This window comes from Notolepis coatsorum (assembly GCF_963971535.1).
Source record: "Notolepis coatsorum genome assembly, chromosome: 9".
NCBI lineage: Eukaryota > Metazoa > Chordata > Actinopteri > Aulopiformes > Paralepididae > Notolepis > Notolepis coatsorum.
The window spans coordinates 67,156,455-67,228,543 of NC_140173.1; the positions used below are offsets into that span (position 1 = coordinate 67,156,455).

Below are 72,089 nucleotides of genomic sequence, written 5' to 3' on the forward strand. Positions count from 1 at the left end.
CACACCGACGGGGGCCACTAGCAGAACCCCGCTGTACTCAGCAAAAGATCACACCGACGGGGGCCATTGACACCAACCCACACCCGAGGACAAGAAACTGTAGGGGCCAGTCCCCAACAGGAAGACAATGACGGGGGCCACTAGCGGCCCCCTCTGTGTATTGAGTCAAGACCCACACAGGAGATCGAGGAGGTGGGGGCAGCCAGCCCCCACAGAGGACCGCCCACAGAAAACCACAGGATTGGACCAAAATGTACTTTTAGAAATGTTATGATTGGAGGGAAGCTATAGTATATAAGAGCAAACATATTGGTAGTTCAGGAGCCCCAGACGCAACCCCAGGTCTGCGGCTCCACCCCTGCCCACCAGAGAGACTGTGCTGGATGGAACCATTATGTTTGGTTAGAATAGAATGTAACTTAGCTTAGAAACCAGGCTTACTTATATGCAAAAAGGGCTTACAGTATTTTCAATGTATGTTCAAATTATGTTAACAAATGACTGTTGTATGTACCTACATGTTGGGGTTTGAGATGCAAACCTTGTTGATTCCTGTACACAACAGACATATTAATGTTTTCTGATAATCCTTGTATGTGAAGGGCAACCTTTTATTCACTCTTGGCCCTGGGACAAATAAATCAGTTGAGTTGAAATAGAGTTCTGGTTGTCTGGCTTACACGTTTATTTCTCATCTGCTTAAGTCAGATGAGGAGACCAACAATTCTATCACTTATGATCCTTTCTCCTCCTTCCAGATAGCAATCTCATTGTACTGTACAATAACCTTAGATTATTGTAGGATTCTATAGGATTATACTACACTTGCTAAGTCCTCTGCAAGTTAACACAACAAAACACCAACCAACGCATGCATGAAAACGGTCCTGAGACCAACAGTTTCACACATAGCGCTTAGACCCTTTGAACCTCCCTCACCAGGGCGCAGTTCCAGGCTAGGTCCCTTTCCACCCCTAGGCTTTACCATCCAGACTCCTCTGGACCGACAAGCCTTAGCTTTCTGCTTCCCGGCATTTTCTTTTCAAAAACACCGATCACAGAAACACTACTCGCTTACTAACTCATTCGGTTTCAGCTTATAGTGGCCTGACTGTACATTGAGCCGAACGCGGCGGCCATCACCATGGTCTTACTGCCATATGCGATCCGACCGGCAGGTGACCCAGTCGATAGCGATCCTAGACCCTGTAGTGGTTGTTGGCCACCCAGGTAAGAACCGACGGTCTGATCCCCACCCCACTTTGCTTTGGGTATGGAAACCTTGACCGTTTTCACCCTCCTTGTCTGTCACAGAGGTGCCCGTGCACTTCTGCTAGGTGTGGACTGTCATCCACGTACCACGTGTTGCCCCCACACTTGCGTGTGTGACACACACGCCGACTAGACGGTACCACGGTGGTATGTTGATTCATACCTCATCAGACACGGGGGCCTTCAGTCCCTCCCCAGCACTATATGATATTTTAACGTGCCCTCGGGACTTCGCAGTCCCACCGCCGCCTGTTGTCGACTAAGGTTCGGGGCGCCTACCCCCTCCCTAATCGACAATCACACATTATGCTAACAGTTTCACACACTCCTTCATGAGTTGGACACACTGTTCAACAAACACACTCTTGAGCACGTAGTCCTGGCGATACCGAACGGGTAGCCGACCTCTGGTGCTCCTCTGGGGCCGGGCGGGTTCCACTCTGGGGGGTTCCACCTCTCCCACCTCCGACTCCGTATCGGATTCTTCAGTGTCCGTCGGTGGGTCATGGACCACAGCCTCGCCCTCCGGGGCCATCGGTGGACCGCCCGCGGCCTCCTCTTCGACTCCGTCTCCGCCGCCTTCCCCATCCTCTCCTGAGGGGGTCGACTCCACCTCTGACTCGGCGCTCGCGGCCTCCTCAGGGGCGTGCCGCAGGGGCCCGGGGTGGTTACACGCCCTAGGATGCGGTTCCCGCCGGTGCCCGAAAGCACCTCCGATGTCTGATTCGGACGAGCTCCGCGGTGCCACCGGGATCTGTCGAGGGGCCCTCGCCCGCACTTCCGGGTCAGAAGCCGGGAAGGGACAGGTCTTGAGCTGGTCTCGATGTACGGTCCTTTCTGGACCCCCTGCTTCGGGCCTGACCATGAACACGGGCGTCCCTTCGTGGCTCTGCTTAACCACCACATACGACGTAGACTCCCACTTGTCCTGTATCTTATTACGGCCCCGGATTCGGTGGTCGCGTATCAGGACCCGGTCTCCGGCCCGCAGGAGTGCACCTCTGCTCTTCCTGTCGTAAATCCTCTTGCGTCGATGAGACGCCTGCTTCGCCGTGGCCTCGGCGGCCTCCGCGGCGGCCTTTAGTCGCTCGTGGTGGCTCTGCACCCACTCGTCCAGGTCCGCCGCCCCCTACTCAATGACGTCTCTGCCCCCCAGGACGTCCCGGGGCATCCTAGCGTCCCTCCCGAAGAGCAGGTAGAAGGGAGAGTATCCCATGGAGGAGTGCACGTGGCAGTTGTACGTAAGTACCAACTCGGGTAGGTGCTCCTTCCAGTCTCGCTTCTTCTCTGCGGGCAGACTACGCAGCATGTCGTGCATCGTCCGATTGAACCTCTCGCATTGCCCATTCCCCTGGGGATGGTAAGGCGTGGTGAGGCTCTTTGAAATTCCGTACAGTCGGCAGAGCTCCTTGATGACGCTCGACTCGAAATTTCGCCCCTTGATCGGCATGGAGTCGGGCAGGGCAACCATAGTATACGAACCATTACTTGATGATGGCAGCAGCGGTGGTCTTCGCAGTCTGGTCCTTGGTCGGTACGGCAATAGTGAACCTGGTGAACATATCGGTCAGCACCAGTACGTTCTCGTAGCCACCCGCCGACCTCTCCAATACGGTGAAGTCCATGGCCAGGACCTCCATGGGTGCCGTCACGTTGTGCAGGTCATCTGGGCCTGTGTTTTAGGGAACACATCGCGGGCTAATGCACAGCGCTTGCATTGCTGCACACAGTTCTTCACCTCTTCTGTCATTCCGATCCAGTAATAACCTCGTCTCATCAGTTCCGCCGTCCCTCGTCCCCCGTAGTGTCCAGCATCTTCGGGCTGGGTCTCGTAGATCCTCCGTCGCAGGGCGGTGGGCACCACCAGCTGGAGAACCTCCTCCCCGTCGCGGGGATCGCTGACTTGCCGAAACAGTACTTGCTGGAGCAGACGGAACCGCTCCCACTGCCCGTATAACTTGCGGAGTTTCGGGTTTCCTTCTTTCAGCTGTACTTTAGTGGGAGGGACCCCCTGTGTCAACGCCCGCCACACCGGACCCAACTCGGGGTCGTCTGCCTGGAGCTGCCGCATTTCCGCCCAGTCATATCCGCTGTTCCCCTTCCATGCCGCTATCTGTCATGCGCTGGCACTCGGGACCTCCCGCGTCTCTGTCGGTCTCCCGGGGCACAGCTGGGCCCGTACTTCCTCCGCTGGGTCCACGATGTAGCCCTCGCGGGTGACTGGGGCGGGGACGGACAATGGAGCGGTCTGTTCCTGGAGACCCTGACGGGTGTGGGTGTCGGTCGCGGGTATCATTAGGAAGTCTTTCTTGGTGTCTTCCACTTCAGGTTCTGATCGCATCGGCATGCGAGACAGGGCGTCTGCGTTTTGGTTGAGTCGACCAGGTTTGTAGTGCACCACGAAGTCGTACTCCGCAAGCTGAGCGTTCCAGCGCTGCTTCACTGCTCCCAGGTTGGCCGTGCCGAGATGCCTCAGCGGGTTGTGGTCGGTGATCACGGTGAACTGGGCGTACATCAAGAGGTCTCGGAACTTCTCCGTGACCGCCCACTTCAGGGCGAGGAGTTCCAGCTTGAACGCACTATAATTTTGGTCATTCCTTTCGGACCCGCGCAGCCCTCGGCTCGCAAAGGCGATGACTCACTCCACGCCCTCTTGTTTCTGACTTAGTACCGCTCCCAGTCCTAAGTAACTCCCGTCTGTGGTCACTATGAAGGGGAGCTGGAGGTCGGGGTAGGCCAGCACCGGGCGTGTCAAGAGGCACTTCCGCAGATGGTCAAAGGCCGTCTGACACTGCAGAGTCCACTTGAAGGCCTCAGGCCGGCCTTTGGCGAACCCCTTTTTTTCTTTCCCCATCAGGGCGTGCAGTGGCTGGGCCACCTGGGCGAAGTGGGGCACGAACCGCCGATAGTAGGACAGGAATCCGATCACCTGCCTCACTTCCTTCGCTGAGCGTGGCGCCGGCCAGTCCTCCAACGCCTTCACTTTGTCGGTGTCGACCTGTATGCCGGCCGCGGAGACGATGTGTCCCAGGAACTTGACTTCGGTCTTCAGAAGGAAGCACTTCCGGGGCTTGAGTTTGAGCCCATGCTCCCGAAGCCGTCCAAACACCAGGTCCAACTTCTGACAGTGGCTCTCGAAGTCACTGGCGAACACCAAGACGTCGTCTAGATAGACGAGTAGGACGTCGAAGGCCAGGTCTCCCAGCACGGCGGTCATCAACCGCTGGAATGTCGCTGGTGCGTTACACAGCCCAAAGGGCATACGGGTCCACTGGTAGAGGCCGAAGGGCGTCGTGACTGCCGTCTTCTCTTGGTCTTCTTCTTTCACGCCACCTGGAAGTAGCCGGCGGTGAGATAGAGCGAGGAGAAGATCTTGGCCTGCCCCAAGGCGTCTAGGGACTCCTCGATGCGAGGTAGGGGGTACGCATCCCGGTGCGTCACGTTATTTAGGCGGCGGTAATCGCAGCAGAACCGCACGGAGCCGTCCTTCTTTATGACGATCACGGCTGGTGACGCCCACGGACTGCAGCTCTCTACCAGGACACCCTGGTTCACCAGGTCTTGTACATGTCTCTTTACTTCTTGGAACACGTGGGGCGGTATTCGGCGGTGTCGTTGCTTGACCGGGTGTGCGTTACCAGTGGGAACGTAGTGCGTGACCGTGGTTGTGTAACCATAGTCCCCGTCGTCAACGGAGAACACCGCCTTGTGTTTCTCCAACAATTGATTTAGCCGGCTCACTTGGGCCGGTGTGAGATCCTGCAGGTTCGCCTGTACGGCCACGGCGAGCCCGCGGGTCTTCCCGTCCGGCTCCGCCTCTGGCGGGCTGTCTCGAGTCTCAATCGCCGTCACTCGGACGCCTCCGTCTACTTCCTCCACGGTCACCCTCTCCTTAGGCCGTACCTGACGGGGGCAGTGGAGCTCCGCCAGCCTGGACCGGGGTCGGAGCACCATCTCGACGTTGGTCGGGTTCAACACCCGCACAGGCACTCTCCCCTGTCGGGCGTATGCCACCACGTTCGCCACCAATAGTCCGGGAGGCAGGTTGGCACTCAGCGTGTTCTCTAGCTTCACGGGACGCCGCATCCCCGCTGTCGTCTCACAGCGGCCTGAGACGACCACTTCGCTGTGAGGGGGAAACGCCAAATGTAGCAGGGTGGATTATCCCTGCTTCGTGGGAACGGTTGCTGGCAGTCACAAGGTAGCTGGACACAGTAGAGCTCCGTCTGACTGCACCCTCGTCTTTGGGCCTGGAGCGTCGACTGGAGGCTGGTAGTGTGAGTGGATGGGGCCCGGGATTTACCAACCTGGACTGGTACTCTGGTCTTCCTCCCCTGCAGCAGGGCGGTCAGCAGTACTCCCCAACACGCTCCCACTTCCCCCGGTGGCTCCTTAAACCCTCCCACACCTAGTGACTGAATTGTAAATAAATACCCTGGGTTCCCCCCGCAAGCAGTACCCTCCCTCAATGACCCTAGAAACCTTACAATGAAAAGGGAAAGGTGGAATAGGAAGGGGTTAATTATGTTAACGTTACCCACACCAAAAGAGTTGTTAACCGGCTCATGGATGGACACGCACACAGAGCTCCCATCTAATTCTTTAATGTTATTTACTGGTCAGTTACAATGATTTACTAGTGACCAATTGGACGGAAGTCCCACTATAGTACCGTTGGTAACTCCATACCTCATAAACACGTATATTATACACCCACCTCTGGGTTAATATCAGGGATAATATACTTCAATGTGTTTGACTCATCACCCACGTCTGGGTCTTCACCCTGTATAATACCTCAAAAGGCTTTAATTATACGGCAAGAATAATACCTCTCTAGGCTTTATTTATAATGCACCAGGTCTGTAACTTCTCCACAGAGAAAGGGTTAACTAGATGGGAAGATATTATTAAACACAAACACGGTATCACACTCAAAGAAAATGAAAAGAAATCAAAAGGGTAGGCCCACAAATACCTTACAAAAGTCCTATCTTAATGCCGGCATATATTGTTTGGGGTTCCCCTTATGAACTTTAATAGCAACGTTAACTCCGCCTGCAGGCTGCACCACACTGTGTACGGTGTAAGGGCTCCGGAGCATAGCTGCTCATTTGTACTCATCCAAAATGGCGGCCTCGCCGCGCCACCGTCGTCCGGAAGGCAAGATGGCGTCGAACGCTCTCGGCGGAGTTGGAGCAGAGGGCAGTGTTGGGCTGAGAGTGTGTGCTGGGTGATAGCGACCTCTGTCGGTCTCTGAAGGCAGCGGGGTGCAGATCTGGTCTCTGAAGGCAGCGGGGTGCAGATCTGGTTGTAGAGTTGGTGCTGGGTCGACACGCGGATCTACCTTGCCCTCACTCACACTGCAGCTAAACTCTGGGTCCCAAACAGCCCTTCTGCTAGACGGGATATATCATAACGCAGGGTGCTCCTAAGCACCGGTTCTCTTCGCGCCACGCTGGCGGGGACGCCTCGCTAGAGGGAATAACTTTAACTTAAGCCCAACTCAGCTATACCGTTCTTATTCTAGGATAACTCGTGGTATATCACTAGGGATATTCAGGGAGAAACATGGAAGGCTCCTCTACGAGTACATTCATAGGATAACCCGTAATATACTCAGGTTCAATACGGGGCTCTCCAGACACGACCGCTCCGGTCCAAGTTCAATCTCGAAGAGGCTGCTTCCTCGCACTTCCGTCCACTTCCTTCTCCGTCTCTCACGTACGCTCTCTGCCTGCCACGGCCCCCTGCTGGTCGCCTACTAGCTCCACAGGGAAAAGGATTGTAGAATAGAATCCAGTAATGCCCTTTATAATCCATTTTTCGGCCGGTAGAAGAAGGAGGGGCGAGCATCATTGTTCGTGAGAATATTAGCGGAGACTAATTAGAATGTCTTGGTGCATCAGGGGAGGTAGAAAGGCAAGTCAGCACATCTGGATAATAGGTATATTTTCCAGGTTGCTACATATGCATATAATTAAAATATCTTATATTAGGTATGAATCTTTTATGTTTCATGTTCTGTGAATATTGCTGCTTTATTGTGTACTGTTTTGTATTTGTATGATCGTTGTTTCTGTAAAGGAGGGAAATCTCAGAAACCTACCATTTTAAATAAAGGTTGAAATTAAATGATTATTACTGATTAATCAAAATTACTTTACTGATTCATTTGTATGAAAGAAACGGAACGTAGGCCTGCACAGATCACTCACAGGGAGGTGTCATGCTTCTGCAAGCGCTTAGAGATGAGGCCATGCCCTTGTTACAAACCAGTAACTGTAGACCTGAGAAAAACTGTGCGCCACACTGATAATCAACCACGGTCTCCTCCTGAGCCACCTAGGGAAGAAGAAAGTGTTCTAGATCTGTGTGGCACTGGCAAGTTTGTGATTGTACCCTATGATGAGCGTCCATATGTAGGCCAGGTCCTCAAGGTTGTGGGAGAGGAAGTGCAGGTCAGCTGCAGGCGGCAGTCTGGTGACAAGAACCTCTTCATGTGGCCAAACTCCAGATGTAATGTTCTACTTTAGGAAAGATATTAACGCTGTCATCTCAGAGCCCGAGCCAGCAACCTCACGCTTCTCAAAGATGTTCATGCTGCCATCTCAGAGCCTGAGCCAGCAACCTCACGCTTCTCAAAGCTGACTTGCCAAGACTGGGTAAAGTTCCAAAATACCTCGGGTTAAATACTTACTTTGATTCAACTCTGTTTAGTTTTTATTATTGAAATAGTTAATCCTTGTCCAATGTGACTACCAAGGTCCACACATTTGTGAAATGTTTGTTTCTGCAACATTCATGCAAAGTTCCTGATGCATGTAATGTGCATTGCACTTAAACTTTTTAAATGTTTAATGTTTTTATGTTATATTTTAATGTTCTTTTTTTACTGTAATAAAAACTTTGTTCAGTTCTCTTTCGTCGGAACTGTATTGTGTACATTTTTAAGCCGTATTTTTATTATGAAAAAGTTCCATAGTGTAGGTTCCTAGTTTGTTTTGTTAACTGACGCAAGGGTCTATGATGCAACTCAACTTCCAATTAGAGGTGTGAAAGGAGTGTTTTGGTTCGTGGGCCCTGTGCTACTGACTGAGGTCATCTTCAGTTCTCCTCAGTCCCTCTCCTCCCTTCCTCTCCTCCCTCCCTCCCTCTCCTCCCTGCCTCTCCTCCCTCCCTCTCCTCAGCACCTCTCCTCCCTTCCTCTCCTCCCTCCCTCCCTCCCCCCAGCCCCTCTCCTTCCTCCCTCCCCCCAGCCCCTCTCCTCCCTCCCTCCCCCCAGCCTCTCTCCTCCCTCCCTCCCCCCAGCCTCTCTCCTCCCTCCCTCCCCCTCCCCCCAGCCCCTCTCCTCCCTCCCTCCCCCCAGCCCCTCTCCTCCCTCCCTCCCCCCAGCCTCTCTCCTCCCTCCCTCCCCCCAGTCCCTCTCCTCCCTCCCTCCCCCCAGCCCCTCTCCTCCCTTCCTCTCCTCCCTTCCTCCCCCCAGTCCCCAGCCCCTCTCCTCCCCCCCCCCCCCCCCCCAGCCCCTCTCTCCTCCCTCCCTCCCTCCCCCCAGCCTGTTCACACCTGCAGCACCTTATGGGAGCTCATTACCGTCTGCCCTGCTCTCCAGTCCTGGTTGGTTGAAATTAATCATAACTTTGAAAATCGATGATCGCACAAATTCGTTTTTCATTTAGATTTTAGGTTAGTGTGGGACGTAGAGTTAGAGATATGGTAAAAGGTTATGAATCATAAACAATATTTTCTGTGAGAAATCTAGGAAATGTGGACACCTCCTAGCCATGACCCTGCTCAGCTTTTGGAGCAGCCAGAGCTTCACACATTACAAACCAAAACAGATTAATGACCCTAAGAATAGTAGCTCAATGCACATCGCAACAATAACAAGAGGTGAACAATATGTAAACATGTCGACATAATGACATGCGACTGACAAAATATTGAGAAAGTCTTGCATCACAAAAACTTCTTGGACGCAATATTTATTTTTTATTTTATTTTATCTAGTTTGACCCCGACTGGAGGTGCAGGTCAGCGCAAGAGAGATGTATAAAGCTAAAAGTTAGCACCTGAGGAAGCGGAAGCGAAACGCGGTGTGCACCAAACAAATAAAAAAGCTAAATCAGTCCTGAGGAGTGTGCGGCCCCTTCTTTTGAAGGTTTTCTACTTTGATCAACATTGTTACTCAGCTGATAGAGTTGTGCCCTTCCTGATGACTTGTCGTACAGGACTTGTAAGTTTCTTTTGATAAAAGCGTCAGCTAAATGACTAAATGTAAATGTATATAAGTAGGTAGTTCACCTAACAATGACAAATGAATATCAACACGTGTATTTTTGTCCTTTGGTATAGAGAGGACCATACTATAATTCATATAAAGTGCACTTGTGACAGCGGCATAAGGACTGTATGAATGGAATGGATGTGGTTTTCACCACAGAGAATGAATGTGAATCTAATAAAGGAAAACAAGAATGAACCTAAGAAGCTTTGGAAGCTCTGAAAGACATGGGTTGTGGGGACAAAGCCAGCAGTGGCCCAATATTGGCCTAGATATAAAAAGGTAAGATAGAATTTGATAAAGCACAGGTGGCTAATGAATTCAGTGCTTACAAGGGTATATTCAGAGGTTTTATTCTGGCAGAGGGGTTCTGGCCAGTTCGTTAAACTCCTTGACCAAAGTGTCAGTTGAGAAGGTAGCAAAATGTTGGCCGAGCTCAATATAGCAAAAGCCACTGGCCTGGACAACATTTCTGCCAAGTTTTTAAGAGATGGGGGCAGGAAATAGCTCCCTGTGTTACACATCTAATGAACCTCTCCCTTGAGCAAGGCATTGTACCAAGTGGTGATGAACATGCAAAGATCATTGCAAAGGTCCCTGTGCTACTGAGGTCATCTTCAGTTCTCCTCAGCCCCTCTCCTCATTTCCTCTCCTTTCCTCCCTTCCATTCCTCAGCCCCTCTCCTCACTTCCTCTCCTCAGTCCCTCTCCTCCCTTCCTCTCCTCCCTCCCTCTCCTCCCTTCCTCTCATCCATTCCTCTCCTCCCTTCCTCTCCTCAGCCCCTCTCCTCCCTTCCTCTCCTCCCTCCCTCCCTCAGCCCCTCTCCCTCTCCTCCCTCCCTCTCCTCCCTTCCTCCTCAAAACAGATTAATGACCCCAAGAATAGTAGCTCAATACACATCGCAACAATAACAAGAGGTGAACAATATGTAAACATGTCGACATAATGACATGCGACTGACAAAATATTGAGAAAGTCTTGCATCACAAAAACTTCTTGGATGCAATATTTATTTTTTATTTTATTTATCCTTTATCCAGGAAAGAGCCATTAAAAGTCTAGATCTCTTTTAACCCTTTGATGTGCAAGCTATGCAAACCCCCACCAATGACCCGTATTCATGTCCTATGGTATTTCATGCATGTGTAGCACCCTGAAAATATGGCTATTATTCAGAAGTGCTGACTTGCCTTTTATCTCCCCTGGTACACCAAGACGTATTAACTAGTTTCCATTAATATCCCCTTGATCAATGACGCAGGTTTCTCCTTCTCCTACCGGCTGGAATATGGATTATAAACAATAACACTGGATCATATTCTTCCACCCAGTGTTTCCCTGTGGGGCTAGTAGGCGGTACCAGCAGGGGGCGGAGGTGGCAAGCAGAGAGCGTACGAGAGAGACGGAGAAGGAAGCAAGCCAACTGAGATGGAAGAGGGAGGAGCGAGCCTCTTCGACAGTGGACTTGGATGTGATTGGTCGTGTCATGACGGAGCCCCGTGGTGTATCACACGGGTGAACGTATTGAACTTGAGTATATTACGGGTTATCCTAGAAAAGTAACCGTAGGGGAGCGTTGCATGTTTTCCCCACTGAATAACCCTAGTGATACAACGAGTTATCCTAGAAGAAATGCGGTATAGCCAAGTGTGGCTTAAGTTAAAGATATTCCCTCTAGTGAGGTGCCCCGCCAGCGTGGCTTGAAGAAGACCGGTGTTTAGAGACACCCTGCGTCATTATATATCACGGCTAGCAGGAGGGCTGTTTGGGACCCTAAGAGTAGCTTCAGTTAAGGTAGGGCCAGGGTGTTGCTGCGCGTCTATCCAGCCCCGGCCGTCAACAACCAGTCTTCGCCGGCGTGGATGTCGGCTCTGCACCGGCGGTCTTCAGCCCAGCACGTGAGTTCTTCCCGTCCAGCAGAGGCGCCATCATCCAGCACACGCTCCCAGCCCGCTGCTGCTTCCTCTGCTCCAGCCCCGCTTGCTAGTGGCCGTGACGAGAGCGTTCAACGCCATCTTGCTACCCCGAACAGTGGTGGCGCGGCGAGGACGCCATCTTGGTTGAGTACAGTAGAGCGCCAGTGCTCCGGATCTTATTGCACAGTACACAGTGTAATGCGGCCTACGGGCGAAGCTAACGTTGCTAAATCCAGTTCATAGGGGTACCCCATACACATTATATGCCGGCATTAGTATAGGACTTTTGTTTTGGTACAGTGGGCCCACATCTTTGATTTCCTTTGAGTGTGATAACGTGTTGGTTCTTTAATAATAATTTCCCATCTAATCAACCCTTTCCCAGTGGGGAGGTTACAGACCTGAGGTATTATTCCTACAATATAATTAAAGCCTGATAGAGGTATTATACATGGTACTGACCCAGACGTGGGTGATGAGTCAAATACATTAAAGTATATTATTCCTGGTGCTAACACAGAGGTGTGTGTAGAATATACGTGTACATAAGGTATTGAGTTACAACTGAGCAGTAGTAGGATTTCATTCCATTGGACCACTCCTATTAAACTTTTGTATTCAAACGTACCAATTAACATAAAAACATTAGATGGGATTCTGTGTGCGTGTCCATTACTGTGCACAGTATTAGCTATTTTGGTGTGGGTAACGCTACTATAATTAACCCCTTCCTATTCCACCTTTCCCTTTTTATTGTAAGGTTTCTAGTGTCACTGAGGGAGGGTACTGCTTGCGGGGGGAACCAAGTTATTTATTTACAATTCAGTCACTAGGTGTGGGAGGGTTAAAGGAGTAATTGGGGGAGGTGAGAGCGTGTTGGGGAGTACTGCTGACCGCCCTGAGAGGGAGAGGAAGACCAGAGTACCAGACCAGGTTGGTAAATCCCGGGCCCCATCCACTCCCACTGCCAGCCTCCAGTTGGTGCTCCAGACCCAAAGACGGAGGTGCAGTCGGACAGAGATCTACTGTGTCTCGCTACCCAGTGGCTGTGCACACCCGTTCCCACGAAGCAGGGATAATCCACCCTGCTACATTTGGCGTCACAAACAGGATCAACATCCTACTCCACTCCCTCGTACGTGATGACCAAGAGACCTAAGATGTCGGAGAGCGACGCCCCGAAGCCGGAAGTCCGAGCCGGGTCGTCCCAAGCGGAGCAACGAGAGGACTCACTGGCCCTTCTCAAGGAGGAAGGAGGGGAAGCCGAGACGGTGCAGACCTTGGCCGCAGAAGTGGAGTTCCTAAGGGGTCAACTCCAAGACCAGGCGGGCGTCCTGGACCACCAGCACGAACACCTGGAGCAGGCCAGGCGCCAAGAGTCGCTTGCCTTGGCGCAGGCCATGATCCAACAGCTCCCTCCAGCGCCCCTCCCGGTGGTGTACGTCCAACGAGAGCGGAAGTGCAGCGAATTTGGAGGTGAAAAAGAGAGGGGGGAACTGCCTGTGGAAGACTGGATCCAGGCAATGAGGACCCATCTCCGTGCCAGTCGAGTGCCCGCGGAGGAACAAGCGGAGGTTGTACAGCTCCACCTCAAAGGCGAGGCGAAGCAGACGGTACGCTTCCTGACGGAGGGAACCGTCCCCGACACTGAAGCCTTGTTCTCGCTCCTCGAGGAAACCTATGGGGACAAGGTCCCGGTCAGCGTTCGCCTGGGGGAGTTCTTTGACCGAAGACAGGTCGCCGGCGAGACTGTGCGCCAGTTCGCCTATGACCTGCAGGAGAGGATCCGTCGCCTACGACGTCGGGTGCCTGCACAGGTCGCAGACGCCGCCGCCCTGCTGCAGGAGCGGTTTGTGGTGGGCCTCAGAGACGAGGCCCTGAGGAGAGAAATGCGGAAGTACATGAAGGAGGATGGGACACGGCCGTTTCCCCAGGTGCTGAAGGCGGCGATCGATTGGTCGGAGGATGAGCTGGTCCTCCCCTCCGACAAGAGTTCCCCCCGGGGTTTAGTCCACGCCGCGGCCGCGGAGCGGCTAGGTGCGCGCCAGGAGCAACTATTCCAGGCCTTCCAACAGGAACGTGACGCGCCCCGGAGAGGCGCCACCGGACGGCGATGCCGAGACGACTCGACCACTGCCACGCGGGAACCACCCCGCCGAGACGAAGAGGGCAGGCTGATCTGCTATGCCTGCAATCAGCCGGGACACATCAGCAGAGATTGCCCCCGCTCAGCCAGCAGGCCACGCCCAGCCCCTACTCCCACCCCTGAAGCTCCGGGCCCGTCAGGGTACCGACCCGGGCCACGAAGAGCAGTCGACGCCGTCGTAACCAGAGTCGCCGACTCGGCCGCAGAGGGCACAGAGACGCAAGACGTGCACGGAGAGTGCCTCACCCTAGACGTCCAGATCGACGGGGTCGAGACCCGCTGCCTCTTCGACACAGGCGCCGAAGTCACCACCATGAACGAAAGCATAGGGAGGGGGTAGGCGCCCCGTACCTTAGGCTTTAACAGGCGGCGGTGGGACTGCGAAGTCCCGAGGGCACGTTAAAATGTTCATATAGTGCTGGGGAGGGACTGAAGGCCCCCGTGTCTGATGAGGTATGAATCAACATACCACGTGGTACCGTCTAGTCGGCGTGTGTGTCGCACACGCAAGTGTGGGGGCAACACGTGGTACGTGGATGACAGTCCACACCTAGCAGAAGTGCACGGGCACCTCTGTGAACAGGCAAGGCGGGTGAAAACGGTCAAAGTTTCCATACCCAAAGCAAAGTGGGGTGGGGATCGGACCGTCGGTTCTTACCTGGCTGGCCAACAACCACTACGGGGTCTAGGATCGCTATCGACTGGGTCACCTGCCGGTCGGATCGCATAGATGGCAGTAAGACCATGGTAATGGTCGCAGCGTTCGGCTCAATGTACAGTCAGGCGACTATAAGCTGAAACCGAATGAGTTAGTAAGCGAGTAGTGTTTCTGTGATCGGTGTTTTTGAAAAGAAAATGCCGGGAAGCAGAAAGCTAAGGCTTGTCGGTCCAGAGGAGTCTGGATGGTAAAGCCTAGGGGTGGAAAGAGACCTAGCCTGGAACTGCGCCCGTAAGGGAGGTTCAAAGGGTCTAAGTGACTTCCGAAGACACTTCCCGCGGTTGAGGTTGACCCCCTCCAACTGGATCACCCTCATCGCCGCCAACGGGTTGGAGATTCCAGTGGTGGGGTGTCTCTATGCCGAGGTGAAGTGCCTGGATATGACATTTACGGGGAAATGCATATTCATACTAAAAAACTATCCCGCCCGAGTGGCCCCAGGAGACGCCGTCCAGGGACTTCTGGGCATGAACATGCTCTGCGGGGTAGACGACCTGTTCAAGGGAATCAAGGGGATGCGCCTGGCGAGCCGAAGACGTGTCGCCGCTAGAAGCATCGCCATCCGCCGTGTGGTCGCCGCCATGGCCCAAGAAGCCCGAGAGTGTACCGCCCCGGGAAGAATGGGGTACGTCAAGGTGGCCGGCAGAGAGCCGGTGGTCATTCCCCCGCACAGCGAAGTGATCGTCTCAGGCCCCTGTGAGACGACGGCGTGGATGCGACGTTCCGTGATGCTAGAGAACACGCTGAGTGCCAACCTGCCTCCCGGACTGCTGGTGGCAAACGTGGTGACATACGCCCGACAGGGAAGAGTGCCTGTGCGGGTGTTGAACCCGACCGACGTCGAGATGGTGCCCCGGTCCAGGCTGGCGGAGCTCCACTGCCCCCGTCAGGTACGGCCTAAAGAGAGGGTGACCGTGGAGGAAGTAGACGGAGGCGTCCGAGTGACGGCGATTGAGGTTCGAGACAGCCCGCCAGAGGTGGAGCTGTACGGGAGGACCCGAGGGCTCGCCGTTCCCGTACAGGCGAACCTGCAGGATCTCACACCGGCCAGAGTGAGCCGACTAAATCAAGTATTGGAGAAACACAAGGCGGTGTTCTCCATAGACGACGGGGACTATGGTTACACGACCACGGTCACTCACTACGTCCCCACTGGTAACGCACCCCCGGTCAAGCGACGGCACCGCCGAATACCGCCTCACGTGTTCCAGGAGGTAAAGCGGCACGTACAAGACCTGGTGGACCAGGGTGTTCTGGTGGAGAGCTGCAGTCCGTGGCCGTCTCCAGCCGTGATCGTCATAAAGAAGGACAGCTCTGTGCGGTTCTGCTGTGACTACCGCCGCCTCAATAACGTGACGCACCGGGACGCGTATCCCCTACCTCGTATTGAAGAGTCCCTAGACGCCTTGGGGCAGGCCAAGATCTTCTCCTCGCTCGACCTCACCGCCTGCTATTTCCAGGTGGCGGTGAAAGAAGAAGATCAAGAGAAGACGGCCATCACGACGCCCTTCGGCCTCTACCAGTGGACCCGTATGCCCTTCGGCTTGTGTAACGCACCGCGACCTTCCAGCGGTTGATGATCGCCGTGCTGGGGGACCTGGCCTTCGACGTCCTGCTTGTCTATTTAGACGACGTCTTAGTGTTCGCCCGTGACTTCGAGAGCCATTGCCAGAAGTTGGACCTGGTGTTTGGACGGCTGCGGGAGCATGGGCTCAAACTCAAGCCCCGAAAGTGCTTCCTTCTGAAGACCGAGGTCAAGTTCCTGGGACACGTCGTCTCCGCAGCCGGCATACAGGTCGACACTGACAAAGTGAAGGCGCTGGAGGACTGGCAGGTGCTTCCACGAAGGAAGTGAGGCAGGTGATCGGGTTCCTGTCCTATTATCGGCGGTTCGTGCCCCGCTTCGCCCAGGTGGCTTAGCCACTGCACGCCCTGATGGGGAAAGAAAAGAAGTGGTTCGCCAAAGGCCGGCCCGAGGCCTTCAAGTGGACTCCGCAGTGTCAGACGGCCTTCGATCATCTGCGGGAGTGCCTCTTGACGCCTCCGGTGCTGGCCTACCCCGACCTCCAGCTCCCCTTCATAGTGACCACAGACGGGAGTTACTTGGGACTAGGAGCGGTACTAAGTCAGAAACAAGAGGGCATGGAGCGAGTCATCGCCTTTGCGAGCCGAGGTCTGCGTGGGTCCGAAAGGAATGACCAAAATTACAGTGCGTTCAGGCTGGAACTCCTCGCCCTGAAGTGGGCAGTCACTGAGAAGTTCCGAGACCTCTTGATGTACGCCCAGTTCACAGTGATCACCGACCACAACCCGCTGAAGCACCTCGGCACGGCCAACCTGGGAGCAGTGGAGCAGCGCTGGAACGCTCAGCTCGCGGAGTACGACTTCGTGGTACAATACAAGCCTGGCCGACTCAACCAGAACGCCGACGCCCTGTCTCGCATGCCGATGCGGTCAGAGCCTGAAGTGGAGGACACCAAGAAAGACTTCCTAACAATACCCGCGACCGGCACTCACACCCGCCAGGGTCTACCGGAACGGACCGCCTCATTGTGCGCCCCCGCCTCAGTCGCCCGCGATGGCTACGTCATGGTCCCAGCAGAGGAAGTACGGGCCCTGCTGGGTCCCGAGAGACCGACCGAGACGTGGGAGGTCCCGAGTGTCAGTGCACGTCAGATAGCGGCACAGAAGGGGAACAGCGGATATGACTGGGCGGAAATGCGGCAGCTACAGGCGGACGGTCCCGAGTTGGGTCCGGTGTGGCGGGCGGTGACACAGGGAGTCCCTCCCACTAAAGTACAGTTGAAAGAAGGAGACCCGAAACTCTGCAAGTTATACGGGCAGTGGGAGCGGTTCCGTCTGCACCAACAAGTACTGTTTTGACGCGTCAGTGATCCCCGCAACGGGGAGGAGGTTCTGCAGTTGGTGGTGCCCACGGCCCTGCGACGGAGGATCTACGAGACCCAACATGAGGATGGGGGACACTACGGGGGGCGAGGGACGGTGGACCTGATGAGGCGAAGTTATTACTGGATTGGAATGGCAGAGGAGGTGAAGAAATGGGTGCAGCAATGCAAGCGATGTGCATTAGCCCGGGACGTGTTCCCTAAAGCCCAGGCCCTGATGACCTGCACCAACGTGACGTCACCCATGGAGGTCCTTGCCATGGACTTTACCGTGTTGGAAAGGTCGGTGGGTGGCTACGAGAACGTACTGGTGCTGACTGATATGTTCACCAGATTCACTATTGCCGTACCGACCAAAGACCAGACTGCAAAGACCACCGCCGCCGCCATCATCAAGTACTGGTTCATGTATTACGGCTGCCCTGCCCGACTCCATGCCGACCAAGGGCGAAATTTCGAGTCAAGCGTCATCAAGGAGCTCTGCCGACTGTACGGAATCTCCAAGAGCCGCACCACGCCTTACCATCCCCAGGGGAATGGGCAATGTGAGAGGTTCAATCGGACTATGCACGACATACTGCGTAGTCTGCCCGCAGAGAAGAAGCGGGACTGGAAGGAGCACCTACATGAGTTGGTACTTACGTACAACTGCCACGTGCACTCCTCTACGCCTACGGGATACTCCCCTTTCTACTTGCTCTTCGGAAGAGACGCCAGAATGCCCCGAGATGTCCTGGGGGGCAGAGACGTCATTGAGGAGGGGGCGGAGGACCTAGACGAGTGGGTACAGAGTCACCACGAGCGACTAAAGGCCGCCGCGGAGGCCGCCGAGGCCACGGCGAAGCAGGCGTCTCATCGACGCAAGAGGATTTATGACAGGAAGAGCAGAGGTGCACTCCTGCGGGCCGGGGACCGGGTCCTGATACGTGACCACCGAACCCGGGGCCGCAATAAGATACAGGACAAGTGGGAGCCTACGTCTTATGTGGTGGTGAAGCAGAGCCACGAAGGGACACCCGTGTTCACAGTCAGGCCCGAAGCAGGGGGTCCAGAAAGGACCGTGCATCGAGACCAGCTCAAGACCTGTCCTTTCCCGGCCTCCGACCCGGAAGCGAGGGCGAGGGCCCCTCGGCAGACCCCTGTGGCACTGCGGAGCTCGTCCGAATCAGACAGCGGAGATGCTTTCGAGTGCCGTCGGGAACCGCATCCTAGGGCGTGTAACCACCCCAGGCCCTTGCGGGACGCCCCTGAAGAGGCAGCGGACGCCGAGTCAGAGGCAGAGTCGACCCCCTCAGGAGAGGATGGGGAAGACGGCGGAGACGGAGTCGAAGAGGAGGCCGCTGGCGGTCCACCGATGGCCCCGGAGGGCGAGGCTGTGGTCAATGACCCGCCAACGGGCACTGAAGAATCCGACGCGGAGTCGGAGGTGGGGGAAGTGCAACCCACCCGGCCCCAGAGGAGCACCAGAGGTCGGTTACCCGCTCGGTATCGCCAGGACTACGTGCTCAAGAGTGTGTTTGTTGAACAGTGTTTCCAATTCATGAAGGAGTGTGTGAAACTGTTAGCATAATGTGTGATTGTCGATCTATGGGTGAAACTGTTGGTCTCAGGACCGTTTTCATACATGCGTTGGTTGGTGTTTCATTAAGTTAACTTGCAGAGGACTTAGCAAGTTCAAATTGGGGGGAAATGTAGCACCCTGAAAATATGGCTATTATTCAGAAGTGCTGACTTGCCTTTTATCTCCCCTGGTACACCAAGATGTATTAACTAGTTTCCATTAATATCCCCTCGATCAATGACGCTGGTTTCTCCTTCTCCTACCGGCTGGAATATGGATTATAAACAATAACACTGGATCATATTCTTCCACCCAGTGTTTCCCTGTGGGGCTAGTAGGCGGTACCAGGGGGTGGCGGTGGCAGGCAGAGAGCGTACGAGAGAGACGGAGAAGGAAGCAAGCCAACTGAGACGGAAGAGGGAGGAGCGAGCCTCTTCGACAGTGGACTTGGATGTGATCGGTCGTGTCTTGACGGAGCCCCGTGGTGTACCACACGGGTGAACGTATTGAACTTGAGTATATTACGGGTTATCCTAGAAAAGTAACCGTAGGGGAGCGTTGCATGTTTTCCCCACTGAATAACCCTAGTGATACAACGAGTTATCCTAGAAGAAATGCGGTATAGCCAAGTGTGGCTTAAGTTAAAGATATTCCCTCTAGTGAGGTGCCCCGCCAGCGTGGCTTGAAGAAGACCGGTGTTTAGAGACACCCTGCGTCATTATATATCACGGCTAACAGGAGGGCTGTTTGGGACCCTAAGAGTAGCTTCAGTTAAGGTAGGGCCAGGGTGTTGCTGCGCGTCTATCCAGCCCCGGCCGTCAACAACCAGTCTTTGCCGGCGTGGATGTCGGCTCTGCACCGGCGGTCTTCAGCCCAGCATGGGAGTTCTTCCCGTCCAGCAGAGGCGCCATCATCCAGCACACGCTCCCAGCCCGCTGCTGCTTCCGCTGCTCCAGGCCCGCTTGCTAGTGCCCGTGACGAGAGCGTTCGACGCCATCTTGCTACCCCGAACAGTGGTGGCGCGGCGAGGACGCCATCTTGGTTGAGTACAGTAGAGCGCCAGTGCTCCGGATCTTATTGCACAGTACACTGTGTAATACGGCCTACGGGCGAAGCTAACGTTGCTAAATCCAGTTCATAGGGGTACCCCATACACATTATATGCCGGCATTAGTATAGGACTTTTGTTTTGGTACAGTGGGCCCACATTTTTTATTTCCTTTGAGTGTGATAACGTGTTGGTTTTTTTATAATAATTTCCCATCTAATCAACCCTTTCCCAGTGGGGAGGTTACAGACCTGAGGTATTATTCCTACCATATAATTAAAGCCTGATAGAGGTATTATACATGGTACTGACCCAGACGTGGGTGATGAGTCAAATACATTAAAGTATATTATTCCTGGTGCTAACACAGAGGTGTGTATAGAATATACGTGTACATAAGGTATTGAGTTACAACTGAGCAGTAGTAGGATTTCATTCCATTGGACCACTCCTATTAAACTTTTGTATTCAAACGTACCAATTAACATAAAAACATTAGATGGGATTCTGTGTGCGTGTCCATTACTGTGCACAGTATTAGCTATTTTGGTGTGGGTAACGCTACTATAATTAACCCCTTCCTATTCCACCTTTCCCTTTTTATTGTAAGGTTTCTAGTGTCACTGAGGGAGGGTACTGCTTGCGGGGGGAACCAAGTTATTTATTTACAATTCAGTCACTAGGTGTGGGAGGGTTAAAGGAGTAATTGGGGGAGGTGAGAGCGTGTTGGGGAGTACTGCTGACCGCCCTGAGAGGGAGAGGAAGACCAGAGTACCAGACCAGGTTGGTAAATCCCGGGCCCCATCCACTCCCACTGCCAGCCTCCAGTTGGTGCTCCAGACCCAAAGACGGAGGTGCAGTCGGACAGAGATCTACTGTGTCTCGCTACCAGTGATGCCAGTAACGCGTTACTAAGTAACGCGTTATTGTAATCTGATTACTTTTCCCCGAAAATATTAATCTAACGCGTTAATCTTTAAAAGCCAATAATCTGATTGCAGTTACTTGTCCAAGTGGCTGTGTGTTACTATTTCGTTACTATCTCATCATAAATTCATAATGCAGGCGGAATGCAGTATTTTATTTAGTTTTCGACAGTCAAAAATACATTTTGAGCTGTTTTTCTTATTTGGGAGTGACGTCGTGTGGCAGTGAAAGGGTTAAATACAAGAATGTGTCCCGCGGCATGACTGGACCCTCTGTCTGTGAGTGACTCTGCTTTGGTCCAATCACATTCCCCATCCACAGTCTGCGAATCAGAGGCAGAGTAGGGCGGGTCTTCACAGCACGTCATGTGACATATGCGCCAATCGTGTGACAGCAGGGCTCCGTCGTTACAGCCTCGTCTGCACTGTGAATTCCACCCCAAAACGCTTGGCAAAATTAAAAGTGAAACCGCAAGACGACTTTTGCGGTTTCTGTTCAGACTTCCATCCCAAAACGCTCGTCTAAACGTAGCCTCAGTCACTACTTCACGTTTGTGTCAGCTAAGCCGGGTGAAAAAAACATTCATATGCGGAGGAAACAAAATACTGTCTACCGCTAAAAACAGCACATCCACAGGAGGGTTGATGGTGGCAGAGCAAAAGCTCTTATTTGCCAGATTTACAGTTAATTTACATGTTAAAGAGAGACTGATTGTATGTTTATAGAGAGACATTTATAAAAACAATTTAATAGTTACAGTTGATATAATTGAATAGTTCAGCCTGCATTTGTTAGATGTGATACACTGGTTTTGTAAAACCACTGGCTGGCTGCTCTAATGCTGTGAGCATCATAGACTGTTGCTTTACCATACTTGATGGTACAGAAGCTGAAGCACTAGTTTAACAATTTACGTTATGTGCAGAGAAACAAGTTAAAAACAATTTATGCACTTTCAATAAAGCGTTTAAAAAAAAACTGTTGGGGGAACGACGACGACTTCGTAACCTAGTTACTTTCAAAGTAACTAAGTTACTCTGATAATCAAGTAATCAGTAAAGTAACTTAGATTACTTTTTAAAGGAGTAATCAGTAATCAGTAATCAGATTACTTTTACAAGTAATCTGTGGCATCACTGCTCGCTACCCAGTGGCTGTGCACACCCGTTCCCACGAAGCAGGGATAATCCACCCTGCTACACATGGCAGAGCATTTCTTTGCAATATTTTTTTCAAATCTATTCATTTAATAATTGAACATTCTAATTATTAGATCATATAAGTAGGTAGTTCACCTAACAATGACAAATGAATATATCAACACGTGTATTTTTGTCCTTTGGTATAGAGAGGACCATACTAGAGATTCATATAAAGTGCACTTGTGACAGCGGTATAAGGACTGTATGAATGGAATGGATGTGGTTTTCACCACAGAGAATGAATGTGAATCTAATAAAGGAAAACAAGAATGAGCCTAAGAAGCTTTGGAAGCTCTGAAAGACATGGGTTGTGGGGACAAAGCCAGCAGTGGCCCAATATTGGCCTAGATATCAAAAGGTAAGATAGAATTTGATAAAGCACAGGTGGCTAATGAATTCAGTGCCTACAAGGGTATATTCAGAGGTTTTATTCTGGCAGGTATATATTTATTCTGGCCGAGGGGTTCTCACCAGTTTGTTAAACTCCATGACCAAAGTGTCAGTTGAGAAGGTAGCAAAATGTTGGCCGAGCTCAATATAGCAAAAGCCACTGGCCTGGACAACATTTCTGCCAAGTTTTAAGAGATGGGGGCAGGAAATAGCTCCATGTGTTACACATCTAATGAACCTCTCCCTTGAGCAAGGCATTGTACCAAGTGGTGATGAACATGCAAAGATCATTGCAAAGGTCCCTGTGCTACTGAGGTCATCTTCAGTTCTCCCCAGCCCCTCTCCTCCCTTCCTCTCCTCAGCTGCTCTCCTCCCTCCCTCTCCTCCCTTCCTCTCCTCAGCCGCTCTCCTCCCTCTCCTCCCTTCCTCTCCTCATCCCCTCTCCTCCCTTCCTCTCCTCCCTTCCTCCCCTCAGCCCCTCTCCTCCCTTCCTCTCCTTCCTTCCTCCCCTCAGCCCCTCTCCTCCCTTCCTCTCATCCCTTCCTCTCCGCCGCCCCTCTCCTCCCTTCCTCCCCCCAACCCCTCTCCTCCGTTCCGCTCCTCCCTCCCTCCCTCCCCCCAGCCCCTCTCCTCCCTTCCTCTCCTCCCTTCCTCTCCTCAGCCTCTCTCCCCCATCCCTCCGCTCAGCCCCTCTCCTCCCTCCCTCCCTTCCTCTCCTCAGCCCCTCTTCCCTTCCTCTCCTCCCTTCCTCTCCCCAGCCCCTCTCCTCCCTTCCTCTCCTCCCTTCCTCTCCTCAGCCCCTCTCCTCCCTCCCTCCCCTTCCTTCCTCTCCTCCCTCCCTCTCCTCCCTTCCTCTCCTCCCTCCCTCCCTTCCTCTCCTCCCTCCCTCTCCTCCCTTCCTCCCCTCCCTCTCCTCCCTCACTCTCCTCCCTTCCTCCCCTCCCTCTCCTCCCTTCCTCTCCTCAGATCCTCTCCTCCCTTCCTCTCCTCCCCTCCTCCCTCCCTCTCCTCCCTTCCTCTCCTCCCTTCCTCTCCTCCCTTCCTCTCTTCTCTTCCTCTCCTCCCTCCCTTTCCTCAGCCGCTCTCCTCCCTTCCTCTCCTCTCTCTCCTCAGCCCCTCTCCTCCCTTCCTCTCCTCCTTTCCTCTCTTCCCTTCCTCTCCTCCATCTCTCTCCTCAGCCCCTATCTTCCCTTCCTCTTCTCCCTTCCTCTCCCCAGCCCCTCTCCTCCCTTCCTCTCCTCCCTTCCTCTCCTCCCTTCCTCTTCTCAGCCCCTCCTCCCTCCCTCCCCTCCCTTCCTCTCCTCCCTTCCTCTCCTCCCTCCCTCTCCTTCCTCTCCTCTCTTCCTCTCCTCCCTTCCTCTCCCCTCAGCCCCTCTCCTCCCTCCCTCCCCCAGCCCCTCTCCTCCCTTCCTCTCCTCCCTTCCTCTCCTCCCTCCCTCTCCTCAGCCCCTCTCCTCCCTCCCTCCTCTCTTCCTCTCCCCCTTCCTCTCCTCCCTTCCTCTCCTCCCTTCCTCTCTTCTCTTCCTCTCCTCCCTCCCTTTCCTCAGCCGCTCTCCTCCCTTCCTCTCCTCCCTCTCCTCAGCCCCTCTCCTCCCTTCCTCTCCTCCTTTCCTCTCTTCCCTTCCTCTCCTCCATCTCTCTCCTCAGCCCCTATCTTCCCTTCCTCTTCTCCCTTCCTCTCCCCAGCCCCTCTCCTCCCTTCCTCTCCTCCCTTCCTCTCCTCCCTTCCTCTTCTCAGCCCCTCCTCCCTCCCTCCCCTCCCTTCCTCTCCTCCCTCCCTCTCCTTCCTCTCCTCTCTTCCTCTCCTCCCTTCCTCTCCCCTCAGCCCCTCTCCTCCCTCCCTCCCCCAGCCCCTCTCCTCCCTTCCTCTCCTCCCTTCCTCTCCTCCATTCCTCTCCTCCCTCCCTCTCCTCAGCCCCTCTCCTCCCTCCCTCCTCTCTTCATCTCCCCCCTTCCCCCAGCCCTTCTCCTCCCTCCCTCTCTAAATCCCGGGCCCCATCCACTCCCACTGCCAGCCTCCAGTTGGTGCTCCAGACCCAAAGACGGAGGTGCAGTCGGACAGAGATCTACTGTGTCTCGCTACCCAGTGGCTGTTCACACCCGTTCCCACGAAGCAGGGATAATCCACCCTGCTACACATGGCAGAGTATTTCTTTGCAATATTTTTTTCAAATCTATTCATTTAATAATTGAACATTCTAATTATTAGATCATATAAGTAGGTAGTTCACCTAACAATGACAAATGAATATATGAACACGTGTATTTTTGTCCTTTGGTATAGAGAGGACCATACTAGAGATTCATATAAAGTGCACTTGTGACAGCGGCATAAGGACTGTATGAATGGAATGGATGTGGTTTTCACCACAGAGAATGAATGTGAATCTAATAAAGGAAAACAAGAATGAGCCTAAGAAGCTTTGGAAGCTCTGAAAGACATGGGTTGTGGGGACAAAGCCAGCAGTGGCCCAATATTGGCCTAGATATCAAAAGGTAAGATAGAATTTGATAAAGCACAGGTGGCTAATGAATTCAGTGCCTACAAGGGTATATTCAGAGGTTTTATTCTGGCAGGTATATATTTATTCTGGCCGAGGGGTTCTGGCCAGTTTGTTAAACTCCTTGACCAAAGTGTCAGTTGAGAAGGTAGCAAAATGTTGGCCGAGCTCAATATAGCAAAAGCCACTGGCCTGGACAACATTTCTGCCAAGTTTTTAAGAGATGGGGGCAGGAAATAGCTCCATGTGTTACACATCTAATGAACCTCTCCCTTGAGCAAGGCATTGTACCAAGTGGTGATGAACATGCAAAGATCATTGCAAAGGTCCCTGTGCTACTGAGGTCATCTTCAGTTCTCCCCAGCCCCTCTCCTCCCTTCCTCTCCTCAGCCGCTCTCCTCCCTCCCTCTCCTCCCTTCCTCTCCTCATCCCCTCTCCTCCCTTCCTCTCCTCCCTTCCTCCCCTCAGCCCCTCTCCTCCCTTCCTCTCCTTCCTTCCTCCCCTCAGCCCCTCTCCTCCCTTCCTCTCATCCCTTCCTCTCCGCCGCCCCTCTCCTCCCTTCCTCCCCCCAACCCCTCTCCTCCGTTCCGCGCCTCCCTCCCTCCCCCAGCCCCTCTTCTCCCTTCCTCTCCTCCCTTCCTCCCCTCCCTCTCCTCCCTTCCTCTCCTCCCTTCCTCTCTTCCCTTCCTCTCCTCCCTCCCTCTCCTCAGCCGCTCTCCTCCCTTCCTCTCCTCCCTTCCTCTCTTCCCTTCCTCTCCTCATTCCCTCTCCTCAGCCCCTCTTCTCCCTTCCTCTCCTACCTTCCTCTCCTCCCTTCCTCTCCTCCCTTCCTCTCCTCAGCCTCTCTCCCCCCTCCCTCCGCTCAGCCCCTCTCCTCCCTCCCTCCCTTCCTCTCCTCAGCCCCTCTTCCCTTCCTCTCCTCCCTTCCTCTCCCCAGCCCCTCTCCTCCCTTCCTCTCCTCCCATCCTCTCCCCAGCCCCTCTCCTCCCTTCCTCTCCTCAGCCCCTCTCCTCCCTCCCTCCCCTTCCTTCCTCTCCTCCCTCCCTCTCCTCCCTTCCTCTCCTCCCTCCCTCCCTTCCTCTCCTCCCTCCCTCTCCTCCCTTCCTCCCCTCCCTCTCCTCCCTCACTCTCCTCCCTTCCTCCCCTCCCTCTCCTCCCTTCCTCTCCTCAGATCCTCTCCTCCCTTCCTCTCCTCCCCTCCTCCCTCCCTCTTCTCCCTTCCTCTCCTCCCTTCCTCTCCTCCCTTCCTCTCTTCTCTTCCTCTCCTCCCTCCCTTTCCTCAGCCGCTCTCCTCCCTTCCTCTCCTCCCTCTCCTCAGCCCCTCTCCTCCCTTCCTCTCCTCCTTTCCTCTCTTCCCTTCCTCTCCTCCATCTCTCTCCTCAGCCCCTATCTTCCCTTCCTCTTCTCCCTTCCTCTCCCCAGCCCCTCTCCTCCCTTCCTCTCCTCCCTTCCTCTCCTCCCTTCCTCTTCTCAGCCCCTCCTCCCTCCCTCCCCTCCCTTCCTCTCCTCCCTTCCTCTCCTCCCTCCCTCTCCTTCCACTCCTCTCTTCCTCTCCTCCCTTCCTCTCCCCTCAGCCCCTCTCCTCCCTCCCTCCCTCCCCCAGCCCAGCCCCTCTCCTCCCTTCCTCTCCTCCCTTCCTCTCCTCCCTCCCTCTCCTCAGCCCCTCCTCCCTCCCTCCCCTCCCTTCCTCTCCTCCCTTCCTCTCCTCCCTCCCTCTCCTTCCACTCCTCTCTTCCTCTCCTCCCTTCCTCTCCCCTCAGCCCCTCTCCTCCCTCCCTCCCTCCCCCAGCCCAGCCCCTCTCCTCCCTTCCTCTCCTCCCTTCCTCTCCTCCCTTCCTCTCCTCCCTCCCTCTCCTCAGCCCCTCTCCTCCCTCCCTCCTCTCTTCCTCTCCCCCCTTCCTCTCCTCCCTTCCCCCAGCCCTTCTCCTCCCTCCCTCTCTAAATCCCGGGCCCCATCCACTCCCACTGCCAGCCTCCAGTTGGTGCTCCAGACCCAAAGACGGAGGTGCAGTCGGACAGAGCTCTACTGTGTCTCGCTACCCAGTGGCTGTGCACACCCGTTCCCACGAAGCAGGGATAATCCACCCTGCTACACATGGCAGAGTATTTCTTTGCAATATTTTTTTCAAATCTATTCATTTAATAATTGAACATTCTAATTATTAGATCATATAAGTAGGTAGTTCACCTAACAATGACAAATGAATATATCAACACGTGTATTTTTGTCCTTTGGTATAGAGAGGACCATACTAGAGATTCATATAAAGTGCACTTGTGACAGCGGCATAAGGACTGTATGAATGGAATGGATGTGGTTTTCACCACAGAGAATGAATGTGAATCTAATAAAGGAAAACAAGAATGAGCCTAAGAAGCGTTGGAAGCTCTGAAAGACATGGGTTGTGGGGACAAAGCCAGCAGTGGCCCAATATTGGCCTAGATATCAAAAGGTAAGATGGAATTTGATAAAGCACAGGTGGCTAATGAATTCAGTGCCTACAAGGGTATATTCAGAGGTTTTATTCTGGCAGGTATATATTTATTCTGGCCGAGGGGTTCTCGCCAGTTTGTTAAACTCCTTGACCAAAGTGTCAGTTGAGAAGGTAGCAAAATGTTGGCCGAGCTCAATATAGCAAAAGCCACTGGCCTGGACAACATTTCTGCCAAGTTTTTAAGAGATGGGGGCAGGAAATAGCTCCATGTGTTACACATCTAATGAACCTCTCCCTTGAGCAAGGCATTGTACCAAGTGGTGATGAACATGCAAAGATCATTGCAAAGGTCCCTGTGCTACTGAGGTCATCTTCAGTTCTCCCCAGCCCCTCTCCTCCCTTCCTCTCCTCAGCCGCTCTCCTCCCTCCCTCTCCTCCCTCCCTCTCCTCCCTTCCTCTCCTCAGCCGCTCTCCTCCCTCCCTCTCCTCCCTCCCTCTCCTCCCTTCCTCTCCTCATCCCCTCTCCTCCCTTCCTCTCCTCCCTTCCTCCCCTCAGCCCCTCTCCTCCCTTCCTCTCCTTCCTTCCTCCCCTCAGCCCCTCTCCTCCCTTCCTCTCCCCAACCCCTCTCCTCCCTTCCTCCCCCCAACCCCTCTTCTCCCTTCCTCTCCTCCCTTCCTCCCCTCCCTCTCCTCCCTTCCTCTCCTCAGATCCTCTCCTCCCTTCCTCTCCTCCCTTCCTCTCCTCCCTTCCTCTCTTCCCTTCCTCTCCTCCCTCCCTCTCCTCAGCCGCTCTCCTCCCTTCCTCTCCTACCTTCCTCTCCTCCCTTCCTCTCCTCCCTTCCTCTCCTCAGCCCCTCTCCTCCCTCCCTCCCTTCCTCTCCCCAGCCCCTCTCCTCCCTTCCTCTCCCCAGCCCCTCTCCTCCCTTCCTCTCCTCAGCCCCTCTCCTCCCTCCCTACCCTTCCTTCCTCTCCTCCCTCTCCTCCCTTCCTCTCCTCCCTCCCTCCCTTCCTCTCCTCCCTCCCTCTCCTCCCTTCCTCCCCTCCCTCTCTTCCCTCACTCTCCTCCCTTCCTCCCCTCCCTCTCCTCCCTTCCTCTCCTCAGATCCTCTCCTCCCTTCCTCTCCTCCCCTCCTCCCTCCCTCTCCTCCCTTCCTCTCCTCCCTTCCTCTCCTCCCTTCCTCTCCTGCCTCTCCTCAGCCCCTCTCCTCCCTTCCTCTCCTCCTTTCCTCTCTTCCCTTCCTCTCCTCCATCTCTCTCCTCAGCCCCTATCTTCCCTTCCTCTTCTCCCTTCCTCTCCCCAGCCCCTCTCCTCCCTTCCTCTCCTCTCCTCCCTTCCTCTCCTCCCTTCCTCTTCTCAGCCCCTCCTCCCTCCCTCCCCTCCCTTCCTCTCCTCCCTTCCTCTCCTCCCTCCCTCTCCTTCCTCTCCTCTCTTCCTCTCCTCCCTCCCTCCCCCAGCCCCTCTCCTCCCTCCCTCCCCCAGCCCCTCTCCTCCCTTCCTCTCCTCCATTCCTCTCCTCCCTCCCTCTCCTCAGCCCCTCTCCTCCCTCCCTCCTCTCTTCCTCTCCCCCCTTCCTCTCCTCCCTTCCCCCAGCCCCTCTCCTCCCTCCCTCTCCTCCCTCCCTCCCCCCAGCCCCTCTCCTCCCTCCCTCTCCTCTCTTCCTCATCCCTTCCTCTCCTCCCTTCCTCTCCTCAGCCCCTCTCCCTCTCCTCCCTCCCTCTCCTCCCTTCCTCTCCCCCATCCCTCCCCCCAGCCTGTTCACACCTGCAGCACCTTATGGGAGCTTGTTACCGTCTGCCCTGCTCTCCAGTCCTGGTTGGTTGAAATGAATCATATAACTTTGAAAATCGATGATCGCACAAATTCGTTTTTCATTTAGATTTGAGGTTAGTGTGGGACGTAGAGTTAGAGATATGGTAAAAGGTTATGAATCATAAACAATGTTTTTGGTGAGAAATCTATGAAATGTGGACACCTCCTAGCCATGACCCTGCTCAGCTTTTGGAGCAGCCAGAGCTTCACACATTACAAACCAAAACAGATTAATGACCCCAAGAATAGTAGCTCAATACACATCGCAACAATAACAAGAGGTGAACACTATGTAAACATGTCGACATAATGACATGCGACTGACAAAATATTGAGAAAGTCTTGCATCACAAAAACGTCTTGGACGCAATATTTATTTTTTATTTTATTTATCCTTTAGCCAGGAAAGTCCCATTAAAATGTAACACAGGTCCAATAGCTCCCTGTGTTACACATATAATCAATCAATCAATCAATCAATAAATCAATCAAATTTATTTATATAGCATGTTTAAACATGACGCTTGTCAACCAAAGTGCTTCACATAGCTAAGCTAAGAACAAAGAAAAGTATAAAATAAACAGAAAAAAAATCAACGGATAGACAAAGGAAAAACAGAACAACACATCAACAAGTACGGCAAGAGTCAAAGTGAGTCAGGGAAGGCCATGCGATATAGGTGGGTTTTGAGTTTTGATTTAAAAGACTCGATGGAGGGGGCAGATTTAATGGACATGGGGATGCTGTTCCAGAGGTCAGGGTCTGCGACCGCAAAAGCACGTCCCCCCCTAGACTTGAACCTCTCCCTTGAGCAAGGCATTGTACCAATTGGTGATGAACATGCAAATATCATTCCCTTGTACAAAAAAGGGAATAGATCTGAGCCTGGTAATTACAGGCCAGTATCCATTTTGAGTGTCACATCCAATAGTTTAGAAAGAGTGGTGCACAAGTAGATGTAGGCAAGGACAATTTTCTATAGGGTTTATGAAGTTATATTCTACAGAATAATAGATTTTATTAGAAAGGAGATGAAAGGAAACTGTGTGGAATGTTCTGACTTGATCTTCAAAACGCTGTTGACACAGTAAATCAAGGTCTACTGCAGGAGTTCCCAATAGGAAATAGTGGAATAGTGGTTACGCCATTGCCGTTTTTCCGTGTTCCACCCTCTGTCCAACGCAATGTATTTCCCCATTGCCCATTTCTAAATCGTCTCGTTTAAAACAAATAAAGCATGGCCATTTGCATGGTGTACCTTTCTGTGCGTATTCATCCACAAACTATAGCTCAACATGAAAATATTCGCAATTAATCGCAAAGGTAGCAAAATAACAATGTTTATGTTTTCGTTCACTGAAAAACTACACTACCATTTGGCGCTGCTGACTGGCGTCACCACAGCGTAGACTCCTGGCTTTAGTCACAGACCTAGGATCAGATTTCCCTTACATTCCACAAGCTTAACAATTCGTACAATCGGAATATAACTGACCCTGAATCTGTGGCTATAGTATCTCTATGGCAATCATATACATTAATCTCTAAAGCCAACCACCATTTTTAAAAGCAACAACCACGTTCCCTATTTGTATTTATATTTTAAATCGTATATAAAAATGCTTAAACAATAATGTTAGTGGTAGAAGGGAACTCATTTTGTGCAAAAATGAAAGCTTTTCAATTTCCATGCAGCAGAATTGTTACAATAGCCGATAATCCATTTTCCCAATGATGAATCCCTATACGGGTGGAACAACCAGTGACGTCAGACTACACCTTTTAATTTGGCCCAGCAAAGTTCTATTAACCTGTTAACACTGCACGCGTGTTAGGATTGGGGGGTGGTGAGGGAAGGAGAGGAGAACCCAGTTTGCGGACAGGAATGGAAGGAGGCAGAGACGGCAGGATAACGTGTAGATGGACTTTACTAGTTCAACGGCACGTAGCAAAAATAACATAAACGGCGCAGCCGAGCTGGCACTAATAAACAGCGAACTTGAGAACACGGAAAACATAAACGGCGCAGCCGGGCTGTCACTAATAAACAGCGAACTTGAGAACACGGAAAATAAACAGGCAACAACAAAACACTAACACTTACTCAGTACGAATAACACAGTGCAACAACGACGTGGACAGGAACAGGGGGGAAACCGGCGGAATGACGCCACACAGAGGTGAAGACAGAACACACTAATATACCCTGACTAATTACAATTGGCCACACCTGGCCAGGCCAGTCTAAAACACAAACATCAACCAACTAGACACAAAAGCATTATTACAGAACTACAACCAGACAGGGGAACAACATCACACAAGGGAAGGGAAAGTCAACAACAACACACACCATGAAATCACATTAATTATACCATTAATTACATCAAAAGAACTGAGCCATTATATTAACTATGCATAATAGACTACTCTACCCAGAAACCAGTGCTATTATACTGTAACCCCCCTCCCCATTTAACCCCTCCCCACTTAATTTAACACCTCAGAGTCTGAGGGCAGCCATTCTGGCTTTGAGTATTCTGTCAATGAGAGAGAGCTAGTCAAGATTCAAGATGTTATTATAATATAAGTACAAAATAGAGGTCAAAACAAATACTATAAAAAATATATTTTACACAACTGTACAAAATGCAAAAAATTAGGTTAAAATGTAGTGCAAAGTAAAAAAGCTTTTGCTTAATGTGAATAGATTCATGTTATAACAAAATAAATCTGACCGGTATTAACAAAATCTCAGATACAGTAAATCATACCATAAGAGTAAAAAAGTAAAAGACCAAACACTATAAAAAATATATTATACACAACTTAAACGAGGTAAAAATGTAGTGCAAAGTAAAAAATATGGTGTAATGTTAAGGTGTTTAAGGTGCATTCTGTCTAATGTGCTTAATGTGAATAGACTCATACAGTACATGTGCAAATTAATATGGACTACTGTAACGGTGTGCTACAGAGTTCACAGGCCTATCTTCTCCAGAGAGAGACAATAAGATAGACACCAGTTTCCTCTCTGTGCGCTCAGTAGAAAGCTATAGGCTGCATGTTAGCCTAGCTTAGCACAATGAATGGAAGCGGACATGGCCGGTTAGCCTTCAGGAGAGGTGTTAGTTGGACAATGCCTAGTTACCCTAGCTCAGTGTATGTACGCTGTCTCTATGTTCGGGAGACTCAGGTGCATAAAAACCTGATTATAAGCATGTCTCCTACAACCACAGCCTGAGCTGTAAGTGAATTATGCGAAGGGGAGCATTATGGCAGGAAAAACAGTGAGGAGGCACGGGCGGAAGTGGCGATTTTTCAAAGTAAAATACCCGGAAGACAAATGAAAATAAGAGACATTTGCTTTTAAACAACTTTATTCTTTCTTTGCGGCCCGGTACCAAATGATCCACGGCCAGGTACCGGTCCACGACCCGATGGTTGGGGACCTCTGCAATAGAGCCATCTCTCTATACTCCGTTATGCGCAAGTTTACAGACTTGGGGAGCGCGCACTGGAGTAGGATGGATTTAGGTGCGTCTCCCCATCAATACTGCCCCCCCCCCCCCCGAAATGTAACTCAGCTCCCCCCTCAACATTGTAGTTCTTTGATAGACTGTGGGGAAAAACAGCCATACAATCGAACAAGAATTAACATATTTACAAGTCGTATTATGTTTTGCAAATAAGGAGACATAATAGATAACATCTAAAAGCACTCAAAATTGCCAATATCTCCATTCAACCATTTTATGAATGGCGCGACATTTTGGGCTTTTCTGGAGAATCGCGAGTGCCTTAACAAGTCGGGTTAGACTGTGCCGGGTCACGTTTTTCACCCATCCCAATTTAGTCGTTTAGCCAATTCCCTTCCTGGTCGTTGCGCGCATTGCCCCACTGTCAGCCTGGGCTATACAGTACCGGGTTCTTACTCAGAGCCAGCTGGATGTGCTGGAAAGCCGCTTCCGCCTCAGTTGTCCACTGGAGCTGGTTTGGGCTTTTCAGGCAGGTCATATCTGTTAGGATGGCAGCTCTAGCAGTGTAGTTAGGAACGAAACGGTGGTACCAACCTGACATTCCCATGAAGGACTTGAGCTGTTTTCTTGTTTGAGGCAGTGGACAGGACTCTAGGGCATGGACCTTCTGCACCTGGAGCTTTATCACACCATTTCCAATGACATAGCCAAGGTACTCAGTCTCCGTTCTGGCAAAAGCACACTTTGAGGGGTTGATGATCCGACCTGCAGATCGCAGACACTCAAAGACCAGTCCCAGGTGTTCCAGGTGAGTTTCCCAGGTGGAACTGTGAATGACAATGTCACTGAGATAGGCAAATGAAAAATCAGACAACCCGGACAGTACCTGATCCATGAGCCTCTGGAATGTAGCCGGGGCTCCATGCAATCCGAACGGCAGTACAGTGAACTGGTAGAGACCTCACAGTGTCCGAAAGGCAGTCAGCTCCCGTGATCCCTGGGTCAGAGGGACTTGCCAATAGCCAGGTCAATGGTTGTCAAGTACTTTGCCTTACCCAAGCTCTCAATAAGATCATCAATCCGAGGGGTTGGATAAGAATCAAACTTTGAAACAGAATTCAAGTATCGGAAGTCAATACAGAACCTTATTGTGCCATCCTTCTTCGGTACCAGGACGATCGGATTGCACCACTTGCTCTTTGAGGCCTCAATGATCTCCAGGGACAACATCAGGTCCACCTCCTTCTTCAGGGAGATCAGGAGTCGCTCTGGTATCCTGTACCTCATACACAGGTGAGGTCTAATTCAACACAATGTCATTGTCTACTAAATCAGTGAGGCCAGGATTCTCCTGAAACATTTCGGGATCACAGAGGGCTCTCACCTGGGATTGTTGATCCTCTGGAAGATGGCTCAAGTCAGGGAGGGAGGAGGTTGGTACAGGCAGATACTGTTCATTGACATCCTCTTCATCCTCCACCCTTCTGATCAGCAACACCCCTTTAACAGATCTTGGCATCCATTCCTTGAGGAGGTTCACATGTAAAACTCTAGTGGAGCATCCCTTCCCAGGGGTAGAAACCTCGTAAGTGGTAGGTCCCAACCACCTCTTTACTTCAAATGGTCCTTGCCACCTAGCCAACAACTTGCTCTCTTCAGTGGGAAGCATCACCAACACTTCTTGGACAGGATCAAAGCTCCTTCCCCGGGCTGACTGATCATACCAGGCCTTCTGGTGCCGTTGTGCCTCCGACATGTGTTCCTGTCAAAGTCAAAAGTCAAAGATTTGTATTGCCATGTATGGACGAATCCACATTGGAATACGGGTACATGAGCAAACACTGTGTAAACAGTACAGGAAAAATATGTAAAAACACAGACAGTATAAAAAGGACAAATGCTAAAATTGATATCGAACATCCCCTAAAAGTGCATATCATAGTTAAAACAGCGCTTCCACAAACCTGACTAATAACACTAATAAAAACACAGAAACAAAATAGGATAAAATACAAAACTAGCCTTTGGAGTCATTCAGGCTCCGCACAGCACTGGGGAAAAAGCTCTTTGTAAACCGAGAGGTAGAGCATGTGATAGAGCGGTAACGTCTGCCCGAGGGGAGGGGGACAAAAAGGCCTGCGGCTGGGTGACCAGAGGGGTCGTTGATAATGCCAGAGGCACGGGAAAGCAGCCTGGCACCATAGATCTCTTCTAGAGCTGGCAGGCTAGACCCGATTGTCTTGCGTGCAAGACGCACAATTCTATTCAGAGATTTCTTCTCCTGGTCTGTGATGTTACCAAACCATATTGTACAGGAGGAGGTAAGAATGCTCTCGATCACACAGCGATAGAAGTTGTGTAGAATCACCCTGTTATTTGTGAACTCTTTCAGTTTCCTGAGAAAGAAAAGACGTTGCTGGGACTTTTTAACAATGGTTCTGGTATTGGAGTGCCAGCTCAGGTCATTTGAAATAGTGACCCAGAGAAATTTAAAACTGCTCACCATCTCCACCTCTGAGCCATTTATGGTAATGGGGAGATGGGATACCTTGCTATGTCTAAAATCGATGACTAGCTCCTTCGTTTTGGAAGCATTCAGGGTGAGGTTATTGGTCTCACTCCACCTAACTAGGTTCTGTACCTCTGATCTGTAAAATGACTCGTCGTTTCAGTTTATACGCCCAATGACCGTGGTATCATCAGCATACTTTACTATCAGATTGTTATCATAGGAAGCAGTACAGTCATGAGTGCAGAGAGAGAACAGTAAAGGGCTTAGAATGCAGCATTGTGGAGAACCAGTACTTAAAACAAGTTCATCAGACATATTGTTTCCAATCCTGACTCTTTGAGGTCTCAAAATTAAAAAGCTAAGAATCCATTCACAGATAGCGTCACATAGACCCAGACACTCAAGTTTGTGCCAGATAACTCATCCTCTCCAACTTGTCTCTCATCTGGACAACATAGGAAACAACATTAATGGGCTCATCACACCCTCTGTCTCCCTCCCATATCTCTTTAAGCAGGGTCAGAGGCCCCTTGTGAAGAACCTAGGTGTAAAAATTGACCCGGACCTTAAATTTGACAGCCAGATCAAGGCTGTGGTCAAATCAAGCTTTTCCCACTTGAGGCAGCTGGCAAAAATTAAGCCCATCCTACAGGCGCAGCAGTTTGAAGCAGTAATCCACGCATTTGTGACTACTAGGCTGGATTACTGCAATGCACTTTATATAGGGGTGAGTGGATCCTTGGTGGCTCGCCTTCAGATGGTGCAGAACGCCACTGCACGTCTTTTAACTGGAACTCGTAAATATGAGCACATCTCACCAATTTTATCTTCACTCCACTGGCTCCCTGTGTATTTTAGGATTCATTAAAAAAATTATTGTATTTGCTTTTAAAGCTCTTCATGACCTTGCCCCACCCTACCTCTCTGAGCTGTTGCAGTTATATGCACCTTCCCGCTCTCTCAGGTCAGCTGACCAGCTGTTATAAGTCGTGTAGCTCCGCTCTGCGTCTACTGGAATACATCCCTGTATCAGTACTAGCACTGAATAAATCTCCACATGCACCTTTACACACCTATCCGCCTGGCCACACCCCCATCTGCCCCTCTATATAAGCAGGGGTGTGGCCATACTAACAGCTCCTTCTTTGTTTTCACCACGGCGAGTGTCTGTATACACCACTTTGAGATTAGTGAAATATTGAAGAGGAGCTGCGTTGACATTATTTCTTGTTTTTTCTCTCTCTCACCAATTTTAGAGAAAAGGCTAAGCTATAATGTCTTCATCGGGGGGTTCGAGCGCTCACAACGTCACCCTTCACCAGCGATTCTCCATTGCCGCCTCCGCCGTGCGTCGTGGGGCTGCGCTGACTCCACGGTCGTGGCAGTCAGACGCACCCCAGCGGCGTCCGGTGGAGAGTTTGCCTCTCCGAGGAGCTGTTGAACCAAGGCCGTCTCCTGTGAGATGGCCTAGTTCCAGCTCTGGTTCCCCCTCCAGTGGGCGGTCGGCCGATAGGTCGACGGCTCCTCCGGTAGCGGAGGATCTGAGACGCAAGCTCTTTGCCTCTGCTCACTCCCGTCGTAAGATGGTGAGCTGCAGGGGCGAACGGCCTGGCTTTGGAGAGCTGCTGGAGCCAAACGAGGGTGCTTCTGCTCGGTCTCCTTGTCCGATGGATACGGAGGATTTTATGGAGGGAGCGCTCTTGTTTGACGCCCCGGTGGAGACGTATCACTCTCCCCCTCAGGGTGTGGCAGGGGGTGGTATGTCTCCTTGGGGTCCCTCATCCTCCGGTGTTGGGTTAGAACCTCCGACTTGGAAACAGGATGCCCTGCTATCAACCGCATCGGATGGCGGCGCCACACAGAGTGGCAGCCTACCGTACGTGAGGGACGCAGGCTGCGTGGAGGAAGGTGCACATGGGGAATTGCGTGCCTTGTTCCTGGAGCTCATGGCAGCCGCCGCAGCCGCTAATGGCGTGCCGTTGCCGCAGCCACTGCCTGCACCTGTCCCTGATGACTTGATAGGTCATCTCTGGCAACGTCGTCCTGTGAGGGAGACGGGCGTTGTCTGCCCATTCTTCCCCTCAATGGAGGCCTATGTGCGTCAGGGACAGGTAATCTCCCGCATCACCGGCCTTACCCCCACCTACGTGCCAGTCACGCGGGTGGTGGGTTTGATCGAGGGATTGAAGGAAGGGGTGCCTCGGCTTGATAGCCCGATGGCATCTATTCTTTGTCCTGAGGTGGTGTGGGAACCGTTGCGGTTGGCCAACTGGAGTGACCAGTCATTCATCGCCACGACACAGAGCCTGGCTGCGACATCCAACATCACGCAGCTGGCGCGCTTTATGTCGGGGATGATGGCGGGCGGGTCGGTGTTGGACGATCACTCTGTACCTACACGCCCAGGCGGCTGGAGCCATCCTGCACCTGGTACAGCTGCAGGCAATCGCAGCCGGGAAAGTACGCGCCCTGGCCACTCTGACCCAGCGCCACCTTTGGCTGGAGCAGGCGCGGGTGCCGGAGCAGAAGAGGCTTCCCCTGCTCACGGCCCCCCTCTCCGAAGCTGGGCTGTTCGGGTCTGCCATGCAGCAGATGACAGCTGCATGCAGGGACATGGAGGAGGAGCGCGCTGTCCTCCAGCCCCATTTTCCCCCACACGACGCTGCCGGTGAGGTTCGACGGAGGCCACGTCGTCGGGGATCCGCGATCGTCGCCACGCCACCACCGCCGCCGCCGCCGCTGCTGGGCCCTCGGCCAAGAGCGGAGAGGGTGGCTCGTCCGCCGCAGCCAGCCGACCCACGCCCGGAGGTGACGGCAGGCCTCATCACTGTCCCATTTTAAAGTCTTCCTTAAGACCCACCTTTTCTCTCTGGCTTTCGACACCATGTAGCTTGTTGATTTTATGATCTTATTGTTTTATTGTGTTATTGTTGTATCGTTTTGTTACTGTGTCCTTTGCTTTTAAATATTTTTAAGTACTCTCATCTATTTAAATTTTTATTGTTGCCCATGTTTACCCTTTTTTCCCTTTTTCTTGTTCTTCTATCTATTTTTTAGTGCTGCTTATAGTCTTTTAATATGCTCCCTCTGTACAGCACTTTGTGCCCCTGTGGCTGTTAAAGCACTTTATAAATAAAGTTGGATTGGATTGGATCCAATCATATGGCTCGCTGATAACAAACTATCATTACACATGGGCAAAACAGAGTCCATTCTCTTCGGTTCAAATAACAAACTCAGCAAGACCGACGGCTTCTCAGTTACAGTGGGTGACAATATTGTCACAAGGAAAGACGAAATTACCTACCTGGGTTCCATCCTAGAGGCAAATCTTTCCTGTGACAAAATGGCATCCAATGTAATAAAAAAAGTCAACCAACGAACTAGATTCTTGTACCGGATCTCCTCTCTGGTAAACAAGAATACCCTGAGGACTCTGGCAGGAGCACTCATTCAAGGGTACTATGACTATGCGTGCACCTCATGGTACCAAAGCACCTCAAAGGCGCTTAAAACAAAATTACAAACATCACAAAACAAACTGGTCAGACTACTACTTGACCTGAACCCCAGAACCCACCTCACCCCTGCCCACTTTGCCAACCTAGGATGGCTTAGAGTAGACGACAGAGTACAGCAACTTGCAATGGGCCTGGTCTACAAGATACACTATACGACCGGGGTGCCCATGTACATGTCAAAATACTTCCCAAAGGTCAGTGAATACCACAACCACTACACCAGAGGAAGCTCAACAAATCATGTTAAACCCAGATTCGGCTCAAACAAGGGACTAAACACGTTTCGCAATTATGCCACAACAATGTGGAACGCCCTACCCAAAGCTGTAAAGGAATGTGAATCCCTGCCCACATTCAAAACCGCCCTTAAAGAGCACCTACGGGAGGCTGCAATTCGAAACTGGCCACCGTAAATGCCCAAAACCCCCACCACCTCCTAATAGACAGTCTCCTCCCCACCGCATGTATATATTCCCTCCCCGCCGTATGTATATTCCCCTCCCACCCACCCACCCCCTCCTAATGTACAGTCCCCTCCCCATCATATGTATATACTCTGTCAGGATCTAGGGGTAACAGTACTGTATATTTGAATACCGCCTATGTCACAAATGTATCAGTACTAAATACCTATATGTCCCTATGCCATAAATGTCATGTATGTTATGTATGTCATAAATGTCTATATGAATTGAAAATGGGGGACCCTGATGGAAACAAGACAAACGTCTTTCTCAGGTCTGCATCCCCTTAACAATTGTATGTATTGAGCCGTACTGTATTGTACCCATTCTGCAATCTGTTAAATAAAGTTTTCATTCATTCATTCATTCACCATAGAGCAGTTCAAAGGGTGAGAAACCAGTGGAGGCCTGGGGGACTTCTCGGTAGGCAAAGAGGATGTAGGGAAGCCATTGGTCCCAGTCAGAGCCAGTGTCATCCACAAACTTACAAAGCATCTGCTTAAGGGTCTGATTGAATCTCTCGTTTAACCCATCCGTTTGTGGATCAATCAATCAATCAATCAATCAGATTTATTTATATAGCACATTTAACATGACACGTGTCAACCAAAATGCTGTACAGAGGGTAGATACACATAGATACATATTGACAACAATCACACTCCGTTTTATGGGAGGGCACACAGGCAAACACATAGGAAAACAGGGCATGAGTCAGTGAACGGAAAAGGCTAGTAGGTAGAAGTGGGTTTTGAGCCTAGATTTGAAGGTATCTATCGAGGGGGCAAGCCTAATGGAGGTGGGGATGCTGTTCCACAATTCAGGGGCTGCGACAGCAAAGGCACGGCCCCCCCTGAGCTTGAGGTTAGACCTCCGGACTGTCAGGAGCCTCTGATCGGCTGACCTGAGGGACCTGGTGTTGGAATAGGGGGATAGGAGGTCTGAGATGTAGGAGGGGGGGGTGACCATTAAGGGCTTTAAAAACAAATAGGAGAACCTTAAATATATCCTGTAGTGTACTGGAAGCCAATGAAGGGAGGCAAGGACAGGGGTGATGTGGTCTCTCCTGCGGGTTCCGGTCAACAGTCTGGCAGCAGCGTTTTGTACCAGTTGTAAGCGGGACAGGGAAGACTGGTTAATGCCTATATAGAGGGAGTTGCAGTAGTCTAATCTAGATGAAATGAAGGCGTGGATGACTCTCTGAAGGTCTGCAGGGGAGAGAAGGGCTTTGAGTTTGGCAATGGTGCGTAGTTGGAAAAAACATGCCTTTACCACTGAGTTCACTTGTCCCGTTTTCCGTTTTCTGTTTTCTCGTGATAACGCGATAATTATCTCGTTATCATGGGAAAACAAAGTCCGTTTTCTCGTGATAACAAGATCATTATCGCGTTATCACGGGAAAACGGAGCAAATAAAATTTATGAATGTACGGCCTCTTAGGGCTTCCGTACTTACCTAACAAAAACAGGAGAAAACAATATCCAAAGGAAATGGCAGCTCACCCCATCTGTGCTTCCTGAAAAGGAGAAAATAACACACATTAGTGATATAATATATGTAAATATATATATATATATATATATATATATATATATGGCAGGACAGCAAACTACTGCCAATTACAAGTATAGCAAAACAGTATATAACTATAAGGATACAATGTACGGATCATTAAGAGGTTCAAGCTCTCTATGGCCACTAACAGTGGTACAAACAATTGCTCAACGACCTGAGCACATGGCAATTACACAAAGGCACCAAAATACAAATGTGCCTAGCCTCATGCCAGAGAGAGGAATGACTGATCTGAGCAGCCATGTTTTAACAGGGTGTGGTGATCCGGGATTGAGTGGTGGGTGATGGTTGCTGATTGGGTGCAGGAGTCTTGAAACCCATCCACCAATCGGTGATGTGCTGCACAGTAGTCCACCAATGGAGGGGCAGGACTAGATGGGACCAATGGTGGAGGACAGGTTCTGGCTGGAGGGAGGAAACAAAATGGAGACAAGACACACACTGGGGAAGCAAATACATTGGGATGTAACACTGTCTTAACCAGTTCATACTCAAGAGACTCATCCACATCCTCTACCACCTGAGACAGTTAAGGAAGTTTAGAGTATCTGGGAAGATACTCCAGTCCTTCTACTCCAGAGCTGTAGAGAGCATCTTGACTGGAAACATCACTGCCTGGTATGGAAACAGCACGGCACAGGACAAGAAGGCCCTACAGAGAGTGGTGCGCTCAGCCGAGCGTACCACGGGTATTGCACTACCACCTGCAGGTTCTATACAACAAGAGGTGCAAATCCAGAGCCTGCAGAATAATGAAAGACCCTTACCACCCCAACAACAGCCTGTTCATGCTGCTGAGGTCAGGCAGACGCCTGCGAACACCAGCTACTAGGACAGAGAGACTTCGGCTAAGCTTCTTCCCCCAGGCCATCAGAGCCTTGAACACTGAACTCTCCACACACAAGCACACATGAGCACACACGACACACACACTGTACACGCTCACACACTAGCAGCCACTTTAACATGAGCAAACACACACTCATGCTGCACACGCTCACACTTATGGTCACTTTACAAAAGGAAAGGTCACTTTAAGAATAGTATAGTATAACTTGAGATTGTATAATATAGCATGTACATAAAGATCCAGTGCCTCATCCGTAGCTAACAGTGTATTGCACTACCACAGGACCTAGCATGTCCTACCATGCTCTGTAAATAACTCATGTACATATATCGATATGCCCGACAAATATGTGATATGATATGTGATATGATATGTGATATGTGACAAAATGGCATCCAATGTAATAAAAAAAAAGTCAACCAACGAACTCGATTCTTGTACCGGATCTCCTCTCTGGTAAACAAGAATACCCTGAAGACTCTGGCAGGAGCACTCATTCAGGGGTACTACGACTATGCTTGCACCTCATGGTACCAAAGCACCTCAAAGGCGCTAAAAACAAAATTACAAACATCTCAAAACAAACTGGTCAGACTACTGCTTGACCTTACTCCTAGAACCCACCTCACCCCTGCCCACTTTGACAACCTAGGATGGCTTAGAGTAGACGACAGAGTACAGCAACTTGCAATGGGCCTGGTCTACAAGATACACTACACGACCAAGGTACCCATGTACATGTCAAAATACTTCCCAAAGGTCAGTGAATACCATGATCACAACACCAGAGGGAGCTCCACAAATCATGTTAAACCCAGATTCGGCTCAAATAAGGGACTAAACACGTTTCGCAATTATGCCACATCAATGTGGAACGCCCTACCCAAAGCTGTAAAGGAATGTGGATCACTACCCACTTTCAAAACCACTCTCAAGGGACACCTACGGGAGACTGCAATTCAAAACTGGCCCCTGTAAATATCCTAACCCAACCCCCTCCAATGTACAGTAATTTACCTAGTATGGTTTTGTCAATAGTCCAATGTACAATTTTGCTTGTTTGTACAGTGTCTCCTCCCCCCCCCCTCAATGTACAGTTTTGCTTGTTTATACAGTGTTTCTCCCCCCCCCCAACCACCTCCAATGTAAATTACCCAGTATGCTTGTCAATATCCCAATGTACCCAACCCCCCCCACACAACCCCACCCAACCTCCTCCAATGTACAGTTTCTACGTCAAATGTATATACTGCCTTTTCTTGACTCATTCTGTAACACAAACAGTACTGTATTTGCAAATCTTGTATGTTATAAATGTATAGATGTAGCAGTACTGACTATCTGTATGTCATGTATGTCATATATGTCCTGATGAATTGAAAATGGGGGACCCTGATGTAAACAAGACGAAAGTCTTTCTCTGGTCTGCATCCCCTTAACAATTGTATGTATTGAGCTGTACTGTATTGTACCCATTCTGCAATCTGTTAATAACGTTTTCAATCAATCAATCAATCAAACCCTACTCTGTTTACTTGTTTTATTGCACAATGTCGTTCTATTGGATTCTATTATATATTACTATTGTATTATGCACATCGTTGCGGGCAAGACCCCCCGCATTTCATTGTATACTTGTATGCCGTGACAAATAAAACTCTTGACTTGATCCATATGCACATAAGCACTTCTGGCCTTGCCAGTCAGTAGGGGAATAAGACGGAAAGCCCAATCCACCGACATGCTACTGCAATACGTTCAAATGTTATAAGAAAATGCTCAACATCGTCAGACTCTGTCAATTTCTCCAACCTAGGTTCCTGTGTGAACCGAGACTGACTTGACTGGATGTCTTCTGAATGAGATGTCTGAGCAACATGTAAGGGAGGATGGGAGAAGTCCAGTTTCAGAACCTACTCTGTGAGTCTAGCCAACTTCTCCTCCCAGCAAGCCAACCTCACCTGCGGGGTCCCACAGGGTTCAAGCCTGGCACTCATCCTCTTCAATCACTCGGCACAACATCTCCTTCCACTGCTACACCGAAGATATCCAGATATACCTCCCACTCAGAACATCTGACTCCACCGGCCTAGACTGCCTGAAGACCTGCCTAGGCAACATAAAGGAGTGGATGTCACAAAACCACCTGCAGTTAAATTCTGTTTGGCACCCCCACCTCAGTCACTCAGAGCTCCAGAAACATGGGAAGCATCTCCTCCTTGGTGAAACCCAATGTGAGAAACCTTGGGGTCTTATTTGACTCAGATCTCAATTTCAACCAGCATGTAAGATCAGTGGTACAGTCCTGTTTCTTCCAACTGCGCATCATTTAAAAAATCAAGTCCTTCCTACTGCAATTCCCTCTACTCTGGTCTTCCGGACAAAACCATCTTCTCCCTCCAGCGTGTGCTGCTGCCAGGCTGGTCTCAGGCACCAGAATGAGGGACCACATCTCCCCAGTCCTTGTCTCTCTCCATTGGCTCCCAGTGAGGAAGAGAATAAAATTCAAAACCATGTTATTCACTTACAAAGCCCTCAATGGTCTCGCTCCGGCCTGCATTGAGGAACTCTTGGTCCAACCCGTCAGCTCCAGATCCCTCAGATCGAATGACCAACTATGTCTGAGGGTCCCGCGGGCCAAACTGGTGGCAAAGGAATAAGCTCCCTCTCAACATAAAGTCTGCCAACACCATACAGACATTCAAGGCCTTGCTTAAAACCCACCTTTTCGCTCTGGATGATCACTGAGTTACTTTGCTGTAGTGTTGTGTGTCTGAGGTGTACTTATGTTCCCTGTCTTCTTTGTCCTGTCCATTTATTCATGTTCTTTTTTTCCCCCGGGCTGCATCCTGGACCGATGTAAAAATGGGCTGGGGGGCGAATTATAAATGAAAATATCATATCATATCATCATATCATGACCTAGTGCTGCTACCTCCTGAGGTAGAGGGGGCCTCTGGGCTCCTACATGACCTAGTGCTGCTACCTCCTGAGGTAGAGGGGGCCTCTGGGCTCCTACATGACCTAGTGCTGCTACCTCCTGAGGTAGAGGGGGCCTCGGGGCTCCTACAGGACCTAGTGCTGCTACCTCCTGAGGTAGAGGGGGCCTCTGGGCTCCTACATGACCTGAGCTGCTACCTCCTGAGGTAGAGGGGGCCTCTGGGCTCCTACATGACCTAGTACTGCTACCTCCTGAGGTAGAGGGGGCCTCGGGGCTCCTACAGGACCTAGTGCTGCTACCTCCTGAGGTAGAGGGGGCCTCGGGGCTCCTACATGACCTAGTGCTGCTACCCCCTGAGGTAGAGGGGGCCTCTGGGCTCCTACATGACCTAGTGCTGCTACCTCCTGAGGTAGAGGGGGCCTCTGGGCTCCTACATGACATGAGCTGCTACCTCCTGAGGTAGAGGGGGCCTCTGGGCTCCTACATGACCTAGTACTGCTACCTCCTGAGGTAGAGGGGGCCTCGGGGCTCCTACAGGACCTAGTGCTGCTACCTCCTGAGGTAGAGGGGGCCTCTGGGCTCCTACATGACCTGAGCTGCTACCTCCTGAGGTAGAGGGGGCCTCTGGGCTCCTACATGACCTAGTACTGCTACCTCCTGAGGTAGAGGGGGCCTCTGGGCTCCTACATGACCTGAGCTGCTACCTCCTGAGGTAGAGGGGGCCTCTGGGCTCCTACATGACCTAGTACTGCTACCTCCTGAGGTAGAGGGGGCCTCTGGGCTCCTACATGACCTAGTGCTGCTACCTCCTGAGGTAGAGAGGGCCTCTGGGCTCCTACATGACCTGAGCTGCTACCTCCTGAGGTAGAGGGGGCCTCGGGGCTCCTACAGGACCTAGTGCTGCTACCTCCTGAGGTAGAGGGGGCCTCTGGGCTCCTACATGACCTAGTGCTGCTACCTCCTGAGGTAGAGGGGGCCTCTGGGCTCCTACATGACCTAGTGCTGCTACCTCCTGAGGTAGAGGGGGCCTCGGGGCTCCTACAAGACCTAGTGCTGCTACCTCCTGAGGTAGAGGGGGCCTCTGGGCTCCTACATGACCTAGTGCTGCTACCTCCTGAGGTAGAGAGGGCCTCTGGGCTCCTACATGACCTAGTGCTGCTACCTCCTGAGGTAGAGGGGGCCTCGGGGCTCCTACATGACCTAGTGCTGCTACCTCCTGAGGTAGAGGGGGCCTCGGGGCTCCTACATGACCTAGTGCTGCTACCTCCTGAGGTAGAGGGGGCCTCGGGGCTCCTACATGACCTAGTGCTGCTACCTCCTGAGGTAGAGGGGGCCTCGGGGCTCCTACATGACCTAGTGCTGCTACCTCCTGAGGTAGAGGGGGCCTCGGGGCTCCTACATGACCTAGTGCTGCTACCTCCTGAGGTAGAGGGGGCCTCGGGGCTCCTACATTACCTGGTGCTGCTACCTCCTCTTTAAAAAAGATTTACAAAGTTCGTATCCCAAAAACAGGCTTCAGGGACACCCTTACTACCTTATAGCTGCCACTGCTACAATTTGCATACATTACTGGCAAATAATACTGACTTGCACATACCATTGATTTGCACATGTATAACTGATATTTTATAATTGCTATTTGCTATATTATTTGTGAATACTATGCTGCTATTTTAAATAGGTTTTATTGTTTACACTATTCTTAACTGTGTTGATGTTACTGCTAGGAGGCCGGGGAGCCTCTACTGTATAAAGTCAGGGATGGGGGCGACAGTGGCTCGGGAGGTCGTCTGGTAATCCAGAGGTTCCCAGTTCGATTCCCACTCCTCCTGGGCAGCGTGCCGAAGTGTCCTTGAGCAAGACACTTAACCCCTAATTGCTCCCGATGAGCAGGTTGGCATCTTGCATGGTTGCCTCCGCCGTCGGTGTGTGAATGTGTGTGTGTGAGTGTGAGTGAATCGGTAAAATGTGAGGAACAAATATTGTAAAGCTCTTTGGATAAAAGCGTTATATACGGTAAATGCAGCCATTTACCATTTATGTGACAAATAAACTTGAAACTTGAGCTAAAGGCGGAAAATCACAGTGGAACCTAACTCCCCAGGTGTATAGTTCATGATTATTTAATGGTTTACATGGAAACACTGTACAGACATTTGATTGGTCAGCAGGACATCACATGCATTATGGTAATACATTCGGGCTTAATAAGTATGACAGTCAAGTGCAGAGTTGTCCAGAGTAAGTGCAGTCCTGCACAGACACTGACAGACCACATGAGATGAGACTGAGGTAAGCAGCATTTTATTATGATGGTTAATGTTGCAGCTGTTTGTTTTTACCATGTGTTTTACTAAGTGCTGTTTTATCAATGTGTTCAATGATGATTTAAAATGTACATGTTGATACCATGTCTGCAATTTTATATCTAAATGTTATTCATTATACAAGTGTACTATTTAAATGGAATACTGTTTGTACTGTTTAAATAATGGTAATACTTATTATAATATTTGTTCAATCAATTAGGAAGATAAAATATGATAGCTGCTGAAAAGTTCATTCAAACCTTTATTTATTCTTGAAAGGGACAATTGAGGTCACCCTCATTTTCAATGTCGTCGAGACTTACAAACATTTCAAAGCATACATGTTTAAAATAATATAATAATAATAAATAATAATAACAACTCTATCTAAGGAGTGTAACGGTACACAAGTCACGGTTTGGTACGGGTTTTCGGTACAGTGGGGGAAAGTTTATTTATTTGGCTTTCCATGTTCCACTCAGGGGTGATGCAATAACTGTTAAGTAGGGCTGTCAATGAATATTCTATAAGCGTCATGCAGGTCCCTAATGGTAAATACTTTTTCCTGTTTCATGCCAAGGAAAATATATCAATGAATGTTTACCACACCTTGTTTGGAGGCACGTTGCTGTGTATGAATGTCCGTTCTATATGCCGCAAACTATCATTAATTTGATCTCCGAGAAACAGCCCCTTCCCAATCTAGCACCAATCCTCCTCACGCACTGAGAGAGAGAGGGTGTGTGTGCGTGTGTATGTGTGTGCATGTGTGTGCGTTTGCCACATATGAGACTATGCTAGATTACATGTAATCTCTCAGTGTTTTGCGTGGCCTGAACGAACATCCGGCACTTTGTGCAAATTATATTTTGTGAAGGGGTGAAGTTGGAGTTTTGAATAAAATTCTGCATGAAAAAAAAGGTTCTGCATGTGGGTTCCATTGGTCGGTTAACGTACCGTTGCATTTGTTTGGTACACAGCGCGTACTGAACCGAGGTCAGTAGGTCCAGTACTGAAACGGTTCAGTACGGATACGTGTACCGTTACACCCCTACTATCTATATAGGCATAGCACCCTTCACACATGGGCCGCAGCCCAAAGTGTCCCACAGCAAGTAGCACAAAATGAACATAGGCATAAAATCTGTATACATGTATAAAATGCAGACAAAAGAATAGGTATACAATTGTAGTACTACTTTTACTTTTGCGTTACTTATGCAGTACTTTTGCAATGTTTCTAAGTTAAAAGATTAATATTTAAAAATGAAAACATGGTGGTAATTTATATGTTGACTAAATTGTACTTTATGTCTGTTTTCAGATTAAACTCAACTGTCTCAGACCAGAACATAGAAATGGGAATTAGTGTGAACATGTCCCCCATTGTTGATGCAGAGATACAGTTCTGTTTTGATTCAATGAATGATTCCTGTGTTAGAACAGTCTTTCCTACTTCAGTAAAAGGGCTCTTGTATTTTGTCTTTGGCTCAATGTCTTTTATCACAGTGTGGGGGAACCTAATTGTCATCATCACCATCCTTCATTTCAGACAGCTTCACACTGCAACTAACTACCTGATCCTCTCCCTGGCTTGGAGTGACTTACTCTTAGGGGCCATAGTCATGCCTCCTAGTATTATGCAAACTGTGGAGGGATGCTGGTTTTTGGGAGATTTCTTCTGTAAAATCCACTTCAGTGTTGATGTTATTCTGTGCAATGTCTCAGTTTTACATTTGTCTTATATTTCCATTGACCGATACTATGCAGTTTGCCATCCCCTGCAATATCCACATAAAATAACTCTTAATACCGCATTGATCATGTCCCAGGTTAGCTGGACTTTTAGTGTAATCGTTGGAGTTTCATTTATCTCAGTTTTTAGTAATCCAAAAGTTTACTACAATCCCATGTCTTGTAAAGGTATATGTCTAATGTTTTCCACTGGAAATGACAGCACGATCGGCTTTATATTCTCCTTTTGCATTCCAGGAATCATAATGCTTAGCATCTACCTAAAGATTTTCCTGGTAGCACAGACACATGCTCGCAACATCCAGAGCACAGCGCGTGAGAGTAGCGAGTCTGGAGCAGTCAGAAAGAAGGAAAGCAAGGCAGCAAAGACCCTGGCTATTGTTATGGGCTGTTTTCTTATATGTTGGACACCATCTCTCCTCATTGTTATCATACACTCTTATATCAGATTTCCTGACACTTATACACTTCTTGAAGTATTTGTATGGATGTCTTATTTCAGTTCAACACTAAATCCTTTAATATATGCATTCTTTTACAGTTGGTTCAGGAGGGGCTTTAGAATCATAATCTCTGGCAAAGTATTTCTTCAGGATTCCTCATTTACACTACTGATCGTTGACTGATTGCTGAATATGTTCATATTGATTGTTAGTGTGCTCTCTCTCCTTCTCCCTCATTTCATTTCAGCTGTGTTTCCAATAGGGTCCCATTTGGCGTATTCACACAGACTCCATACTGGTTGGTTGATGGGGTGGGAGATGCGGGAGTGCCCATTCAAATCAAATCAAATGTAAAGCCTGAAATCACAAGGCAATGCCCCCCTGGGGCGGGCTGTACAAGTCTTCTTTGAACAAGTCAAGAAGAAACAACACAATAAATCAAGAGCAAAAAAACACCATCAAATCCAAATATGCGACACTATTATATGAGTGTACCATTTAAATTAGCTACTGTTTGTACTGTTTAAATATTGTACTGCTTTGGTAATATTTTCAATGAGAATATTATAATATATTTTATTTCAACATACATTTTTATTTCTGAATTGTTAGATGATAGCTGCTGAAAAGTTAATTGTAATACTGTTTTACTGTTTTTCTTCATACTTTATGTTCAGCAGGAAATATAAAATGTTTCATATTTTCTAATGAAAACATAATAATTTATATGTTGACTAAATTGTACTTTATGTCTGTTTTCAGATTAACTGTCTCAGACCAGAACATAGAAATGGGAATGAGTGTGAACATGTCCCCCATTGTTGATGCAGAGATACAGTTCTCTTTTGATTCAATGAATGATTCCTGTGTTAGAACAGTCTTTCCTACTTCAGTAAAAGGGCTCTTGTATTTTGTCTTTGGCTCAATGTCTTTTGTCACAGTGTTGAGGAACCTAATTGTCATCATCACCATCCTTCACTTCAGACAGCTTCACACTGCAACTAACTACCTGACCCTTCCCCTGGCTTGGAGTTACTTACTCTTAGGGGCCATAGTCATGCCTCCTAGTATTATGCAAACTGTGGAGGGATGCTGCTCTCTTTAGTGTGCACTGTTACTCTCTCTCTCTCTCTCTCTCTCTCTCTCTCTCTCTCTCTCTCTCTCTCTCTCTCTCTCTCTCTCTCTCTCTCTCTCTCTCTCTCTCTCCCATAGGGTCCCATTATTCACATGAACTCCATACTGGTTGATGGGGTAAGAGATGCAGACATGCCCATTCACTTTAGTGTTAAACTTTCCTTTAAAAATACCACTTCAAGAACCAAAATATTCGAAACAATAGTCAGAATACACTCGTGTAATTACAGACTCATGATTACCTAACTCAGTCAATAGTTGTGAAAACGAGTTCTACGTATATAGTTTATGCTGGAGTAGCTATTTCTGAATTCAATCTGCAGCAGTCATAACATGGGAGTCAAGTGATTCTCCTGGTTTTCGTGACCCAACTAATTAATCCATTAAGATGGTAGCAATGTGAATAATGTGAATGCGGCAGATTGACAGATGTGTGAAATGTAACCTGTCAAGGCTTCTTCGTATCATACAAAATCCTATTTTAAATGATTTAAATTACTTTAAGAGACCACTGAAGAGAAGGTGGGAGATGTGAGACCTGGGGAGGTTTAGGGAGGGAAGGGCAATATAGGAGTTGTATTCTGGAGATAACAGCTGTGGTCAGTCTAGAGAGGTACAGATTAGAGGTAGATTTAGACCAGGCTCACTCTTTGCACTATGAATAGAATAGAATAGAATAGAATAGATCTTTATTTGTCATTGTTGGTACAACGAAATTTGTTAGGAACATCACCACTGGCATACAACATAAGATATAACATGTGCAAAATAATAATGTCAATAATAGTAGTAATATAGTAATAAGTAATAAAGTATCAATGTCCCAATGTCCCAATATATAACATACCATCATTGTCCCAAGTGCATTTAGTGCTTGTGCAAATAAATTAATAAATATAAATATTTCAGTCCAGTGAGTTGATGGAAGGAGGGGGGGGGGGGGGGGGGCGTTGACTTGCAAAGGATGAAGTATTGTATAGTGCAGCAATGCAAGTCCGGTTCACAGTTATTGTTGTAATGTGGGAGTGGGAGTTATGTCACCGGGGGTGGGATGCGGGGGGGGGCAAGTTGATGTTCGTCGTTGAGCAGCCTGACAGCCCGTGGGTAGAGGCTGTTGGTCAGTCTGCTGGTTCCGGACTGGATGGATCTGTACCTTCGACCAGAGGGCAGCAGTTGAAAGAGATGGTTTGCTGGGTGGTACTGGTCCTGTAGGATGTTATTTATACGCCGTAGGCAGCGGGAGGTAAAGACTGTGGAGATATCTGGGAGGCTAGCTCCAGTGATCCTCCTCGCAGCCTTGACCACTCTGTGGAGGGCCTCCTTCTCTGCCCTGGTACAGCCAGTAAACCACACCAGTAGTCCGTACGTGAGTACACTCTCTACTGCGCAGTGGTAGAAGTTGGCCATCAGTCCCTGTGGGAGTTTAGCCCATTTAAGCTTCCTAAGGTAGAAAAGGCGCTGCTGTGCTTTGCCCACAGCAGAGGCAATGCTGACCCCCCAGGACAGGTCATCAGACATTGTCACGCCCAGAAACTTAAATTTTGAAACCCTCTCCACCTCCTCATTCCCAATGAGGAGTGGAGAGTGGCTGAGGTCACCAGTCCTGCGGAAATCGATGATCATCTCCTTGGTCTTCGTGGGGTTGAGAGCAAGGTTATGACCATCGCACCACTCCACTAGTTGCTCAACCTCCCTCCTGTATGAGGTCTCATCATTCCCTCTGATGAGGCCAAGCACTGTTGTGTCGTCTGCAAATTTTACTATGAGGTTAGATGGAGAGGAGGAACAACAGTCGTGTGTAAAAAGAGTGTAGAGAAGTGGGCTGAGTACACACCCCTGAGGGGCCCCGGTGCTAATGGGCAGGGTGGGGGATGTGTGCTTGCCAATCCTAACATGTTGTGTGCGATTTGTGAGAAAGTCCAAGATCCAGTTGCATAGTGTGGTGTTCAGTCCGAGTTTGTGCAGTTTACTGTGGAGCTTGTTGGGTAAAATGGTGTTGAAAGCTGAACTGAAGTCAACAAAAAGGAGTCTACCATATGTGTGCCTGTGCTCTAGGTGTTCCAGCAGAGTGTGCAACACAATGGCAATAGCATCCTCTGTTGACCTGTTCTTCCGGTAGGCAAACTGGTTGTGGTCTAATGATGGCGGTATGGAGGCTTTTATATGTTTCATGACCAGTCTCTCAAAGCATTTTGCGACGATGGGGGTGAGTGCCACAGGTCTGTAGTCGTTCAGGCCTGTGACTTTAGGTTTCTTTGGAACCGGGACTATTGTGGCTGCTTTAAGACATGCGGGAACCCAGGATGAGCCCAGAGACAGGTTGAAGATGGTGGTGAGAACTGGGGCTAGTTCAGCCGCACAGTCCTTGAGCACCCGTCCCAGGACTCCATCAGGCCCCGCCGCCTTCCTTGTGTTGATGTTTTGTAGACTGAGTCTAACCTCATGAGTGCTCAGGACTATGGTGGAGCCGTCAGAGGGGAGAGGGGGCGACACCGGGTCCTTATTGTCCCTGTCAAAACGTGCATAAAAGATGTTTAACTCCTCCGCTAGGGGGGCGCTGCCGTTGACGGGGGGGGATGATCTGCCCTTGTAGTCCGATATAGCCCTAACACCCTCCCACACCTGACGGGGGTTTGAGGCGCTGTTGAAGTGGGCTTCAATGCGGTTTTTGTATGACAGCTTAGCAGATCTGACTCCCTTTTTCAGGTCTGATCTCGCTGCACTGTATGCGTTGGTGTCACCTGATCTATGTGCTGCATTTCTAGCTCGTAATAATGATTTTATGTTCTGTGTCATCCAGGGTTTGACATTTGGAAAGACACGGATCTGCTTCCAAGTTGTAACAATGTCTACACAGAAAGTGATGTAATCGAGCACTGAGAGAGAGAAAATGTCCAGAGACTTACGTGTCAACACTCCCAGGCTACCGAAAATGTCCCAGTCTGTGATGCTGAAACAGTCCTGGAGTTTAGGGATGGCGTCCTCAGGCCAGATCCTGACAGACCTGGCTTCGGGTCTGCTGGATCTGATTTTTGGTGTGTACCAAGGGTGCAGGAGGAGCGACACATGATCTGATAGAACTAGGTGGGGGTACACCGTGGCTCTATAAGCATGGGCTATGTTGGTATAAACCTGATCAAGTGTGTTTCTCCCTCTGGTGGCACATTTCACATTTCGGTGGAAAGAGTGAAGTACAGACTTTAGGTCGGCATGATTGAAATCCCCCGCCGCAATAAAGATACTGTCAGGATGTGCCGCCAGGCATTTGTTTACAGTGTCCTGTAGCCTGGCTAACGCTAGCTTAGCATTGGCGTCCGGAGGAATGTAAACAGCACAGATGTAAACAGAAGAGAATTCTCTCGGTAAGTAAAATGGTCTGCATTTTAGCAGCAAAAATTCCACATCGGGGCAACAATGTTTGTCAACCACTGTGACATTGGTACACCACGAGTCATTAATGTAGATGCACAGTCCTCCTCCTATCCTCTTACCTGAGTCCGCTGTTCTATCGGCTCGGTAGGCAGTGCGACCGGCTAGCTCAGTAGCCGAATCCGGGATTGTGCTATCCAGCCAGGTTTCGGTGAAAATTAAACAGCAGCAGTTGTCCATGTGTTTTTGTGTTGCTAATTCCATTCGTATGTCGTCTATCTTGTAGCGGATCGAACGGGCATTTGAGAGGAAGATGGTAGGGAGCGGAGGTTTGAATGGGTTTGTTTTTAGCCTAGCCCATGCACCTCCACGTTTTCCCCTCTTTTGCAGCCGCTCACAACGTCTCCTCTTCCGCCTCTCGGCTCCGGGAGTAGTGGGTGGTGATGATCTAGCAATCTCCGCTGGAATGGTAAAATCCGCTGGGAGAAATGCTCCGTTGTTTAGCTCTAGTAGTACATCCCGACTGTATCTTACCGACGGGTGTTGAAAGCTGCGTGAAATAAAGTTAAGTGCTACCAAAATAATAAAAAGTGTATGCCAGCTCTGTGAGTTCCGGGCCGCTGCGACTGTGCGCGCCGCCATCTTGGTTACCAGAGAAAGGAATTTCAATCAATGACATCTTGGTATTGTGAATTATCTAGGTCTCACCTGGAACAATGGTTCGTAAACCTTAATTCTGGAGGTTAGACAAACCTAGCAGGGGGATCAATAGCTGGCTGGGGGGACACATTGCGGTCTCTGGCCAGTCTTTAGGGACGCACGGCAGGAGGGGCAAGAGAAACAACTCGTCTGTAAAGACTTAAAGCCGGTACAGAACTTTGTGAGATTAGAGGACGACCAGACCAGACTCTGGCCATGCAGCAAATATTGGGTAGCTTAGGCCGCTTAATAGTTGAGTTGGGTATCAATTAATTCAGACTTTTAAATACAAAAATGATCTTGTCGTCATACGTATCAAGACAAATCATTGATTTTTTTTTTTTTTATCAATTTTTTTTATTATTATTTACATGAAACAAGACAACACAATAACCACAATAACAATACACAGGACTTCACCGGAAAATAACAGAAACAATAATAATACAGAATATCAAATTATAAAGACAAAAAAGAAAAAGAAAACAGAGTTCAACCTTTTAAATTTCAAGGGGTACTATCTAATAAATAAATGGCCTTTCCCAGTATTCAGCACCGTTTCCCGGCCGTGTGGCCCTATATTAATAAAACTTATATCTCTAATTTTCAAAAAGGCCCACTCTTCCAATTCACCTCACAACAATCACCCTCACCGAGCTGAGTCATCACAAAATGTGCATATCAGTGATGTCAGAGATTTCCCAGCTGCACAACAATGTGGCAGATGCCACCGGGTCACACAGTGGTTGGAGCCCAGCCTCAAAACGGCCTAAGGTCCTGAGGTAGAAAAACGCCGCTTTTGATCACACGACCAGAAAACAAAACAATGAACCTTCTTGAAAAACAAAAACCTACAGAGGTGTTCCATAGACTCACAGGAACCGTGTAAAAGTGTCCAAATAGTGAAGAAATAGCTAAATAGCTCCCCCCCAACAAAATCCCAAGTTAAAGTCAAGAGGACAACACAAAAGACAAGACAGACAAGACATTTCCTCCTCCCCCTCCCACGAGACCGCCGGACTCCCCCGAACAAGCACCCCAACCCCGCTCAGCCGCACACGGCGGTCCTGACCTTCTCAGCTGCTGCGAACCACAGGTCAATCCCAGCCTGCCCCACCCCAATCACCCGCGCCGTGGATATCTCAAGATAAATCACATCCAACAGTGTTAGGGACCAGTTAATCACTGTGAGCTTCTCAGGCTCCTTCCATCTCAATGCTATAAGCTTCTTCGCTGCTGTGACGCCCGCTAGGACAACCCTTTTTAGTTGTACGGACGCGGGTAGTGTTGTTATATCGTTCAGGAGTAGCGTAACAGCTGTGAATGGGATAGTTAAGCCACACAGATCTGAAAGTTTGTCCATTATTGACCTCCAGAAGCGGGCCACTGGTGGGCAATCCCAATACATATGCATATAAGTGCCAGTGGCCCTTTGAGAGCACAAAGTGCACCGAGAGTCGGTTACCAGTCCCATAGCAAATAGCTTCCTAGGTGTAAGATAGATCCTATGAATATAATTAAAATTAATTTGCTGGTGATTGGGGTTGCGGGAAGACAATGCCACATTTGCCCAAACATCATCCCAGTCAAACTCGAGGTCCAACTCCGGGATATCCACACGCCAGATTGTATCCAATGATACATTTTTATACGTGGATTGAATTAAGAACGTATAAAAGTCTGAGACAAACCCTCTGGAGGTCGTCCTGTCCACTATGAGCCTGAGAAAGGGGTGTGGTTGCAAAGCTTGAGCCCACGGCACGCCATGCGCCCTCAGCGCTGACCTTAGTTGAAGGTAAAGAAAGAAAGACTCGCCGGGAAGATCATAAAATTCTTTTAAGTCCTGAAACGACCGAAGGCCGTTCTTATCATAAATATCCTCCAGAGTATGAACTCCCCTCCTTTGCCATTGAGGAATACTAACCGGCTTGTGCCCAACAAGTAGTTGCTGGTTATTAAAAATGGGAGAGTCCAAGTGCCATGGGCATTTAACCGCACACGACTTCTGTACATTACGCCATGTTTGGATCACGTGAGTTATGATCGGTCCATACCTCAGTCGGCATTTCGAAATAGGGACAGTGGAGTACACTACATCCTGCAATCTTAGCGGTGAGACCGCCGTCGCTTCTAAGGAGCGCCAAGATACAGCATCTACAGGGTCTAGCCAGCACATCAGAGGTCTCAGTGAAAAGGACCAGAAATAAAGCTTAAAATCAGGGATTGCGAGGCCCCCATCTTGTTTCCTACGTTGAGTAGTAGCTCTTTTGATTCTCGGTCATTTGTTATTCCAGATAAACTTAGATACCATCGATTGTACCTTGCGCCAGTGGTCTATTGGAGGGGGCAGGGGGAGCATTGAGCTAACAAAATGTATCCTGGGAAGGACGTTCATTTTGATTATGGAAGCCCGGGCTTGTAAGGAGTTAGGAAGGGACGACCATCTGTCTAGATCCTGGCGTATTTTATCATAAGTACCCGTGAAGTTGTACTTAGTAGTTTGACTTAGCGTGGGGAATATCTCTATGCCTAAGTATTTAAAATGTTCCACTATGGGGATATCAGCTGGTAGTCGCACCGCCTTGGCCAGCTCATTAAGAGGTAGGCAGGCTGATTTGTTCCAGTTAATCTTAAAGCCTGACAATTTACCAAAGTCGTCGATTATTCCCAGTAATTTTGTGGCCGACTGGGAGGGGTCATCCATAAAAATCAGTAGGTCATCTGCATAGAGAGCAATTTTGTGTGGTGTATTATTGACCATTATGGGGACGATGTCCTCCGATTGCCTAATAAATTGGGCCAATGGTTCGAGGGAAAGCGCGAATAGTCCTGGGCTCAGAGGACAACCCTGTCTAGAAGATCTGGAGACTGGAAAAAGTGTGGAACAGTTTTTGCCTGTCAGTATCATTGCCGACGGCGAGGCATACAGGACTTTAATCATATGAATACAATTCTTTCCAAGACCCATAACCTCAAGTACCTTCCACAGGTATGACCATTCTAGTCTGTCAAACGCCTTCATGGCATCCAAAGACAGAACTGTGGATGGAGCTGTATTGTCTTTACTGTTATCGACTACATGTAACAGCCTCCTAAGATTATCTGCAGCCAGGCGCCCCGGGATAAAGCCAGTTTGATCGCAGTGTACCAATACCATCATAAATCTCTGCAGGCGGCGGGCCAGCACCTTGGCAAACACTTTTAGATCGGCCCCGAGAAGACTCAAGGGCCTATAGCTACCACAATCATTGGGATCTTTATCCTTCTTGAGAAGTAAAGAAATCAATGCCATGTTGACATCTCTTGAGAACTCCCCTTGTTCGATAGCGTAATTGATCATATCGAGCATCAATGGACCCAGTTGGTCCCAGAAAGCTAAATATACCTCGGGTGGAATCCCATCCCAGCCTGGTGCCTTACCCCTTTGCATTTCAGCAATCGTCTCCCTAAGTTCCATAAGAGTGATCGGTTTCCCCAGTTCCTTAGCCTCTTCCTCCGAAATGTGGGGTATCTCAAGCCCGCCAATGAACGATTCAAATTTAGAGTTATCGAAATTAACCTCTGAGCTATATAACTGTGAGTAAAACTCTTTAAAAGTGTCGTTGATCTTTTTCGAATCAGTAGTGACTGTTCCCTGTCGCGTCTTGATCGAAGGGATATCCAAGAAATGATCATTCGAGCGTATCTTCATTGCCAACAGATGGCTAGGCCTGGAACCGTGAAAGTAGTAATTTTGCCTTGTCCTATGTATCAAGAACTCAGACTGTTGTTTAAGTATGGAGTTTATTTCTTTCTTGACTATCTTACGTTGTGTGTTTAGTCGTTCATTATAGTTAGTCTGCAAAGATGCGTATAGGTCCGCATATAATGTTTCCAGTCCTTCTAGTTTTTTTTACCGGGATTTACGCAAATTGGAGGCGAAAAGTTACCCCTGATAAATCCTTTAAATGCGTTCCACAGGACCCTAGGGTCTTCGACCGTGCCGACATTGATCTGCAAGAATTCAGCTAGTTTACTCCTGAACTCAGTACAGAAATCATCGTTCTTTAATAAGGTTGAGTTAAAACGCCAACTGGGAGCTCTCGTGGAGAGCCTGCCAAAGGATGCCACAAGGAAAATCCCCTTGTGGTCCGAGAGAGCTAGGGGAACCAATGAGACGTCGAAACTATCAAACATATTAGGGGACGCGAATGCATAGTCTATTCGAGAGAAGGTTTTGTGTCTGGCTGACAGGTGAGAGTAATCCTTGAGGGTGGGATTGGATATGCGCCATAGGTCTGCGAGCCCCGTGTCCTGGGCCCACATCCTGAGGGCCTTAGAGGACTGTTTTTGGTCGCTTGTTTCAGAGGACCCGGACCTATCCATCTTCGCATCCCAGCACGCATTAAAATGAGAGCCACCCACAATGAGAGCGTATCCAGTAAGTTCCAACATATTCTTCGTGATAGTATTATAGAACGCTGAATCAAATGTGTTAGGGGCATACAATGCTATTATTGCCATCTTCCTATGAGAGAACTCAACTTTTGCTATAGCAATCCTTCCCTCTGTGTCCGACCACACATCTAGGACTTTGATATCAAGGTTACGTCTTGTAACTATGATGACTCCTTTTGTCTTATCGTCGGCTGAGGATGAGGAGATAACGTGATATTGTCGATTTGCTAGCCTTGACACATCACCCACCAATAAATGCGTCTCACTAAGGAGAGCAATGTCAATATTTCTTCTCTTCAATAACCAAAGGACACTGGCATGCTTGTGTGGGGCGTTAAGACCCCCTGCGTTCCAAATTAAAATATTCAATTTAGCCATGGTCGAATTTGTCTAAATGCGTGGAGAACATACCAGTGCAGCCAGGCTGAGGACAGAGGCGCTGATCCAGGCGGGCCCAGACGGTCAATCCCAAGAGTTCAGAGGAGGAACAATTACACACATATAGGACAACAGTACAGAAAACACAGAAAAATACCACCCCAGTTACAACCCCCCCTACTTCTACTCTAAACCCTAACCCACCCATCCTAATATTAACCCTCCTATACCCACTCTCCAATCCCCTCCCTATGCTCCATCCACTAAGGATGGTCATCTTCCTATCGTTTCCCACTGGAATCATGGATCCAATAAGACGCTCTCCACTCCGACCCCCTCTCTAGATAAACCCCTGATTAAACCCCCCACTAGTCCAATAAACACAAATAAAAATAAAAAATTTAAATTAAATAAAGTTATCGGTCGAAAACCACCGTGAGCCTTGGCCCTAACATGAGCCAACTATAAGGGAAAAAATAGCTATTATTATATAATAACTCAACATCATCCCTGTAACCAACTACTTCCGAATCTGCGTATCAATGTCGCAATGCTATAGCACAAATGAATAAAAGAAAATTAAAAAAATTAAAGCATACCAGAAGATAGTCTAAGGCAGGACCCGATCACAGTTAAATTGTGCAAACAGATGTCATTTAAACAGCAACAATAAAAAGAAAAAGGGTTATTGGTCAAGGTGCAAGCATTTACAGTCCCTCTGGTCAGGCACAAAGGCTGGAATGACATAATCCTATATAAGAATAGAAGTAAACACCTTCATTAACCCGGGGATAGTAATAAGCTATACCTGACACAACCTGTTATTATATATTGCATATATATACATAACCGACCTTCTACGACTGGAGCCTAAGGCTCAAAAACAGCCAAACCCCGTCTAGACAAGGAAAACAAGACCTAAAAACACAACAAAACAGATCAACCGAAGGTGTTACTGGCGAAAACAAACGTGAGCCTTGGCCCTAATATGAGCCAACTATAAGGGAAAAATTAGCCATTATTATATAATAACTCAATGCCATCCCTGTAACCAACTACTTCTGAATCTGCGTATCAACGTCGCAATGCTATAGCACAAATGGATAAAGAAAATTAGGACCCAATCACAGTTAAATTGTGCAAACAGATGCCACTTAAACAACAGCCAAAATACGTAAACATTAACGGGTCCCGAATGACTCGGTGCGGGCGATAGCCATAGCATGCTAGTTAGCCCGAGGCTAGCGCGCTAGCTAGTGATGAAACCAGCCAGCACGCTCGTATCTGATATGAACATTGTCCAGCTAGCTCGCTAGCTTTCATAGAGGCGACACACACGTACGACCATGAGGTCAGCATTAGCAAGTAACAGAAGTCATTGGGATGCCCCGATAGCTTGGATGGGCAATGGCCAGTTAGCCTGTTTGGGCATGACAATAAGCATTTGTGAGCAGTCCGCCCTATCAATGTATTTAGGCCCACATCGCCATGTCACTCACCCGACATAGTTATCAAGCTACAGTCTCGGCTATCCCCCCGAGATATTCCTCCGCTTTAGCCAACGACCAAAATGATCGACGATCATCGCCCTTACACAGCACAGATAATCTCGCGGGGGAGAATAGCGTAGGCCTCAGGCCCAGTTTCCATAGCCTGGCCATGACCACTTTGTATTCGCCTCTCTGTGCTTGAACCTCCGGCGTAAAGTCTTCGAAAATGGCCACTTTGTGATTGCCGAGACCGAGTTCACCCCTTCTGGCACGGGCCGACCGCATGATGAGCTCCCTCTGTTGTAGCCTGTTTAGCTTAACAATGATGGGCCTCGGCTCCTTGTTCACTCCAGGACTGGCCTTGCCCGCTCTGTAGGCCGACTCGCACATGGGTGGGCTGGGGAGGACATCGTCCCCCAGTATTTTCTGCAACAACTCTGGCATGGTCTCCGAGAGACGACCTCCCTCGCTGCCCTCCGGGACACCAACAATCCTGATGTTGTAACGTCTCTCCCGGGACTGCATTTCCACAATTACCGACTGTAGTTTGGCAACGTCAGCCTGCCTAGCCAGCAGGGAGCTCTCCAGACACGCCATCCTCTCGCCCTGTTGTGAGGCCTCTGTCGTTAGCGAGGCTAGTTCGTTAGCATTTGCTGTGGAGGCAGCGTGTAGCGACTCCATCTTCTCTCTCAGCGGGTCGATCGCCAATCTAATTTTCTCTGACATTGCCCGATGAAGGGTATCAAAAAATTCCGCCTGTGCTTTTCTTTGTGTTTCAGCGAAGCGTACCTCAAAGTCTGCATGGAGTTTGGTCATGACCGAGAGAACAGCTTCACTTATTTCACTTATTCCGGGCGAAGGCGAGGATAGATTCGGTGACAGTTTGCTCATGGCTCTGGTCTCCATCGACATCGCAAAAAGTTGAAAAAAGTCGACGAAAGTAGTTGATACTCGACGACTCAACAAGAAGACCAATAACAAATAAAAATAAAATAAAGACTAGTGGGGAGAAAAGTGTATTTTGCACGATAGTAGGGAGCTCTCGTGAAACACGTCTTACTCCATGAACGCCTGGCTCGGCCCCCCCACAATCATTGATTTGTTGTTAGTTAATGGCATAACGTCATGGCCTTATTATTGTAGAATTGTCATAAAATAAAAATATATATACAATTATATTTGAATATGATCATTGAGTAGTTTAGTTTCTGTATTGTATATGCATCAATATATATAATTTCTTTCTTCACTATTTACTGGTTTGTTTAGTGTATCCAGTACAATGGTTCCCAATCAAATGAAAGCTGTCAAATATTTCCTCGCTGATTGTTGCCCTACCTTGTCAGATAAATAATGAGCTGTAACCTCAGGAGGTACATGAGTCAGGGAACTCAGTGTGTGTGTGGGGGGGGGGGGTTAATATGAAAGGAAATTACACTGATACCTATATTTTAAATCATAAGAATCACGTCATGCCATTGCAATAGACTTAATGGGACCACATCAAGTTCAGGTTACTGGCACACAGAAATTATGTACCACACAATGAACTGAAATAGTGAAAATGTTTCAGTGAAATTGTTTCTTTGATGGAAGTGGTAGAATTGTATAACATAAATCGTCTTCAACAGTCTGTCAGTGTCACCTGAGATCATAGTATCACAAGCTGCCTTCAGTGAATGAGAATCACATCATAATGGCTTTGCCAAAACGTTCTCTGTTTTGTCATTTGACTTATCTATAAAGGCCATGATACACAGGCAATATTTAGAGGGAATGAATATGAGCAATCTTTACAATGGCTTTGACCATGATTCAAAGCTAGTCTACTATGAGCCAAAATAGTCTACTATCCCATGCCTACAATATGAGTAACTTTAATGTCAAATAAAAGAATGACAGAACAGATAACTGTTGTGGCTGATGGTTGTTAACACAGCAAGAGACGATAGTTCCAATTTCAACAGGCAATTTGTTTAATGAAAGAAAGTTTAACAGCAGAGCTATGGATCAGCAGACGGTCACCACAGTTGAAGAAAAACACTCTAACTTCTCAATCCCTCTGCTTGTCCCATAAATCCCTTCTCAGCCCTGCCCCCACATGACAGATATGATGACGTGTCATATTATATCAGATATGACATGACGTACATTAAGATGACACGTAGATTTAACATCGAAGAGAGATAAAGACATTAAGAAGAACATAGATTTAACATCGAAGAGAGATAAAAACATTAAGAACATCGAAGAGAGATAAAGACATTAAGAAGAACATAGATTTAACATCGAAGAGAGATGCAAGATTAGTGAGATGTGTGTGTGTATATGTGTGTGTATGAAAGAGAGAGTCAAGATTAGTGAGATGTGTGTGTGTATATGTGTGTGTATGAAAGAGAGAAAAGATTAGTGAGATGTGTGTGTGTATATGTCTGTGTATGAAAGAGAGAAAAGATTAGTGAGATGTGTGTGTGTATATGTGTGTGTATGAAAGAGAGAAAAGATTAGTGAGATGTGTGTGTGTATATGTTTGTGTATGAAAGAGAGAAAAGGACAAGATATGATGTATAAGATTAAAGCACACGATATGATGTACAAAATTAAAAGCACACAACGTGATGTACTGAAATGTCTATCTGCAAGTTGTTTTAAGAACATCAGCCAGACCGTCTTTCAGTACTGCTTAGTTGACCTATATTAAACTAGTTCACTTCATATACACATTTTCCCCAACATTCCCCCATTTGGGGCTATCCCTAGTCCCACCCAAATCATATAACCAAGAAAATGTGAACGTCTAACTAAACGAGAAACCATATTTACATAATAAAAGTTTAAATGCCTAATCTAAACAAGAAACCTAATACATTTTAAATGTCTAACTAAACAAGAACGCTTACTTCATTCACTGGACCCCTAACGGACCAACAAAGGCTGACTACCGTTCTCACAATAAACACAAAACCGCTCAAAACAAGAGTAATAATAAAACATCAAAAAAAAAAACACCCCAATTTATAATCCTAACCTGACAGACAAATCCCCCCAACCTCCACCGCTTACCAAATGAGCCACAGTTCCGGCCGGAAACCGCGACTCTCATCAGGGAAAGGAGAAGTTGACCGTCAGAACTAAACATAGAACATCCCTCCCCCAAAAAAAAATGACATTGTCTCTTCCATAACATTGAGTCCTAGTGTCCATCGCTCAGCCCCCCTTCCATGCCCACGCCATAGTCTCCTCACCGTATTGCCAAAAGTCACATTTTGCCAATACAGCAACCACCACGCCACACCTCCAGTCCCCGTAGAAGCATGTCCCCCCATCTTCGACGGGAGGTGTGGCGTGGTGGTTGCTGTATTGGCAAAATGTGACTTTTGGCAATACGGTGAGGAGACTATGGCGTGGGCATGGAAGGGGGGCTGAGCGATGGACACTAGGACTCAATGTTATGGAAGAGACAATGTCATTTTTTTAAACAACGATGGAATGTTGGGGAAAATGTGTATATGAAGTGAACTAGTTTAATATGGGTCAACTAAGCAGTACTGAAAGACGGTCTGGCTGATGTTCTTAAAACAATTTGGAGATAGGCAGATAGACATTTCAGTACATCACGTTGTGTGCTTTAATCTTATACATCATATCTTGTCCTTTTCTCTCTTTCATACACAAACATATACACACACATCTCACTAATCTTTTCTCTCTTTCATACACAAACATATACACACACATCTCACTAATCTTTTCTCTCTTTCATACACACACATATACACACACACATCTCACTAATCTTGACTCTCGCTTTCATACATACACATATACACACACACATCTCACTAATCTTGCATCTCTCTTCGATGTTAAATCTATGTTCTTCTTAATGTCTTTATCTCTCTTCGATGTTCTTAATGTTTTTATCTCTCTTCGATGTTAAATCTATGTTCTTCTTAATGTCTTTATCTCTCTTCGATGTTCTTAATGTTTTTATCTCTCTTCGATGTTAAATCTACGTGTCATCTTAATGTACGTCATGTCATATCTGATATGATATGACACGTCATCATATCTGTCATGTGGGGGCAGGGCTGAGAAGGGGTTTATCTGACAAGCACAGGGGTTGAGGAGGGAGAGTGTTTTTCTTCAACTGTGGTGACTGTCTGCTGATCCATAGCTCTGCTGTTAAACTTTCTTTCATTAAACAAATTGCCTGTTGAAATTGGAACTATCGTCTCTTGCTGTGTTAACAACCATCAGCCACAACATTTGGTGACCCCGACGTGATAGATTGCTCCACCGGGCCTTTCATACGGCCAGTTCCTGGAATCTCCCGTAGACATTCTGGCGGTTGTCGACAAAAAAGGTGAGCGTTGTGCTTTTTATTATAATATCCGTCGGAGATTCTGCGGGAGGAAAAAGTGAGCTGGCTGTGTGACTGGTTTTTGGATGGACGACTAGAAAATGAACACGAGTGGTGAGGTGTTGACACTAGGGCGAATCCTCTTTTAACAGGCTATAAATGCGCCACTAATCAATTTTAATTGCATGTTTTTCGACCTCTGGTCAAACTTTTCTCTCTGGTCAAACTTTTCTCTGACCCTTTACAAACACTCTCGCCCATTCCCCACTTCCCTTGTTATATCTATATGGCTGTTTGTAGAACCAGGTTAACTGTGTCCTGGCTGTAGCATTGTAGTAGAACCAGGTTAACTGTGTCCTGGCTGTTTGTAGTTATATCTATATGGCTGTTTGTAGAACCAGGTTAACTGTGTCCTGGCTGTAGCATTGTAGTAGAACCAGGTTAACTGTGTCCTGGCTGTTTGTAGAACCAGGTTAACTGTGTCCTGGCTGTAGCATTTTAGAACCAGGTTAACTGTGTCCTGGCTGTAGTATAACCAGGTTAACTGTGTCCTGGCTGTTAGTAAAACCAGGTTAACTGTGTCCTGGCTGTAGCATTGTAGAACCAGGTTAACTGTGTCCTGGCTGTAGTAGAACCAGGTTAACTGTGTCCTGGCTGTTAGTAGGTTCCGTCCCTCTCACACAAGCCACACACACACTTACAAATAGGACCCTCAAAACACACACATCTCTCACGTACACACATAACTCTCTCAGAGACACAAACACACTCATTCTCATCTAGGAGAGACAGTGCTCCGAGAGGGATGTGAGTTCACTCTGATCTTTTTAAGAACGAAGATAGTAGATAGTGTGGGTAGCTACAGAGAGGCTAGCTGTGATAATATGAGCAGAGAGTGAAAAACAATTTGGGCAGCGTTTGACGAGACTCTAGTTTGTTTCCACTGTTGGGCCTTGACACACACCGACACACAGACACACACACACACACACATTCCTGTGTCACAATACACACATACAATACACACACACGTCTGTGCAAAGACACACAGACACACACAGACACACACAGACATACACACACACTCACCACACACAGACACACACACACAGACACACACACACACACACACACACACAGTCACCACACACAGACACACACACACACACACACACACACACAGTCACACACACACAGTCAGCACAGACACACACAGACGCACACACACACAGTCACACAGACACACACACCGACACACAGACACACACACACACATTCCTGTGTCACAATACACACATACAATACACACACACGTCTGTGCAAAGACACACAGACACACACAGACATACACACACACTCACCACACACAGACACACACACACAGACACACACACACACACAGTCACCACACACAGACACACACACACACACACACACAGTCACACACACACACACACACAGTCAGCACAGACACACACAGACGCACACACACACAGTCACACAGACACACACACCGACACACACACACACACACACACACAGTCCTGTGTCCCGGTAGACAGCGGGTTGTGAGGCAGGCGGGTGGAGTTAAACCTGCTGAATACATACATACACACATACAATACACACATACAATACACACACGTCTGTGCAAAGACACACAGACACACACAGACACACACAGACACACACACACACACATTCCTGTGTACACACACCGACACACACACACACACACAGTCACACACAGACAAACACAGTCACACACACACACACAGTCACACACAGACGCACACGCACACACACACAGACACACACACACACACACCGACATACACACATACACACACACACACACACACACACACACAGTCACACACACACACACACAGTCACACACACACACCGACATACACACACACACACAGTCACACACACACACACACACAGTCACACACAGACAAACACAGTCACACACACACACACACACAGTCACACACACACACACACACAGTCACACACAGACAAACACAGTCACACACACACACACACACAGTCACACACAGACAAACAGACGCACACATACACACACACAGACACACACACACACACATACACACACACACACACACACACACACAGTCACACACACACACACACACAGTCACACACAGACACAAACAGACGCACACACACACAGTCTCACACAGACACACACACCGACACATTCACTCACACACACATACTCTTTCACTCACACACACACTCATTACACACACACACACACACAATAAGCACACACTCACACTAAACAACGATGCATACAGCAGAAGACATACTGTTGGACCGGAACCCGCTCCTAAAAAACCTAATTCTCAAGGTAGGTGTCCGTTGGCAGAGGCGTACAAAGGCCAGGGACACAAAATGGCCTTCCGGAGGTACTTTTGATCTCGACATATGCGAAGAGATGAATGTAATGATTCGTAACCACAAGCCAGGCGACAACAGCAAAAAGAGGTTGAAAAAGAGGACAGAAGAGTTGGGGGTAATGAAGCTCTACGCCCAGAAGGGGAGAGCATACAGGCAGGAAGCTTTAGCGCTAAATCAGAGAGAGACGGATATAGGGAAACCAACATCCCCACCTTATGTCACGCAATTGCCGGTGGGCACTGTGACAATAAGAGGAGAATATGAGGAGACGGAATTAGGGACCCCCGCTAGGTCAGAAACCCCCGCTAGATCAGAGACCTCCCTTAGGCGAGATACCCCCCCCAAACTGACCCCGCAGGATCTCTATCCGAAAGACCTGGCGGCATATGGCGAGACAGTACGTCGGAAGTTGTATACTGCAGAGGAAGAGGAGGTAGAGAACCTGGGCAGGCAGAGGGAGGGAGTCGGGAGGAAGATAGAGGAAGAGCCCCGTCAAAATGTGGCACAGCAGACATCAGAGAAACACGGAGCGTGTGGCCACACTAAACTGTTAACTGAGGAGGAAGATGAGAATGACACGAAACCAGGACAGGAGAAAGGAAACATTACAGGAACCCTGACTTTCGCCCCTACATTCGTGAGAAGTGTGACAAGCACAGGCCAGTTTCCCCTGCTAATAAAGGGGAACGATATCTTTCACATGCCATGGTCACCTCTAGACATCGATGGTTTAATAGTAAGACTACCGGACCTTTCAGAAGGAGCCTCCAGGTGGATCACGCAGTTTGAGGAAAATACGTCATCTTTTCTGCTAGCAGTGGGTGACGTCAAATCCCTGTTGACGCGTTTGCTAGGAGTTGGTGCCTGCCGGGACATCATGGGTGATACATCGATGCGAGTGGCATGCGACACGCAGGCCCATGATGGAGACATATTCAACGCGCATAGAGCGGCGTTGTGGTACAAACTCAGGAATCAATATCCATCACGTATTAATCCGGCAAAACTGGCAGGCAACCCCATAATGGAGACGGAAGGGCCTGGCGCCTATGTGAACAAAGTACTGAAGGAGTGGAGAGGTGAGCTAGGACACAACCCAGAAATTGACCCGTTGCAGAGAGCGATGTTTAGAGAAAGTGTGATGAGAGGGCTTCCAGAGGTGGTTAAGAATAGACTGGAAGACGTGGTGGGGTTAATGGACATGACTTATCCTTTGTTCTGTGCACATGTAACACATAGTGTGGAGAAGCAAAGGGCTCAGGAGCAGAAAGTCAGGGATCAGGATAGAAATGACGCAAGGAAGTTAACTCAGCAACAACTGCAGCCCCAAAGGAGGCTGCAGGCAGTAATGGTGTCATCTGCTACCTCTCCACCCATGCAGGACCAGGGACCCCCGCCTGCACCTCAGGTAGTGAGAAGCTATGGCTATAGTTCACAGAACCGGGCGTCCAGGCGGCAGGCAAGGAATGGGCAATCAGGCCCACGGTTTACACAGGGACCGGGGAACGAACAACAGTTTCCCCGTTTCCACTGTTGGAACTGCGGCATGCAGGGACACAGGGAAATGAGATGTGGGCAACCATACCGTCCCGGCTCGGAGTATGGAAGACCCGTGCGCCAGGGGGAGTCACAAGGGCCCTACAACCAGGGGGAGACAGGAGGGCCCCGAAACCAGGGGGGTAATCACTAGGGGTGCCCAGAGAATGCGACGGGGGGAAATCAAATGATTGTGGTTTCCAAGGGAGCTGAGCAAGAACCTATTCTGCAGGTCCTAGTGGAGGGCAAATTAACAGAGATGATGGCAGACACTGGAGCAGGTTTTTCCTGCATAAAGCAAAAATACGCCGCTCACTTACCCCAGTCTGGACAGTATGTTCGGACGGTCGGATTCTCGGGAAAAACACAATTAATACCCACGTCAGATCCAATCTCTATGATGTATAACAACAAGACCATAACAATACCTGTATTAATTTCGGACAGCACCCCGCGCAATCTCTTGGGACGAGATGCAATGTGTAAACTAGGCTGTAAAATCCTATGTACGCCTGAGGGGATTCAAATTGAACAAGACATGTACCAAATGATGTTACAAGGGACAGGGGAGAAAGAGGCCACTGTGTTCTGGCTGGGCAACATAGATGCAGAGCTGCAAAGGGTCTGTGACCCCTGGGAGCCATTTCTGAAAACCCAACTGCCTCAGTCTAGACAAACAAACATGGAGGCACATTGCACACTACAGTATTTGACGAATAGTGACCTAGTTAGGAACAAGGCATGGTTGCAGGGACAGCCCGAGCAGGTGCAGATTAACTCATCTACGATAATTGTAGGGAGACAGGGCGCGGCGTTGAGGGTTAACACAAGTAAGTATCTACGGGAACAACATAGACTAAGAGACGCCGCCCCACACATCACTCTGAGAATAAATCCTGGTTACGAATCCGAACATCTAGGTTCAATGATACAGGAATCCGAGACTCAAAGGTGGGTCTCCACGGAATCTCCGCTAATTTGGAACAGCGCAGATGGGAGTTTCATAAAAATAATGATTTCCTTTTCAGTTTTGGCAAAACCGCAAGTAATCAGATTACCAGGAGACCCTTGCGTTATTCCAGAAGCGGATGCTTTGCTGGAACAGGACATGTTGGCGCGCACCCCAGAACGATTGTGGTCAAAACACGACACAGATGTGGGTCTAATATTGTCGGCACAGCCAGTGAAGGTCAGGTTAAAGAAGGGTTGTAGACCACCCTTTATCAGACAGTATACAATGAAGCCAGAGTCGGAGGAAGCTATATCACATCAGATTGAGGGACTGTTAAAGGGGGGAGTGCTCGTCCCTTTCAAATCCAGATGTAATACACCTATCCACCCAGTACTAAAGGCGGACAGGGCTAGGTACAGACTGGTACACGATTTGAGGGCGGTGAACGATGTGGTGTCTGGACCAGAGGCGGAAGTCGCTAATCCACACACCCTCCTGACAAACATCCCGAGTAGCTCGCAGTACTATACGGTCATTGATCTCACGCAGGCATTCTTCAGTGTTCCATTGGAAAAAGAGTCTCAGTATCTGTTTGCTTTTACCCACAGGGGGAAACAATACTCTTACACCCGGTTGCCACAAGGGTTCGCGCACTCGCCACATTACTTCTCGAAGGCGCTCAAGGAAGACTTGCAAGGAGTGTGCGACACACTACTCAGCACGGTTTTACTGTATGCAGATGACATTCTAATCTGCTCGGATACACGTCAGCAGTGCCATGAGGACTCCATCAAAGTTTTGAGTGGATTGGCCGTGGGAGGCCACAAGGCATCCCGTTCAAAACTGCAGTACTGCCAGCCAAAAGTTGAGTACTTGTCTCGCGTCATTCAAAAGGGCATAAAAAACATCTCACCCACGCAGCTCGAAGCTGTATCCAAGGCACCTAGGCCATTGACGGTCCGACAGATGATGACGTTTTTAGGGATGACTGGGTACAGCTCTGAGTGGGTGGAGGACTATACGATAGCGACAGCGCCGTTGAGGATGATGATAAAAGAGGCGGGTACAGACAAGCTTCGCGCTCCCTTGACATGGACCGAGGAGGGGAGGACGCGTTCATAAACATTAAGCGTCTGTTGTTACAGGCCCCTGCCCTGGCGCTGCCGGATTATGAGAAGTGTTTCCACCTATTCGTCTCACATAGAGCGCAGCATGCGACAGCTGTCCTGACTCAAACACAGGGGGGGAGTGGGAAAAAACAACCGATAGCATATTACTCTAGAGCTCTTTCGCCGGTAGAGCAGGGTCTGCCACCTTGTTATCAGGCCCTGGCCGCAGCACATTTGATGTATGAGAAAGCAACGGCCGTGACAATGGGATATGACATTTGCATTTGGACACATCACAAATTGGCAAACTTGATTGAAAGAGGCAAATTTGTTCTGACCAGCCAACGGCAACAGGCTTACATGAGGCTCCTGCAGTACTCGGATGTTACGATAAAAACATGCCACGGCAGTAACCCGGCGGATCTGGTACCACTCCCGAGCGAGGGTCAACCGCATGAGTGCGAGGTGGAGGTACAGGCTTTCGTAAAACTCCGTCCTGATTTGGGAGTCGACCCGCTCGCGATAGCAGAACTCTCGCTTTTTGTGGATGGGTCCTGCTATCGGGAGGGGGAAAATTTAAGGTCAGGATACGCCGTCGTACAGTGCAAACCTAACGGAGAAACACTAACAAGAAAGGCCGGACAATGCATGCAACCATGTTCGGCCCAGCTTGCAGAACTAATAGCACTAACAGAAGCATGCATAATAGCTAAAGATCGCACGGTTAACATCTTTACAGACTCTGCTTATGCGCATGGCGTATGCCACCTATTCGCGGCCATTTGGAAGGCAAGAGGCTTTAAGAAATCGGACGGCTCACCGATCCTTCACCACAAGCAGGTTGTGGCGCTTATTCAGGCTGTAAAGTTGCCCAAAAGCATTGCTATCGTAAAGTGCCAGGCACACAGAAAAGACCTGTCCTTTGTGACGACGGGAAACAACGCGGCGGACGAGGCCGCAAAGGCGGCGGCTGCGGTGCCGTCCACGGCTGTTCTGATGTTTGCGGCCGAACTGACGACTGAGGTAACTGAGGATAATTTGAGTGATCTTCAGGACTCAGCCACGCAGGCCGAGAAACAGTCGTGGACGGAGAGGGGGGCTGTAAGGGGAGCAGATGGTCTGTGGAGGAGTCATAACGGTTTGATAGTCGCCTCCATCGATCTTCTGTCCTTGGTGATACCTGAGGCTCATGGTGTTGATCACTGTGGAAGAGCAGAGACCCTGAA

At 49.2% G+C, this 72,089-nt stretch overlaps 1 protein-coding gene across 1 annotated transcript; it reads left to right on the forward strand.

The window, feature by feature from the left end:
* Positions 1-16,784: 16,784 nt before the first annotated feature.
* On the forward strand, positions 16,785-49,228 carry LOC311234656 (trace amine-associated receptor 1-like; the record flags this gene model as incomplete). Its single annotated transcript, XM_084321901.1, has 4 exons — positions 16,785-16,981; positions 17,228-17,418; positions 48,278-48,861; positions 49,214-49,228. The coding sequence occupies 4 exons, from the start codon at positions 16,785-16,787 to the stop codon at positions 49,226-49,228; spliced, it is 987 nt and encodes a 328-aa protein (XP_084178027.1).
* Between the last annotated feature and the right edge of the window lie 22,861 nt (positions 49,229-72,089).